The 72,089-nt window shown below is 31.8% G+C and overlaps 1 protein-coding gene across 1 annotated transcript; it reads left to right on the top strand.

The window, feature by feature from the left end:
* Positions 1-30,202: 30,202 nt before the first annotated feature.
* LOC123654753 lies at positions 30,203-54,460 on the top strand. Its single transcript, XM_045590638.1, has 10 exons — positions 30,203-30,242; positions 31,067-31,295; positions 42,972-43,110; positions 50,915-51,031; positions 51,332-51,580; positions 52,119-52,223; positions 52,586-52,816; positions 53,211-53,370; positions 53,803-53,933; positions 54,326-54,460. Exons 1-10 carry the CDS (start codon positions 30,203-30,205, stop codon positions 54,458-54,460), a joined length of 1,536 nt encoding a protein of 511 aa, XP_045446594.1.
* The last annotated feature ends 17,629 nt before the right edge of the window (positions 54,461-72,089 follow it).

Below are 72,089 nucleotides of genomic sequence, written 5' to 3'. Positions count from 1 at the left end.
TTATTTTGATTTGATTTGTGGTAATTAAATTAAAATAGATAAACATTATATCAACTTCTTATACAATTATGTTATAATCACAGCCACTAATATTATAAAAACGAATGTGTGTGAGAATTGGTGGATGTTGTTACTTTAACCTAATTAACTGATTGTAATGAAACTCGGTATGTAACCAGAGGGAAAAGCAGAATTATACACAAATCGTGTTGGCTTTATCCTAAATTTCCCACTCGATAGAAAATTACGCGGATAAAAACGCGTGGTGCAGATTGTTATAATCATGTGTAGCGATCGATTGGGGTATTAACCATATCATTACATTGGGGATACACTAGCAATAAATCCTGTGGGGAATTGGGGATAGGGTCGGCAACGCGTTTGCGATGCTTCTGGTGTTGCAGACGTCTATAAGCTACTGTAATCACTTACCAGCAGGTGAGCCGTACGCTTGTTTGCCGACCTAAATTCCTTAAAAAAATGAAAGCTCAGGTTTCATCATTCACCATTACAACCTATACAGTCCACTGCTGGACATAGGCCTCCACAAGTTTACGCCAAAAATAACGTGAACTCATGGATGTTGCCCATAGTCACCACGCTGGGCAGGCGGGTTGGTGACCGCAGGGCTGGCTTTGTCGCACCGAAGACGCTGCTGCGTTTCAGCTCAGGTTTTATCAACAATTTTTAAAAATTAATTATTAAATATTGTCTCACTAATTACTTTTAAAATTTATTTGTCTACTAACACATAATAGATTACCGAAAATAATTAAATTCCCACCATTCTTTTTAGAGAAATGTTCACTTCTTACCAGCGTTAAGATTAGTACCGGCAGTTACACTGTTAGTACATTTTTAATGACATAGTCGCTTCAAAGGCCAACAACTAATTAGAACGAATCGTGCGTACTGTAATAATACAAAATTTCATCTAAAACTTTCGAGATAACGTCGAAATATATAATCCGCGTCATTGCTATTCTCGACTCAAATTTTCTTTTCACAAGAAGTTGTAAACATTTTTTGAAGTCGTAATTTAAACATTACGTGACCCATTTAGCTCGGCGCATGTTCCTACAGCGGGTTACGGGGTCGACACCGCCGGCTATGGACGTGTTCGCTAATCAAGCTCAATGGAAAACTATTATAGTTACTTTGAAAACTGCTGCGTAAAAGAAATAACGTTATTATATTTTTGCTCTAAATATTTTGAAAGCAACAATTTTTGCGTGTTATTATATTTTTTAAGTAAAACTTCTTTTCGCACGCTTGACTTGAACGGAAGTTGAGAAGGTGATATAAGTTAGTGCAGATAGAAAGAGAGATAAGAGAGAGTTAATTACGTTAGTTCAGTTTTACTTCAGTCGTGTGGTCTAAAGCACATTCGTTTTTTTTTTAAAATTCATTGTAGCCATATAGTAACTACATAGTTACGGCATTAAGAATATAGCCACCCCCTCTCTACCCGCGGGTGTCGTAAGAGGCGACTAAGGGATAACACAGTTCCACTACCACCTTGGAACTTAAAAAGCCGACCGATAGTGGGATAACCATCCAACGGCTGGCTTTGAAATACCCTGCTCGAAGACGGGCAGCATCGTCTTCGGTGCGACAAAGTCAGCCCTCGGTCACCAACCCGCCTGCCCAGCGTGGTGACTATGGGCAAAACACATGAGCTCACTCCATTTTTGGCGCGAATTTTTGGAGGCCTATGTCCAGCAGTGAGCTGTAAGGCTATAATAATAATAGGTAATAAGCTAAATATATAAGTAAATATATAATGAGTTCACGTTATTTCTGGCGTAAACTTGTGGAGGCCTGTGTCCAGCAGTGGACTGTAGAGGCTGTGATGAAGATGAATGAAGTAAATATATAATAATAGGTAATAGGCTGAAATGATGATGATGATGATATTATAGTAAGCCTCATCTAAGCTTTTAATAACTCACTTGACGTATTTTTATTTGTTTTATTCTTTTATTGTTTGGCTAGCTGACTCGGCGAATTCCGTATATCTTTTCTTTTTTACGTAAGTATATCAATTTATTTTATAATTTTATTTTATCAAAAACCCTGTTCTGACAATAGCCAATACACAAGACACAAGAAAAGACATATCTGGTGCAGTTGTTTGGAAGTTAAGCGCATAACATGTTTAGAATGTACCAAATTTATTTATAATACTTTGTTTAATCTGACAAATAGATTACTAACAAAGGTTAAAAATATTTACAGGATATGTAATGCAGTGGGCGAACTTGTAGCTATTTATACTTTTCTTCCAGACAACTCGAACATCAAAAACTGGCTAGATGAAGTACTTATACAATAAACTTACATCCGAATGGGTACATTCTCATACTTGCATGAAATATATGAATGAAAAAAATTATCATATATATTAATACGCTAATGATAAGATGTTTGCCTCCCTTTTTAGAAAAAACCTAACAATTACTCCACATGAATTATATATCATTTTATAGATAATTGCTTGCTCTACCGGCACCCACAAATAAAAAAAATATTATCGCTTTTGTTTTTGTGAAATAATTAATTATTAAAATTTATGACGGCTTTAATTTTGAAACAACATCAACGTTATTAACGGTCGGTAAATTTTTTGTTCAATTTGAAATCAACTCACGTATAAATACATTTTTGTAATCTTGTAAAGTGATAATTATTATACTTATTTAGTGCGAATTATTCGCACGGGTATAGCAAGTATTTTCATATACAATATACGTTTATCATAAATAAATCAATATTAATAAAAGAAAAAAAAAAACACAATCGTACTGTAGTTATAAAAATAAAAATAGGTAAAAAAACTTTTTAAGTTAAACGGTTTTATGTTAAACATACATTGCAATGTTTAAGATAAATGTACTAAAAACCAAAAAATAATAAAATAGATACAGTCGTGGGAATTATAAACATATGCATAGACTAGACTAAAATAAAACCGTGAGGCACGTCAATTGTCTACAATCGTTGATTAAAATGTTTGTTTTGTAATGTTACACTATAATTAGGCAGTTGTTCAACCGACAACGATGGACGTGTGATAAGTAGGGCTAGAATGTGGAAACAAGCTAGCAAGCTCGATTATAAGCGAGTTTTAGGGTTTCATAGTGGTGAGCGAGTAGTACTTTTATCATATGTTTTGTCGATTAAAGACAAACTACGAGCAGTGAAACGATTCCTCGCCAGCCAGCAGTGTGAATGTCCAACGATAAACTAGTTGAAACATCTCTTTTATTTACATGGAGTGTATAACTATTGGAATTTCCATGAGCAAGAAAATAGTAAGTAATTTCCTCACCGTCTGCGGGCCAACTGCCTATTTTAACGACGAATTAAACGATTCTTCTATCGCACATTAAGTCGATAATTTGTAGACAATTGACGTGCCCCACGGTTTTATTTTAGTCTAGTCTATGCATATGTTTATAATTCCCACGACTGTATCTATTTTATTATTTTTTGGTTTTTAGTACATTTATCTTAAACATTGCAATGTATGTTTAACATAAAACCGTTTAACTTAAAAAGTTTTTTTACCTATTTTTATTTTCTAGTTTTTAGTTTTTATTTCGCATTCTGTTTAATTCATTTAGTGCTTCATTATTGCAAGGCCCATTAGTCTATGCATATGTTTATAATTCCCACGACTGTATCTATTTTATTATTTTTTGGTTTTTAGTACATTTATCTTAAACATTGCAATGTATGTTTAACATAAAACCGTTTAACTTAAAAAGTTTTTTACCTATTTTTATTTTCTAGTTTTTAGTTTTTATTTCGCATTCTGTTTAATTCATTTAGTGCTTCATTATTGCAAGGCCCATCTTAAATATTGAGGTTGTATAGTGCACTGTATTCTTCTTGTCAAGCCCTTTTATTTGATACCCATATTGGTGGGATTGATAAAAAATTGTTTTCAGACATTTGGTAGCGGCGGCCAGCTTAGATTTCAATTTTGCATAGTAAATTGTATTCTACTTGTTGAGACCTTTCATTTGATACCCATGTTGATGGGATTGATAAAACCTAAGTTATCCGCCATTTTGTAGAGGCCGCCATCTTGGATTTTAATTTTATATAGTACATTGATTATACTGGTTGAGCACTTTCATTTGATACCCATATTGATGGGATCGATAAAACCTACGCTATCCGCCATTTTGTAGCGGCCGCCATCATGTATTTCAATTTTTTATAGTATATTGTATTCTGCTTGTTGAGCCCTTTCATTTGATACCCATATTGATGGGATTAATAAAACCTACGTTATCCGCCATTTTGTAGCGGCCGCCATCTTGGATTTCAATTTTTTATAGTATATTGTATTCTGCTTGTTGAGCCCTTTCATTGGATACCCATATTGATGGGATTAATAAAACATAAATTATCCGCCATTTTGTAGCGGCGGCCATCTTGAATTTATAATGATAATGAATAAACATAATTGTATTGTCACCAAAATCCAAAGTGTATACAAAATTTCAGATTAATCGGTTGACAGGAAGAGGGTGAAATTTGAATTACTAAATTTGACCCAAGAATAAAAAATAAAACAAACGGGGTGAGCTAAATAAAACCGTTTAATATAACAGCATTATCATTGTGTTTTTGCAAATGCTAAATCTATTAAAATGTTGAATAAATTTCTATCGTCTATTCCTTTGTCTTTTTAAAACTAATGGCTTATAAATGACTTGAACGTTTTCTCGAGGGATGAGAAACGTAAGCACGTCATTCGGAGTCTTATGCGATAGATTGAAAGGGGTCGTAAAGATTTATATTCGTCTTATCAAAACCAACCTCAGAGCGAGGAACATAGTGATAGTGGTTTGTGCTAGATTCTACCTCGAGAGAAAGGCAGAGTTTGACTTATTTCACGTCAGTGAACGTGGTTAGAATTAATTCAGAAAACGATATTATTCTAGCCTTCTTAGCCATTCTTTTCCTCTACAAGAGAAATAGCCTTTCCTAATATGTATTTACAAATATCTTTAGTGGGTTAAACTCTATTTATTTGCAAAGGTGGTCTTATTACCAATAGGAAGTAGGTGTATCTCTTACAGAAAACCCTCAGTCCTTAGAGAAAATATTGATCATTTGATACAGCTAGGCAAACGGAGCAAATAGCTTAGAACCTTAGGCTTAAAATACAATAAAGTACGAAAATTTATGATTCAAACTACATATTTTATACAAATTTAACTAACTTTAAGTAGCATTTAATTAGTAATAAACAAAAAAATTGCACACTATGTACTCCAGTTGCACTGTAAGTAAGATATTTGGAGATTTTAATTCAAGATAATTCCATATTATCGTCCGTATTATTGTGCTCAAGCATACGTACATTACTATAATGATATTTTGCCACAGTAACAGCCTAATGGCTAAGGATCTTTATCTAATGTCACACTTCAGTTGATACGGTTAAATAATTACTTACACATGCAAAGACAATGCGCTCAAGCTAATTTATATTTAATGCGATCATCATTTCATTACTATGTAGGTTTCATATACTTGCAGGATTCACGATGGCTATAATTATCAGTTGATGTAAAAAAAAAACAATGAAATGACAATTTGGTAAATTTATAAAAGAATTAAATTAAATAACTATAAGTCAACATCGAGTTTCAATTCTCTCCACTACACCTAGAACCGCTACAATTATTTAATTACTTATATTTTTTCGACTATCAATATTAATACGATTGTAATTTTATTTAAATTTTGAAAAGGAAGTGAAAACAATAGGTAGAGTAAGCGACAATAAAATATATCAGTTCGTATGAATCCAGATCCAATTGGTAAATGAACAATTGTTTTTCTGCTTTAAGGCTTGTTTCGAATTTTGTCGTTAAAACTATCTGACTCATAAGGTATCCAACAGATACAAGTTTATTATAAATTTATTCATTTTCGGCGTCAAAATCGAATTTATCATTTTTTCTTCGACTAGGTCGACAAACAAGCCACCTGATGGTAAGTGATTACCGTAGTAAGCTACGCTTATATACGCTTGCAACCCCAGGAACATCGCGGGCGCGTTGTTAACCCTACTCCAGATCCTCCCCAGGAGCTTTGGTCACCTTACTCACCATAAGAACACGACGCTATTTGTAAGCAGTATTATTTAGCCGTGATCTTTTGTAAGGTAGAGGTACTCCCCCAATCGGGCTGCTCCAGATTTCCAGGATATTTACTGATGTACCCTACCTCAGTTAATTTATGTAATAGTTTAATTTATAAAAAAATATATTGCATTTTAAATCATGTTCAACTCAAATGTGATAAGAATTTTATCAGTATTTCCTCATCGAATTTCGAGTCATTTGATATAAAAATGAACTAGCCAAAGCCAGTATCAAATAAGATATCATAACATACCATAAAACCGGAATCTCATCTATAACGACTAACTTTATTAGGAAAAATCAGTTATATTTGATCAGATATATTTGAAACGTACATTTTATTTACTAGCTGTGCCCGCGGCTTCGCCCGCGTTGAAATCAGTTTGTCACAAAGTTTTCCCGGCAAACTTCCAGTGAAACTTTCATCAAAATCGGCTTTGCCGTTCCGTAAACCTTCCTCTTGAAGCCCTCTCTCCATTTGTGAAACCGCATGAAAATCCGTTCAGTAGATTTTGAGCGAATCGATCACATACACTTTTGGGAACTTTGTTTTTTAATACACTAACCGTTGCCCGCGACTACGTCCGCGTGGTTATGAAGATATGCATTACTATAAAGATTTTTAACGCAAATTATTTTTTATTTCAATCACTTGAAATGCTTACACACTGAGTAACTTTTTAAAAGGCACAATTTAGTATAATTTAATAGTTATTTTTATGAAACCTCAATACACCACGTTTTTAGTTTTATTTTCAAGCTGCAGTATAAATAATCTATCAGGCGAAACTTATAGCTGCTGTATACTTATGTTTCATACAAAGTATCAACCCCAATTAAACCCCCTTAGCGGTGGAATATCGCAAAATTCGATCTTAGCGGACATCTACTAACTATAATCTACCTCCCTGCCAAATTTCATCTTTGTCCATCCTGGATGGATGGACCATCGAGCGGTTTTTGAGTTCTCGTGATGAGTGAGTCAGTGACCTTCCTCTTTTATATATATAGATTGAGACGCATTATATGGACACCTCCTCACTATCTATAGAGCATACATTTTAAATTTCAAGTCTCTTACTTCAAAAACATAGGACTTTCACACAAACTTTTAACCCCCATTTTACCCCTTAGGGGTCGAGTTTCGTAAAATACGCCTTATAAGGAACCTACCTGCCAAATTTCAAGTTTGTAGCTGTTATAGTTTCGGACATTTCGTGATGAGTGAGTCAACCTACCATCCCCCGTTTTAACCCCAAAAGGGATTGTTTTGTAAAGATACATTATTTGGACACCTTCTCTCCATCTATAGAGCATATATTTTAAATTTCAACTCTCTTACTTCAAAAACATAGGACTTTCATACAAACTTCCAACCCCCATTTTATCCCCTTACGGGTCGAGTTTCGTAAAATCCGTACTTAGCGGATGTCTACGCCTTATAAAGAACCTACCTGCCAAATTTCAAGTTTGTAGCTGTTATAGTTTCGGATATTTCGTGATGAGTGAATCAACCTACCATCCCCCTTTAAACCCCAAAAGGGAGTTGATTTCTAAAGATACATTATTTGCACACTTCCTCACCATCTATAGAACATACATTTTATATTTCAAGTCTCTTACTTCAAAAACATAGGACTTTTATACAAACTTCCAACCCCCGTTTTACCCCCTTAGGGATCGAGTTTCGTAAAATTCGTTCTTATCAGATGTCTACGCTCTATAAGGAACCTACCTGCCAAATTCCAAGTTTGTAGGTGTTATAGTTTCGGAGATTTCGTGATGAGTGAGTCAACCTACCATCCCCCGTTTTAACCCAAAAAGGGAGTTGATTTCTAAATATACATTATTTGAACACCTTCTCAACATCTATAGAGCATACATTTTAAATTTCGAGTCTCTTACTTCAAAAACAAAGGAATCTCATACAAACTTCCAACCCCCATTTTATCCCCTTAGGGGTAGAGTTTCATAAAATTCGTTCTTAGCAAATGTATACGCCCTATAAGAAACGTACCTGCCAAATTTCAAGTTTGTAGGTATTATAGTTTCGGAGATTTCGTGATGAGTGAGTCAACCTACCATCCCCCGTTTGAACCCCAAAAGGGAGTTGATTTCTAAATATACATTATTTGGACACCTTCTCACCATCTATAGAGCATACATTTTAAATTTCAAGTCTCTTACTTCAAAAACATAGGACTTTCATACAAACTTCCAAACCCCGTTTTACCCCCTTAGGGGTCGAGTTTTGTAAAACCCGTTCTTAGCGAATATCTACGCCCTATAAGAAGCCTATCTGCCAAATTTCAAGTTTGTAGGTGTTATAGTTTCGGAGATTTCGTGATGAGTGAGTCAACCTACCATCCCCCGTTTTAACCCAAAAAGGGAGTTGATTTCTAAATATACATTATTTGAACACCTTCTCAACATCTATAGAGCATACATTTTAAATTTCGAGTCTCTTACTTCAAAAACAAAGGAATCTCATACAAACTTCCAACCCCCGTTTTATCCCCTTAGGGGTAGAGTTTCATAAAATTCGTTCTTAGCAAATGTATACGCCCTATAAGAAACGTACCTGCCAAATTTCAAGTTTGTAGGTATTATAGTTTCGGAGATTTCGTGATGAGTGAGTCAACCTACCATCCCCCGTTTTAACCCCAAAAGGGAGTTGATTTCTAAATATACATTATTTGGACACCTTCTCACCATCTATAGAGCATACATTTTAAATTTCAAGTCTCTTACTTCAAAAACATAGGACTTTCATACAAACTTCCAAACCCCGTTTTACCCCCTTAGGGGTCGAGTTTTGTAAAACCCGTTCTTAGCGAATATCTACGCCCTATAAGAAGCCTATCTGCCAAATTTCAAGTTTGTAGGTGTTATAGTTTCGGAGATTTCGTGATGAGTGAGTAAACCTACCATCCCCCGTTTTAACCCCAAAAGGGAGTTGATTTCTAAAGATTCATTATTTGAACACCTTCTCATCATCTATAAGGTATACATTTTAAATTTCAAGTCTCTTACTTCAAAAACATGGGACTTTCATACAAACTTCCAACCCCCTTTTTACCCCCTTAAGGGTCGAATTTTGTAAAATTCGTTCTTAGCGGATGTTTACGCCCTATAAGGAGCCTTTCTGCCAAATTTCAAGTTTGTAACTGTTATAGTTTCGGAGATTTCGTGATCAGTGAGTCGACCTACTATCCCCCGTTTTAACCCAAAAAGGGGTTGATTTCTAAAGATACATTATTTGGACACCTTTTCACCATCTATCTATAGAGCTTACATTTTCAATTTCAAGTCTCTTACGTCAAAAACATGGGACTCTCATACAAACTTCCAAACCCCATTTTACCCCCTTAGGGGTTGAGTTTCGTAAAATCCGTTCTTAGCGGATGTCTACGTCCTATAAGGAGCCTACTTGCCAAATTTCAAGTTTGTAGGTGTTATAGTTTCGGAAATTTCGTGATGAATGACCTTTCGCGTTTATATATATTATAGACTAGCTGTACCCGCGGCTTCGCCCGCGTTGAAATTAGTATCACAACGTTTTCCCGGCAAACTTCCAGTGAAACTCTCATCAAAATCGGCTTAGCCGTTCCGTAAACCTTCCTCTTGCCAATGTTGGAGCCCTTTCTCCAATGGTGAAACAGTAGATTTTGAGCGAATCGATCACATACACTTTTGGGGACTTTGTTTTATAATACACTAACTGTTGCCCGCGACTACGTCCGCGTGGTTATGAAGCTATGCATTACTATTAAGATGTTTAACGCAAATTATTGTTTTTTTATTTCAGTCACTTAAAATGCTTATCAAACTAACTTTTTAAAAGGCTTTTTAAAAACTTTTTATCAAGCTAACAATTTAGTATAATTTAATAGTTATTTTTATAAAACCTCTCTATATACTACATTTTTAGTTTTATTTTCAGGCTGTATATGTTTCATACAAACTATCAACTCCAATAAACCCCCTTAGCAGTGGAATATCGTAAAATCAGTTCTTAGAGGACGTCTGCTAACTATAATCTACCTCCCTGCCAAATTTTGTCTTTATCCAACCTGGGTGGATAAACCATCCAGTGGTTTTTGAGTTCTCGTGATGAGTGAGTTAGTGACCTTTCTCTTTTATAATTATATATAGATTACGATGCATTATTTGGACACCTCCTCACCATATAGAGCATATATTTTAAATTTCAAGTCTCTTACTTCAAAAACATAAGACTTTCATACAAACTTCCGACCCCCGTTTTATCCCCTTAGGGATCGATTTTCGTAAAATCAGCTCTTAGCGAATGTCTACGCCCTATATGGAACCTACCTGCCAAATTTCAAGTTTATATCTGTTATAGTTTCGGAGGTTTCGTAATGAGTAAGTCAACCTACCATCCCCCGTTTTAACTCCAAAAGAGAGTTGATTTCTAAAGATACATTATTTGGACACCTTCTCATCATCTATAGAGCATACCTTTTAAATTTCAAGTCTCTTACTTCAAAAACATAGGACTTTCATACAAACTTCCAACCCCCGTTTTACCCCCTTAGGGATCGAATTTCGTAAAATTCGTTTTTAGCGGATGTCTACGCTTTATAAGGAGCCTTCCTGCCGAATTTCAAGTTGTAGCTGTTATAGTTTCGGAGATTTCGTGATGAGTGAGTCAATCTACCATCCCCCGCTTTAACCCCAAAAAAGAGTTGCTTTCTAAAGATACATTATTAAGATACCTTCTCACCATCTAAAGAGCATACATTTTAAATTTCAAGTCTCTTACTTCAAAAACATAGGATTTTCATACAAACTTCCAACCCCCGTTTTACCCCCTCAGGGGTCGAATTTCGTAAAACCCGTTCTTAGCGAATGTCTACGCCCTATAAGAAATCTATCTGCCAAATTTCAAGTTTGTAGTTGTTATAGTTTCGGTGATTTCGCGATGAGTGAGTAAACCCTCCATCCCCCGTTTTAACCCCAAAAGGGAGTTGATTTCTAAAGATACATTATTTGGACACCTTGTCGTCATCTATAAGGCATAGATTTTAAATTTCAAGTCTCTTACTTCAAAAACATGGGACTTTCACACAAACTTCCAACCCCCGTTTTATCCCCTTAGGGGTCGAATTTCGTAAAATCCGTTCTTAGCGGATGTCTAAGCCTTATAAGGAGCCTTCCTGCCAAATTTCAAGTTTTTAGGTGTTATAGTTTCGGAGATTTCGTGATGAGTGAGTAAACCTACCATCCCCCGTTTTAACCCCAAAAGGGAGTTGATTTCGAAAGATACATAATTGAGACACCTTTTCATCATTTATAGAGCATAAATTTTAAATTTCAAGTCTCTTACTTCAAAAACATAGGACTTTCATACAAACTTGCAACCCCCGTTTTACCCCCTTAGGGGTCGAGTTTCGTAAAATCCGTTCTTAGCGGATGTCTACGTCCTATAAGGAGCCTACCTGCCAAATTTCAAGTTTGTAGGTGTTATAGTTTCGGAGATTTCGTGATGAATGAGTGACCTTTCGCTTTTATATATATTATAGATTAACAAATGGTTTACATCGAGGATTACTTATTATGTCTTACTTAGCTAATGATCACATTTTTACGTGCAAGTACGTTCTATTCATATATGTATATATCGCTATATATAACTTAATATCTATACAAATAAAAATCTATACAAAAAAAAATTGGAGTGTCTGGCAAAATAAAGTATATAGTGTCAAAATAACAATTTTAACAAATATTTGTCTGTCTGTCTGTCTTTCTGTCTGTCTGTTTGTTCTGGCTAATCTCTGAGACGGCTGGACCGATTTTGACAGGACTTTCACCTAGGTTATGCAGTAAACTTGAGCTTCTTTTATTTTAGAAATTTATTTGCTTATAAAACACTCATTCAATGTTCTAAAGTTTATAACTTTGCGAACTGAACAATAATGTTTTGGTTAAAATACACGCGGACGAAGTCGCAGGCACAGTTAGTATAATATAATAATAAATTGTATTACATTTATTGATTTACTGGAGGTCACTGAAGTGATTATAACTCTCCTAAACCCTAGAGAGAGAGTGTTGCTTTAGGATCCATATAAACTGCCGATACTGATACAAACTTGTGTTAAGCTCTTAGCCACAGTCGAAATGAATGAGTTCGGAACTTCGAAACGGACATCCTGAGTTGTGGACATATATTATTCCCAACAGCTATGAATATGTAAATATAATATATACATATTTGTATTGTATAAAAGTTATTATTGTATTCATTTTATTATTAAACGCGTTAAATTTTGGTCTCAAAGCCTTTATTACAAATTGAAAGTGTTTGAGCTTAAATTAAACTCTACTGTACCGTAGCATTACCTTTTTTTATATATGGACTAGCTCTTGACTGTGATTTCACCTGATGATAAGTGAAGATACAGCCTAAGATGGTGCGCGCTTGCCTAGAATTTGCTGATGTTAATTTTTATCTTTACTGAGAGGAATATTTGGTAGGAATATTTATACATACAATAATATAATATAAGTTTGTAAATCATGATATGGAAAAAAAATACTGGAAAATTATTATTTAAAAATTGGTAAATTAATCGTTCCCAAGGTGCGCTGGAGAGGCCCAGAAAAACAGAAAACCGTAACGAAATTAAATATTTACACAAATACAAATATCCACTCCGAACGGCGATCGAACCCACACCTGCTGGTGTGTAGAGATCTACGTGCACTAGACCAGTTGTCAATTAGTAAGTTACATTTATAAAAGGACATTAGTACATCCGTCTAGAGTTATTTTTCATTTCTTAAGAGATTATTCTCAATATTTTCTATTCGACATTAATATATGCCAGTCATGATAATAAAAAAATATTGAAACATTTTTTATTAAAGCAAGCTGTATTGTGTTCCTTTCCAAATAAATCCGCTATTCCATTCGTTACACAATAGTAGGGAGAACCGATTTACCTTTGTGAAACAAGAGTGGTATAAATATTAATTGGCGCATTTAAGACTACATAGTAACGGCATTCTTTAGAGTGATGAGAAAAATAACATTATTTAGGCAAATTGTAACGATATAACTTAGATTAATATCGATAAAAAGCTGTTGTTATTACAAAAAAAGAAAAAACTATTGCTGTCAATATGCCGCATATCCATTGAGTCTAACCCGTTTATAATAATTGTGCAATTGAAGTATATGCAATTTGATGTAAAATAGTTTCAATGATTCAAAAATACAAATTTTACTCTAAAACTAAGTTCTTACTTTATGCTATCATCGATATGATCTAAGAACTGAACTAGAAAGGACCTTTGCCAAATAGTTTAATGGGTGAAAATGATTTATATTTATTTTAGTATATTAAAAAATAAATCGCGAACGGATTGACTGAAAATTCTTGGCTACGCTATATTATATTCAATAACCCCTATTATAAACAAGTTTTTGCCAACAACCTCCAATATAATAATAATATAAGTTTATTTCAGACGAAGGTCCATATAAAGAAAAGCATACAAAATAGATTACGACGATTACGTAAAACAATGAAAACACAACAAAATAAATCAATTTCAAACACAAACAAAGAATTGTATATCCTAAATTACACAAATATACCTAACATTCATCCACATCCATATAGTATACCTACATTCATTCATCATCACAAATTAGTTACACCACGAGCAAGATTTTATGATAAAATAGAGAAAAGCTAACGATAAGACAAAGTAACAAACATAAAATTAAACAAAAAATTAACAATAAATATATCATCATATTTGCAATTAAATAGCGATAATTTTGATGAAAGATTTATTCATTAAACGCTTAAATAAAAAAGGCGAAGTTCGTTTCTATTTCGATCTCCACTATATGGCAAAAATATCATGATTTATTCAGGATAAAAATATGTGAAGAACGAAATTGATATATTCGTAGGTTAATACCATGAATTGTGAGAGTTATACTACTAATAGTTAAAAGTTTTTTTTTTAATTTTTTAATTTATTTAACACGTTTTTATCCTTTTTGACCAGAGTAATCTTATTGCCAGTTTCAAAACGAAAAATGGTTAACCGGATATGAATTACTTCGTCTTCTTATTTTGTCTTCTACCCATATGTACCCATTGTCCCGAAAGTAACTATACAGCGTCATATTGTGGCTAAGTAATGACTAAAAAATTGTCAATTATTAATACAATATTTTTCATTGATATTTCAATCCTATATTATAAAGCTAAGAAGAGTTTGTTTCTTTTCTACTAACTTCTGGTTCGAATTGAAAAATTATTTTTGTTTGAGTATCTATTTTCCAAAGAATGCTATAATATTTTAGCACAAGAGTGACTGCACTGCTTGTGAATCATATTTAAACAATATTTGAAACACATTAAATCGTATTTGACTAGGTATTTATTTGCAGGTCTGGTTTGATTTAAGACCAGATTTAGATTCACAATTAGGGTGGTTAGTACTGCAATCAAGTTCTTTTTCGGGTAGGATAACGTCTGTCTGAACGGTTAGTTACTCATAAAATAGAAGGTTCGCTGCTTGAAAAGTGACATAGAAATGTCGCCTGAATTACATACTAATAAATCTTATTTTAGCTTACGCATTGAAAATGTTACGTCAATATTTTATTAGAAGAATCCGCGTATATATAAAATAAATTTTATGAGTAGGCTAAAGCGTTATGTTACGACGGTAGCAGTAAATTTCATAATACAATTTTTCAAAGAAAATATACCAAGTAATAGTAACACGCGTACGTTTTCACCTTTATAATTATAAAAAGAAAGTATTTTTATGCGAAAAAAAAACAATGGAACTAAAAAATCGAATAATATTGCCAAAAAACACGATTTAAAATTATTCAAAATCAGTTATTTAGCGTTTACTGGATTGAATTTTCATATGAACGGCGAATATTCAATAACGCGACGATTTGTAAAGCACGTAGGGCTCTTAACGTACTCAAATTGAACACTCGTTTTGACAGTATAATTTAATAATTCGTAGGTGTTGCCCACTGATTTTTAATAAAAAAATTAAAATTTTCATCTTAGCTTTATGTAACTTCTTCATCTTATCATACCGATAGACTTATTTAACAGCTAAGATATCAGGACTTAGATTCTGTAAATAAATATTTCTTTTTTGGTGTTAATATATTGAAAAAAAAAAGTATAACTAGATTATTTTTTGCTTTTTACAAAAAATATTATATGCTAATGTCAAACTCCTTTTTAATTTAAGCTTCTTCACCAAGTTGTGAAGTGAAGATTTTTTTTATAACTTATGTAAAAAGTTTTTGGACATAATATATTAACGTCACTTCCTTTGGCAAAACTAACTAAACTAAAAATAAATTAATAATAAGTTGGTTCTTCCGGTGCTAGGAATGAGTACACGATAAAGAAAATAAATTTTTGAAATAAATTGTCAATTGTAAAAGAGCAAAACGGCCGAAGAGAAATCAGCACCATAAAACGATAACAAAAGGTCCTGGATTCATTTACTGGCTGGCATACGTGCTACTTCAAATCCTATATTCGACTAAAGTATGTCTTATGACCTATGGCCTATGTTTCGAAAGAAATTCCAAGACTAGTATATCTGCTAATCCATCTCAAAAAAGTGTTGCTGATTAAACTTTTATTGCGACAGGGCACAGCAAGAAAACTCTTGCTCAAAATCTGGATCTCGTCGGAGGTAGTACCCTAACCTTAAATAAAATCATATTTAAATAACACTGCTCTCCAACAGTGATTTTTTTCAATGAGAGTAAGGTGGCCAAAATTCTAGAGTAATGTCAGCAATATGTTTGCGATGCTTCTGGCGTTCCACACGTCTATAGGCAACGGTAACCGCTTACCACCAGGCGGGCCGTCGACCTAGTCGTAAGAAAGCTCTGTCCCTTTTCTTCTATCGAAGAAAATACCTTTGCCATATAATTTTACAGTACTGTTCATAGCGTATACTATTTTGAGCTCTGGTCACCTAACTCACCAACAGGAACGCAATACTGCTTGAAAACAGTATTATTTAGCTATGACCTTCTGTAAGGTCAAGGTACTACCCCAGTCGGGCTGCTCCACATTTTGAGCAGGAAATTCCTGCTGTGCCCTACCTCAGTTATAGTTATATACATTACATAAAACCACTATAAACTAAATAGCGAAATGAAATACTGTTTGGAATACAGCAATAAACATAGGAAATAGCGTTTAAAAGCATTTTTATTACATATTTCTTACCTATTTCTATCCTGAATTATCCCCGAGCGACCCTTTATAAATAGTGATCATTTGTATTGCAGTTCGTTCTCGTAATACGTCTACGTCGTAACTGTAACATTACTTATAAAAAAGATATTTCTAGCTACTCTTAGTTATTGGCTTAGTCATAACTTGTTTGTATAACTTAGTTTCTATAAATGTATTCTGAATTATATAATTGTATTTCAGTTTTAATACAATAAAAATCAAAACATCTAATAGTAAATACGACGGTATGGCTTGATAGTACTTAAATTTTAGAGTAGATCCCAAAATAACTGTCATCAAACCAGGGATATAAACTACTTTGGAGGAGATTTTACATCGAGCCTTTCTGTGAGACGCTGCGTAATTAATTAGGGTCCCGCAAAAGGTGTCGAGGTCCAGTAGCTGTGACGCAGGCTCCTGCGGCAAAGGCAGTATCCGCCCAACAGCCGACGCGGCTACTCGCTCTGTTTTCGTCGCGTTTGTCGCAAGCGGGCAAACCGCGCTCGAAATTTAAATCTCTAGTTTTTTTTTTAGTTTTGGTGATTAATGAAAACATATAAAAACTATTTGTTAGTACGAATATTCTTAAAAATATTTTAATTTATCAAAAGGATTTAAAGGAATTGGTATGCGACTGTCATATTACGATTAATTAAAAAAGTTAAAACAGCGTGCAATATCCGATAAGGGATGAAAGATTTTGAGCTGGTAGTCTGGAATAATTAATTATTGCATTTTGCTGTATGAAAACTAGTAATTTGGTTTATTGAGTGGAAACAGAATATTTTGAAGAGATAATTAAATAATGTAAATGGGAAACATTTGATATATTTTGTTATGCTTTGTAGTTAAGAGTAAGTTCAATTTATTATGGCTCTTTTTAAAGAATTAGTTTTAACATTGGAAATTCGTTTTAAATATTTCGGATGGAATAATTAGAAAAAACTTCCAAAAATTTTCAGAAAACATAGGCTAAATATAAATATATCTTAATTGTGTATGCATTTACCTAAAGAAAAGGTAGTTGTGTCTGTGTGTGATTATATTAATGTAAGTAAGAGCCATTTAAATACATAAAACATATGCATAGTACCTACTAACGATATTAACAGTTAATATCATCGTATTCATATAGTAAGAAGAGTTATTTTAATGCATTAGCTATGATTCTTTTATAGATAATATTTCTTTTATATCTGCAAAATAGAAATACGTAGATATTCCTAACACCAGTTACTTAAAGAAATATTAAGATATAGTAAAGATAATTCATTACCAAGTATCGTTACACATACGTATACACTGCACTATATGTTATATATACTAGCGTAGGACTATTGTTTCAGGACAAATAAAGCCCAATAGTTTTTATTCGTAGTGAAAAACTAAAAAGTAGGCACCTGAAAGCTCTAAAACAACATTTTCGTGAATCCACCATCGTGTTTTATTGACAAAACTACAGGAAATGTTCAGTGTCATTTTAAGATCAAATAAAAAAATAAATATATAAAAAAAATACTTTCGTTTTAGTATAAACATTATCACAAGTTAAATTGACTATTGATTAAGTACATTTTTGTAAAGATAACGCCCCTGCATTTACATAAATTTATTTTAAAACGTTATTAACATTTTAGGACGATACAACTGCATTGACACCTATATTTATTTGATTTCTCGAGTAAGATACAATACTATTGTTAAGAGTCTGTGTGTCTTTTTTTTTATTATGCTTCAACTCAAATATCCTTATATCCAAATATCAAATATATTATATCTTGAAACTATTTTTTAGGCGTAAGGCATATTAATTCGTTTCAAATCTGAAATATATTTAATCATTATTTGATATTATTTAATTACACAAAAATAAGTTTTTTAATCCATTAAGATAATTTTCGTGTTGTTTCTACAACAATTTACCTAACGTGTCGATGAAGTCTGGAAATCTGAGAATGCTTATGATACCCAGAAATGCTAATGCTAGTAGAGTTCTTATTATAACTTAGCTACGTTTTTAAATTATAGTCTTATACTGTAACTTAGCTACGTTTTTAACATATAATCTTATACTGTAACTTATTTACGTTTTTGACTTGTAGTCTTAATCAAAAATCGTTAATATACTTGCGCAAAGTAAAATCCAAATTAAGACAATTAAGAAGCCATTTAATAATTGTGTTTGCTGGCAAACGAAAAAAAAACCGACTTTAATTACATCGACAAGTAACACAACGTAGGTAGGCGAAAAAATAGTCAAGTAAATACGTATTATCAAAGATTACTCCAAAAGTTGTAATCAGATCAACATCGGCTTTTGATTAAATTGAAAATCATCAAAATCGGCACATCCCGTAAAAAGTTATGCAGATTTTCGAGGGTTTCTCTCGATTTCTCTGGGATCCTATCATCAGATCCTGGTTTCTTTATCATGGTACTACGCTTAGGATATCTCGTTTCCAACAAAAAAAATCGACAATCAAGATGCCATTTAATAATTATGCTTGCTGGCCAACGAAAAAAAAACCGACTTCAATTACATCGACAAGTAACACAACGTAGGTAGACGAAAAATAGTCAAGTAAATACGTATTATCAAAGATTACTCAAAAAGTTGCCTAAGTATGCAAAAACTAAATAGTTAGCTTCTCTTTAAAAAAAACGACTGTACTTTAGACCACACGTTTGAAGTAAAACTTAAAAAACGTAACTCTCCCTCTTTCTATCTTTACTAGCTTATATCTCCATCTCAACTTCCGTTCACCTCCCCCGATCATACTTTTCGTAAAGTCAAGCGTTCGTAAAGAAGTTTCACTTCAAAAACTTAATATAAAATATAATCATAAGTATATAAGTATGTTTAGTATTTCGTGTTGATTTCCATGTCTGTAATCTTGTGACCATGTGTTACCATTGTTTTTTTGCGCATTTTTTCCTTTTTTTTCTAAACTGCTATCAATAGAGGTAGCCTGGAAGAGATTGCTATGAGCTAAAAGACTAGTTTTAAATTTTATCTTCTGTTTTTGTGTGCAATTTTTTTTTTAAATAATAAATAATAATAATATTAATCATTAAATATATAGTACATATCTTGCTTAAAGTCAACGCCAACGTAACAAAATATCTGGCGGGAAAAATCCTTCGTACCAAGGTAAAAAAATGTTTGAAAAATATATTACAGACTTGATTTCTTTGTGTAGCACATACGTAACGTTGTTTTTATATAGGAAAATCACAACGGTAATTGTATTGATAGACGATAGTTTATTTATGAATTATCATTTACTTTTAAGGCTTCAATGCGATCGTATTTCGCTGGCGTATCGTCATACCTTTTAGGAAAAAGCATCCCTTTTTAACTAAGTGACCGACATAAGGAGGAGTTGAGTTCTCAATTCCTTTGTTTTTTTTATGTGTTTTACCTCCTAAAATTTTACGAGGTGTACCGATCTTGATGATTCTTTTTTTATTGAAAGCGATGAAACTTGGTACGTGGATAGGATAGGAGATCTACAACAGCACATAGGCTACTTTTTATCCCGACATTCCCACGGATCAAGGCGGGATCGGACATCACACAGGTGAAGACACGTGGCTCAGCTAGTCCCTAATAATGCATATTCAATTAATCATTATTTTGATTACCTACGTTATACTACTTGTTGATGGAATTCGAAGTCAGTTTTATATATTTTGCAAACCCAATTTAGTCAACAAACGTCTTGAAGAAACCATCCATAAGTTTGAGTGATAACGATTAAGGAATTAATTAGTAATATCGATAAAACGTTTATTTCTTTGGTTGAAAGTCCCAGTAACAAACTGTATAAATATTTTTCTTACTAATAAAGAATTTATTGTTTTATTAAGTTCACCTTCATCTCCGCCATCTCGGATTACTGATGTGTTTATTATTAACAAAGTAATTTTTATTAAAACTGCAATAAGCTCCAAATAGAAACTTCAGGCTAGTTTATTAAGCTGTTTGCTACGCGCAATGATATCTATATGGATTATTTCCTCGTTAATTAAACCAAAAAAGTATATACAAAAACACTAAATTTCTTAATACTTAATAATATTCTTTTCTTAATAATTAATTAATAATAATTAATTAAATCTCATAATTTTCTTTTCTTCTTATTGACATGCATTTAAAAAAAAATATAAAAACAAAATATTTTCACTAATTTTTTACACGTACTCATCACTAATGAAATCATCATTTATCTATCCAGGGCTAGGTCTAGTTATGTATCTCGTAATCGTGCTAATTTGTATATTAGTATTTACAAAATGAATAGTGATATATCATTTCATTCACGCTAATTCAAAACAAAATCAAGCTATTAATAATTTGAACAAAGCTGCCTCTATTGGCTGAAGCATAATCCGTAACCGGTGAACGTAAGCGAGCACATGTGTATGTAGATTAGCTTATTAGCATTTAATTGCAGCGAAACCGTATTTTGATGATAAACAAGATAAATAGTTTTATTATGATTTTCATCTGTAATATCAAACGCAACATAAATAATAAATACGAAAATGCAGCAAGATTAGAGGAATTGAAATTACATTATTAAGAAATTATAATGCAGCAAAATTTGCAGCATTTTATTTTCTTTATAGTAAAAACTAACTGACCTGGCCACATATGACGAATTTCTAACCATCAAATTTTCTTTTTTGTGATACATGTATTTTAACACAAATCTTGATAATTACACAGTATAAAATAAAGTCGCTTCCCGCTGTCTGTATGCTTTGATCTTTAAAAATACGTAAAGGATATTGATGTGGTTTTCTTTAGTAAACAGAGTGATTCCAGAGAAAGTTGTTGTTGTTTTAAAATTTATCCACAATAGGGAAAGGCAAAGGAGATTCCAGAGAAAGGTTTATACTAGCTTACATACCAAATTTCAGCTTTCTGGGACTTCAGGAAGTACTCTAAGAATTTTGATGATCATCAGTGAGTGACGAAATCGGGGTTTTTTAGACATCAATAAAATCTAAAGTATAAGAGCTATGCAATTGAAACTTTATATGTTTAATGAGTCTACTATTGACATCATATCCTGAGAATTTTGTTTATCTGGTGTAATCCAAACCCAAGTTATGAGGGTTCAAAAAAACGACGAAGCACTTCGAGAAAAGATAGGTAGTGCTTTTCGTTTTTTTTTTTTTTTTTTTTTGGCTCGTATTGGCGGGGGCACTACCGTGCCCCCAGATATGTATAATACATGTAAATACAGAGTAGAGGAACACTGATAGTTTTTGAGGTTTATATGTGCTGTCGTAAATAAACACATTTTATATGCATATATTATATTTATTTTATTTTATATTTAGTATCAACATTGCACCCGCGCGAAGACGGGCAGATCGCTAGTAACTGATAAAGAACAACCATCGTGTAATTTAATAAATTCGTCGAAAATTATGAGCGTACGTTTTTATTTATATAAATAACATATTTTATTTATAAAGTCTTCTCAAAATCGACAACAATGTAGCTAATATATTTATTCCGTGGTTATAATTATGCTTTTACTGCTGTGATGTTTTATATCATTTTTACAATTAATGTTAAAATTTTCATATTTCCCTGAATAATCTAAATATTTCCCAAAGGAAACGGCGATGCACTTAAAAATTATGGTAGAGAATAATTATTATAAAACAAACAAATACTATAAAAGTTTGTTATTGCCTGCCGTTATACGTAATTAACCTATCTTATTTTATAAAGGCACATGTCTTTAGAGAATTTCTGATGTCTCTACATACCCTAACGCGTAGTAGTAGAGTACCGCGGAGTATAAAGCTTTAATCATCACAATAATTGAATGCGAACCCTACAAATCTAATACACTTTTCTTCAGGTTGTGGGAAAGTAACATGTATAGAAATTACTAGCGTCAGAAGGTTTTCTCACGATGTCACATAATTCGCAAACAGGAATGTGACGAAAGATTTATCAACGTCAATCGCTCGATGAACATACATCGCTTAGGTATGAATTGGTAATATAAATACACTAGACGTACGACGTGGTTTTATCCGCATGTGATTACTGCTGTTTCGAATCAAAGTTAATATTTAATATGTATTTTTAAATAAACTGTCTTACAAACAATATGAACGAACTTTAAAATATTGTGATTCCATCAAACCTAAGTCGACAAAGAATAAAAACTAAAGAAAAATGGTCTTTTCCATTCTTTTAAAATAATAACGTTCAAATAATAACGTGATCTATACATATAGATATTTAAATTTTATCTCGGCATATCTTTCGACATTATTATCTACTAGTATAACCTTCCAGCATAACCTGAGCCAGGAACCATATCCTTTGTATCAGCTATTTTAATCACAGGCGGTTTTCAAAAAATATACTCTGACTGGGGACTCTGAACTAGTCCTCCCTTGCGTTTGTAACCAAGATTTCTACCGTTACATATTATTCTCACATTAACGTTCCATTTTTAACTCCAGTTTTTTTTTTTTTTTCGTAAAAGACAACATTTCCTTAAAGTTTTCCAACATCTATACTAACATTATAAAGCTAAAGAGTTTGTTTATTTGTTTATTAAGAAGCGTTTATCTTGGGAACTGCTGGTAACTATATAACATCGCTCTACGACCAATAAGAGCTAAGCATTCATAAGAAATATTACAAAAACGGGAAAAATATTTCTTTAGAGCTTCTTAGACCTGTCTATAAATATCACAAAACAGTATTATTTTCATTAATCGTCTTATATTTCTACAACTGGCGAAATCTTTAAAATAGGGACAGTCTTCAGTCGATCAAGTAAACCCGTTCTCTTAAAAGGAAATCTCGATATATCAACCTCCGAGGACAGATAACGTCGTTGATACTGAGTTTGGTGTCTCTTGCTTGTGATAAATCTTAATGATATATTGCTACTAAGTTTATTAACTAAGGAGATGAGAATGTCTTAGTTTAAATTAATTTGTTATTGCGAGTTTGCTTCGCTAATTCAAAATTATTTTTCTTTGTAAGGCGTTCGCAATTGTTTCTGTAGAAAATTGCGTCAAGTAACGTTCCTTTAAGTTTTTTTTTTTTTTTTTAATATAAAGCTTCAGCACTGCAAAGTAAATTGTCATTGAATTTATAACATTTTTTTTATGGTTGAAATCTATGTGGTAAAAGTAAGATTAAATAAAAACGTGTATGGAGATTTTTAAGTATTTATATAAAAACACACATTTAACAAACCTTTTGATGGAATTTTTAAATTGTGTACCAATTGAAATAAAAACCGTTTGTAATGTAATATTTCCGTATTAAAAAGGGATCAAAGGAAGAAAATATCGTTCATTTCCGTGGAAACATGAAAAACGTCGGTGATATATCAATACATCCTTTATTTTGTGAACGGAAATAGAAAAGATCGAAGAAAAAAAAGAGCATTGAATCATTTTTCTCTTTCTGAAAAAGTGCCCATTACTAGGCTACTACATAGGCTAAATATGTAATACATAAAGGAATTAATATACAAGAAATAAATACATAAGAAATTATAAAAAAATACTTAGGAATCCTAGGAACATATGATTTATATGTGATTTAAAGAACAATAATTATGATCATTATAAATATTTTCCAAAATATTTACTCTAACGAAAAGCCATTATAACTTTTACTTTCGTCCATATCGAGAAAATATTTTTTTATTTTTATTTTATATAAAAGACCATTGCGATCATGTCCAGTGTTTCGGTAGTGAATATTTTTCACTGAAACGAAATGAAAATGAACATCCGGCCACTGGCTTGAAAAGTTTCTTTTACTATCAGTTAAAACTTTCACCAGGACAGTAACAATGAGAACTTTTATTTGGCCACAAAGCGTTGTTACGATATTGCAATGTGAGGTTCTTGTGTTCATAGTAATTCGTACGAGGGCACTCAACACTGAAACGAGTTTTATACACGCTCTAATGGATGTTTTAAATTAAAGAATATTTACCGAATAATATAATGCTTTAAAAATTTACACTTAAATATTCAGAATTATTGTTTGAATGTGATTTTTCATAAACGTGCTTTTATGACTTTACATGTCACTGATCTTGATCTAGACACTGCAAATTATTACGTCTTATTTCTATGTAGTATGCATTAGTTAGTTGCATTACCGTACAGTATTTTTGGTGGAAAAACACCATGTAAATAGCCATACTTTGTCTCAAGCTCAGTAATAGCAATAACACGATAATTGAGCTAAAATAATTATTATTTGATTACAATACTTGCTCAACATTGTGATGTATATAAATTATTGATTTATAAGATATTAAGATAAATTCTTAAAGTAAACTATAATAATTGTTTACATATAGATTAAATAAAAACATCAAGCCATTTTGGATACACATCGTCTTTTTCATAATTTAAAACTTTGGAACTCACCTTTTTCCCCTCGTGCATAGCTTGTTGTATTAGATTAATAAGTTGTAAGTTATGAATTAGAGTGTACTTTATATTTTAACAAACTTAAACTTGCAGTTGCTATCGGTTTATGAGGTTACTCAGCTGCAAGTTTAGGAGTAAAAGACTTCGTTATATAAGGAAGAATGATGACAGTATCAGCAAATTATGTCAGCTTCAATATATGTATACATTATAAATATCGTGCACGGATTCAAGCGCGATTACAGACATAATGTCTTGAGCGTCATGTCTGATATGCTGTAACCTTTCTTAATGTCTAAGATTATACTCGGATAAACTTATAACATTCCATAATTTCCGTTAAAACTAACAACTATAATTTATGTTGTTATGCTTTGAAGGAACATTAAATTAAAGTGTATACTGGTAGACTGGAATTAAACACAAATATATATGATATAAAAATAACATAGTAAGTATAGATGAGAAACAGGTAAATTAAACATAATATAAATAAATATTTCAAAAACATAAACATATAATAATAATGATGATGATAATATTAAACCGCTGAAAATCTAAATTTTCTATTGACAAGTCATTTCTTGCATTTTTGAGTTTCGTTTTCTTTTGCAAATCTTATCAGGAGTCAACTAGTCATCAGTCAAGATATAATATATATTTATGTATTAAAGTAATAACAGTAAAATTCAACTAATAGCGGTAAGGATGAACGTGAGTCGATCAATATAACATATATAATATAACGTCAGTGAGTCGATCAATATTCGTTGGAACGAGATTAGAAGTACCTACAAGTTAGTTAGAAATATCAAAGTAAGTTATCACTTCATGACGTTTATTGGTAATCTAATGAACGGGTTGTAATTATATATAATATGTTACGTCAAGGACAGAACATGAATTTGCAATTTAAACTGATTTTGATCTTTTAGACGCCACGTTGCCGCAACGGTCACAGCCATGGATTGTGCCTGTTGCGCTGGTAGTTACGGGTTCGATCTCCGCACATGACAAACATTTGTATTGGCCATATAGGCGTTTGCCGTGGTGTGGGTGTTTGTGCAGTCCTTGTGGGTCTCCTCACCGTGCCTCGAAGAGCACGTTAAGCTCGGTCCCGGTTGTTATCATGTACACCTAATAGTGATCGTTACTCATAGAAAGGAATATATCCGCCAACTCGCATTGGAGCAGCGTGGTGATTAAGCTCCGATCCTTCTCCTACATGGGGAAAGAGGCCTATGCCCAGTAGTGGGATATTACAGGCTGAAGCAATCTTTTAGTACTGAGTTACATACGTTCTTGCGATTCGGCAGAACGACCGTATATACTTTTTTTATAAATGTTCGGGGATATAGGATAAGGTAGACATGATAAGGAAACCAGGATCTGATAATTGAATCCTAGAAAAATCGAGAGGAACCCTCGAAAATCGTACTGACGACAAGTGCGTTTGTTAATTTTTTTTTTTTTTTTGTCTACTTATAACTTGTCGACTACTTACTATTTACTTTTATTTTTACTCTTTTAATTGTATATGTGGAATGTGAAATTGTGATAATAGTTTTTATCTATTTATCTAAAGTCATTTTTAAGTAACTACTATTTACTATTATTTAAAAAAAAAAAAAAATAAACAAAAACTTATTTTTTAAATTAACCAAAAATATAGTAAAAAAGTTAGTTGATACAAAATTGGTATCAAAGTCATGAATAATTACAATGGTTTTCCAAATATCCAGTATATATCCAGTTAGCACATTCAACAGAGGTCACTAGGCCATCGGATCGAAATTTTTCGTTTAGCCCATTTTAATTTCACACGAATCGCTTAAACCTATCTAGCACTATACTTATGAAATTTTTAAAGACATATTTTATTTATTGATAACTTGTTGTTGTTGTTTTTAGCGTACTTACTGGGTTTGTAATAAGTTAAATTGTTCACTAATTTTGGAAGTCATTCATTTTCACAATGAACTCTACTATTAACTAAACTAAGTAATTCACTTGCAACAAGAAATATATATATATATATATATATATATATATATATATATATATATATATATATATTTCACCTTATTTTAATATGATCCGACAAAATTACATGTTATGACGACTTTGCAAAAACTTGAAAGGTGAGATGGAGGGTCGCATAGTACAAATAAGAAAAAAGGCAGAGACGAGATACGACAAGAATTTCAATTTCTCCTCTATTTCCGTATGTTTTGATTGTTGGACATTATTATATTCAATTTTTTTTATCTTGAAACCTGTGCTCGTTTATAATTATTTAATTGTAACAAGTTCAGTTTTAATTTCCAAAAATTGACAATTATGCATCAATTACTTATGTCTTCCACAATTACAATACGACAAAACAGAAAAAAAAATTAGAGTTGTGTATTTGATTGAACAATTCATGTGATTTTAATTTATTTTGATGGAAAAAAAACTACATTAAGAATTTCGTTGTAACAATAAATTCGAAAAAGTAGACAGCTACGAGCGTGTAATTAAAAAATTTCAATGTGTTTCAAGATCATTAATTAAAACACCACAGAGCTATTGCTTTATAGTCGCCATAACAAGGACACAGATTACAAACAACGTAGCGTGCAATTAAACCTGCGTTAATGAGATTCCTTTGGAAGCAACGCAACTCGCACACTCCCTTTTTACTTGCTTTCAGTTTGTGGCTCGTCCTGACGTCTGTCTAAAATTTGACACTTATCCTCTCTCCCCAATTGTACCCTTATACAGTACGACATTATGTGCTGACGTATGTTCGCCACATTTTATTTGTAATTAACTTTTAATAAAGGAGGTGTTTCTCAATTCGTCCGTATTTTTTGTGTATTACCTAGTAACTTTTTACTTAGTATAGTGATTTTGATCATTCCATTTTATTCGAAAGTCTGTACTTGTGTTGTAATCCCATTTACATTCAGTCTTGATTTGACTAGTACTATTTGAGTACTTTAATAATGTGTACATATATAGTTTAATATTTAAATTACCTAGGTTGTAAATTGAAGTCGTTTTTTTTTTGTTTGCGAGCAAACACAATAACATTACAGTCGATATGAAAGCTATAAATATATTTTAAATATTAAAGTAATTCAAATAATTATACCAGGAAAAATGTAATTTAAAATAACGAAAATGGAATTACGAAGCAGCGTTCCATTAGCGAGATAAAATAATATTATTGCGTGACGAGATGAAATCTTTTAGAAACGGTTAAGTATAAAGAGCGATTCATAAATATATTGCAATGAATTGTGCCGTGCAGTATTTACATGATTACATTAATTTAATTAGTTTTCTGAAAGGTAAATAAAATCTATTTATTTTGTTTTATTTTGGTTGAAAAAAAAAATTGTTATACCTAAACTCAAAAAAATTTGCTATACCGAATGCTAGAAATTTTTACGGAGCTAGAATCTTAAACACCATTATACCCGCATTTGTTAATTAACTTCCCGAAGACCTACAAAAGTTATACCTGCACAAACGCAAATATAGAAGATCACTAAAAGAACATTTATTGAAATCTTTAAGCGAAATTTTGGTTATTACATTAGCTTAGATTTAATTGCTATAATATGGTACGGTACCGTATAGATATTATACGGTAATATGGTATGCGACGCGGTGGCTTGTCCGGACAAGCTCTTGTGAGTTTTCGTGGCAGGCTTATGAATAACCGTTAAGTATGTATTTTTTGTATTTTTGAACAAAAAGAAAAAATTTCTGTTACTAAAGGTTAAGTAATAAAATATTTTGGTTGAGTAAATTAATAATTTGATGTTTGAATTAATGATGTCACACGCGTCAGTCGCATTCCTTGCCCAGCCAGTAACTAAACTTATTCTTTCAATATAAAAACATTTTCTTTTCGTTTTAACAATGTCACCAACATCCAAAATTTGAAATTTTAAATATTGATCAAATTCTTATTTGTAACACAATTACAACCATTTCAAATTCATATTTTAGTGTCCGAATGATTTATTATCGCATAAATGATTACGTTGTTAACGGGTTGCAATTTGGGAATAATTTGCATTGAAATTAATGTAATACGTATTTAAATAACTGACTGTCAATAACTTTTAGAAAATAACTATTATATAAATAGCATACATCACTTTTAAACTCATAAAACGTAGGTAATATAAATGTTAATAACCGTCTTGTTTTACAACTAAATGTTTCGGATACACATAGGTAATTATTTTTGACCATTATACACTGTTTGAAAAAAAATATTCGGTATAGAATTGCTATAAAAAATGCAACGCTACCTCCCGTACTATTAACATAACCCAAACCGCAGAAAACATGGTCACTGGAAACACTATCAATGGGCTCGACATGCTAGTGTGTAATAAATAAATAAAATGCAGTAATATTTTCTCGTGTATCGAGGTTCCGGAAACTCACACAACACACAAGCACAAATGTCCAGACTACGATAAATATCAATATGGCCAATAAAAATGTTTGTCATGTGCGGGAATCGAACCCGCGACAGTTAACCGTTAGCGCAGCAGCCAATGATGAGACCGCTGCGTCAACGCGTCGTCAAATCAATAGTATCTACGTCAGTTTTATACAGTCGCAATTTCTTTACGATATTAAATGTTAGGAAATTATTTTTATATATTTAAAAGATATAACTTGTTGTAAGCTCGTTCAAGCTATATTTGCACATTCCGAATAAAAAAAGTTTTTTACCTTTTTATTGTATTAGTAACGGCAGAGAAATCTTTTGAAAAAAAATATTTACGAACAAAAGCGGGTACATTAGGGGGGGGGGTGGAGGTAAATAAGTAGAAACGAGACTGAAATTGGAAATATTGAAAAGATAATCATATTATGTAAATATTATAACTTTGTAAGGATAAAAGTTCGCTAAAAGCTTTAAGGTTCTTCCGATTTTTTTATCGAACACATTAAGTTATAAATGGCACACTTTGTTCCAAATAATTTAAAAAAAATACCTTTTTATTCCGAACTTTAAATAAATTATCCACCTTCGCTGAATGTTTAGCTTCGTTTGATGGTCAAGTTAGATAATTGAGAATGATCCATAAATAAAATGGTGTGCATGATTATATCGTTTTGAAATTGGCTTAAAATAGTGATAAAAACTTACAAGTGAACTAATAAAAGATAATTTCCTGTAATGTTGTACAAGAACAATGTTATGTGTGCTAAGATGCAGTGGGCTGGTGGAGGGAAGAATTTCATTACGACTCTCTGCTTTGACGGAAAAATGAAAACGTTTACATGTCTCTAAAGGAAGCCAGAGTCACGAAGATGTCGGCAGGTACGTAAATATACGTAATACCATTAATGATTGTCGGTTAATTTTAAACGAATCCGTATGAGTATTGATATTCTACGGATAAACTTATAAAGTTTTTTGTATAATTGTATACTTTTTTTTTCAATAACGTTAAAACAAATATAAGTCTCCCACTGAATAAATTTGACTATTCGAACTCTTTTTGCAGAAAAAAAATTAATTTCAAATTAATTATCATTTAATTCCGTCTTTTACTTTTCTTATTTGAGTGATCTCTCGACTTATCTTTTCTGTTATTAGTTAATCTAAAATTTCTTCTATATTCATCCCTTAAAATCCTGTCCTGATTATATAATTTTAATATCAATCATAGAACGTTATTTAAATTTTCTTCAAGACACGAGCAAAGCGTTTATTAAGGTTTTAGTAGCGCTGTGATGATATTGCCGCCTAATTACACAGAAACTTAAGTTCAGTAATTGATTAAAAAGCTCGTTAAAGCAGTGTTGCCCATCATTTTATTTTTATGTTATTTTTAAAATAATTACATTGTAGAATCCCTTAACGTTGTCTTATGTATTTTCAAAAATGTAGTTTTGGCTCGGAGCAGCATAATCAGTGCTTCTACAGTGCTTTGAATAGAAATGTTAATTTTTTATATCATTATTACAATACATGTACGTAGTTATAATTCTAAAACAGATTTAAATAATTTATTTCTCATAAAATCATAACGCTCACATACAATGAGATACAATCAATATAGTAGGGTATAATTTAACTATGGTATGAATATATATTTAGAATATATTTATACTGATGCTATTTTTTGTGAATACTTTTAGATAACTTACATTCATTATGTCCTACAGCCGGGTCAGCGGTGGCCATGATTGGCGCTAACCTGCGCTTCGGGTCGGCTGGCGCTACGAACTCCTCTATGGTCAACAACACCCGACACTGTCCGCCAGGTGGCGCTGCTAGCGCGGCTGCTCTCCTCGCGCTGTCTGGACTTGGCATATCGGCAAATATAGCGCTCATGGCCGTTATACTGAGTAAAAAACAATTGCGAAGGTAAATAAAGTAAATGGTCGCTTTTGTAGTTGTGTGATCAGGTCAGCGTGCGGCTTAACAGTAAGCAAACCCTACATAAACTACCGTGGTTTTTACAAAGGACACAAATATCTGTACAAACTTTAATAATGTTTAAGGTTTTTACGAATAAAATAATAACTATATATAATACTAGCGACCCGCCCCGGCTTCGCATGGTTGCAAAAACTATCAGTATTCCTCTAATATATTATGCATGCATATAAATATAAACCTTCCTCTGGAATCACTCTATTTACTAAGGAAAACCGCATCAAAATCCCGTACGTAGTTTAAAAGATCTAAGCATACAGACAGCGGGAAGCGACTTTGTTTTATATTTATTTATTTATTAATTTTTAATTTATTGCACAGTACATCAAAGAATTTTACAAAAGGCGGGCTTAATTTTTAAAGCATTCTCTACCAGCCAATCTTAGGACGTACAAGAGCAGACGTCTGTAGGTGTGCAAATAGGTAATGATGATATACCTAGATATTTACTACATGTTCTAAAATCCTAAATGGTAGTCACTTTATATAGAACTAGAAATGACATTTAAATAGGAAACATTTGTTTACTATTTAAATGTCATTTTCTTTGTGTGTTATGACATAACATATACCTATATATATATATATATATATATATATATATATATATATATATATATATATATATATATATATATATATATATATATATATATACTAACTGTCCCAGCAAACGCCATATACCTATATTACGAAAATTGAGGGTTGTATGTATTTTTTGATTCTAAATCATAATAAAATAAAAATAAAATAAATGATCAAAATATATTTAAAAAAAAATTAGGGCTGGACTACCCTTAACATTTAGGGGGATGAATAATAGATGTTGTTCGATTCTCAGACCTACTCAATATGCACACAAAATTTCATGAGAATCGGTCAAGCCGTTTCGGAGGAGTTTAACTACAAACACCGCGACACGAGAATTTTATATATTAGATATACATGTATATATTAAATTAACTGAAAGTAAACAATTAAGGTAGGACGCAGCAGTAAATATCCTGCTACTAATCTGAAGAAGTCTGTCTGGGGAAGCACCTCAGCCTTACAAATCACAGCTAAATAATACTGCCCTCAAGTATTATTGTTTCCCTGTGCTAAGTAAGGTAGCCAGAGCTCCTGTGGAGGAATAGGTACAATGACGGTAACGCGCATGCGATGGTTCTCGTGTTGCAGCCGTCCTTAGGGTACGACAACCACTTACCGTAACATGGGCCTTAGGATTATTTTTAGCGGTCTAAAAAAACATTCATAATAAAGAGAAAGTAGATCCAAATTGAGTTAATCAGGTATGTGTTAAAATAGTTATTTTAAGCTAAACTTTGTATCATAGATAACTGCGAGACAGTCGTTTACAGCGTGCTAAATATGTTTACGAATTTTTAGAGCAAACGATAGCTTCGCTTTTGAAATATTGCTACTATTTTTAGCATTGGATATTTTCGACTCGTAAAAATTTTCACATGTTAAAAGCAAGCTAGAATTTTATGTGCGATTTTATTTTATCGCTGAACTGAAAAGTTTCCTCGTTTTGCAACGTTGTAAGACCTTGGGAGATATACGTTAAAATGTTTTGAGTTACTTGCATGCGGGTAATTTTTTGAGTTTAACGACTTCTTTAGTCGAGGCTTAGTGCTGTGGTCACGACAACTGACTGTTTTGTTAATGGTCACAGTTTTGATCCGTACTCATGATAAATATATATATACAGTCCATATATATGAATGTTGTCGTGTAGGCGTTTGCGTTTCTATTGTGTATTTTCTTACTCTCGACTCGATTTTATTTTATTAGCTGTTATCATGTTTCTTTATTTATTAATTTCATTATGAGGAAACTTTTGACCTACTAGGTAATTTATTTATGAATGATTTCGAAATAAAATTACTTTTAATTTATTCGATTTCTAGTTCAAAAAAAAATTGAAACGCAGTTGAAATTGCTTTCTACGATTGTGTACGCTGCAACGGAAAAGATAATCCCATAATCCTGTCAGAATTCAATCAGATTAAACAATATCTGAAACTAACTTCATATTCGTTTTTTTTTTTTTGTTCACTATAAGATTTATTATTTTTATTACTAAAATTTGTTTATAGCATTTTGTCAGAAAAATTATATATAAAATATACATAAATAAGTTATAAATACTAATATTTGTAGTTTTCAAATATATGTGAATTTTCATTCAGGAGTAATGTAATCCCCTTTTTGCACGGTTTTGGAAAGGCCCTTATTAATCAGTATGCTAAATTAAAATTTGATAAATTTAGCTTTCGATGGAATTAAAAACTTGGCATTTTTATACCCGCTAATGAAAAGAATATTAACCCAGAAATTATTTCTACGTTGCTTTAAAAAAAATTACCAGTTAACCCGAGTACTATTGTAGTTTTCTAGTGTTTCACGACTGCGTTTCCTCCTTTAAAATTTAAACAGTAGAACGTGATAAGTTAACTGATTCCGAGATAAAAGAACTTTCCTTTTTTTACGTGGGGTAAATCCATCACGGATACCCTGCAGCGCGGGGGTACCAGACGGTTATGTCAGACTCCTACTGACTAAAAACTACCACATGTGAGCAGTCATCCGCCTGGGTGGGGCGAGAAGGGGTCGCGCTAGCATTCGCCACCTTAAAAGAGCTTTCCTGCTTCAGCCTTTAATATCCCACTTCTGGGCATAGGCCTCTTTCCCCATGTAGGAGAAGGATCAGAGCTTAATCCACCACGCTGCTCCAATGCGGGTTGGGGGATGTATTCCCCAATATGAGTAACGATCGTTATCAGGGGTACATGATAACAACCGGGACCGACGGCTTAACGTGCTCTCGGAGGCACAGTGGGGAGACCCACAAGGACTGCATAAACACCCAGACCACGGCAAACACCTGTATGGCCAATACAAATGTTTGTCATGTGCGGGGATCGAACCCGCAACCACCAGCGCAACAGATACAATTCATGGCTGTGACCGTTGCGCCAACGCGGCGTCATAAAAGAGCTTTAAATTTTTTGAAATAAACAACCTGGAAGGTTTATTTTGAGCACGTTTCATTTAGTATTCTTTAATTATTGTTATATAATTTTAGAAAGTTACTAATTAAAATTGGTTAGAATGCTTTTAGAAGAAAATCTGTTTGTATATTTTTATAATATTTAAGTTGATTGCTTGTCTTTCAAACGCTCGTATTTTGCTTTTATCCGTGACAATCTTTTACAATTTATTTTTTCCCAAGAGAAATTAAAAAAAATTGTAATTATGAATATTATTTAATATACTAAAATGTTCTTTGTTGTATCGCCAATTTGTACAAAATATTTTGAGTCGTCTAAATGTCACAAAATAAATGTTGCCATAATATTTTATTTATGGGCACGGTAGTACCGCCGCCAAGACGAGCCAAAAAAAAAAAAAAAAACAAAAAGCACTACCTATCTTTTCTCGAAGCGCTTCGTCGTTTTTTTGAACACTCATAACTTGGGTTCGAATTATAATAGATAAACAAAATTCTCGAAATATGATGTCAATAGTAGACTTATTAATTATATAAAGTTTCAAGTAGTAAAAATACCTCGTAGTTCGGAGTTAGCGACTGTTTGTCATTTTTTAAATTTATTTAAGTTAAAAATTCATCAATCACGCAATACATCATTTAATTCGATAAACATAATTGTGTTTGCTCGCAAACGAAAAAAAACCGACTTCAATTACATCGACGAGTAATACAACGTAGATCGACGAAAAAATAGTCAAGTAAATACGCGTTATCAAAGATTACTCAAAAAGGATACAAAGGTCAAGGATACAATACAAGGATAAAAAGGTCAGATGTCGATAAAATTTATATGCGACCACATGATAAACATCAGCTTTTGATTAAATTAAAAATTATCAAAATCGGTACATCCAGTAAAAAGTTATTGTGGATTTTCGAGAGTTTCCCTCGATTTCCCTGGGATTCCATCATCAGATCCTGGTTTCCTTATCACTGTACCAAACTAAGAATATCCTCTTTCCAACAAAAAAAGAATTATCAAAATCGGTACATCCAGTAGAAAGTTATGCGGTATAATACAACGTAGTACGACGAAAAAATTGTCAAGTAAAAACGCATTATTAGATATTATAACTCGAACAGTTATTGTTAGATCTCAAAAAAATTTAAATGGGACCAAATGACATACACCACCTTTCGATTAAAAGAAAATTTGTCGAAATCGCTCCACCCAGTCAAAAGTTCTGAAGTAACATACATAAAAAAAATAGTCGAATTGAGAACCTCCTCCTTTTTTGGAATTCGGTTAAAAATGGAAGAAATTATCCTCCATTCCTTATTCCACGATTTATACCATAACTTTCAAAGTTATTAACTTAGCCTCGTCTTCCCCTCCTGTACAAGGACAGATATTTGAGGAGTCCTCACGTAGCGTTATTAAATTATAGTGCGGACCCAAATATATTTAATACATAGACCTATTAAAATGTGTGCCTTTAATGTGATCTTCTGTAGATTATTGCAGACTTATGTACGTTGTAGGTATTTCATACAGGACATGTTTATGACTATTTATTTATAAGGTTTAACGATTTTTAAAAGAGTGTCTGTTAAGTCTTACGCAGACTTTTTTAGCTGGAGGTAATTAGAGAATATAAATATCTATAAAATGAGTAAAGGTGCTAATGAAAACTTACTTAAAAAAGACATTTTTAATGATTTTGATTCGTATTTCAGCGAAAATGTATGATATAATAATTTGGAATTTATGATCATGACATTAACAAATTTGTTATAATTTTTTTTATAATTACTAAGCCAAAAATTGTATGTTATTAACATTTACGAATAAAAAATTAGACCAACTGTCCTGTCACTAATGGAAGTTATTAAACATGGAAACAAATTATTTACAATTAATTACCACTGCCATTCATAGATCCCAGTATTTTGAATACAATGGCGAATATTTGAGCCGCTTAGCCGACTTATTCAACAGCGGCTCCAGCCATCTGAGCTGTCTCCCTGACATGATATGGAGCCAGAGCGTCGACGCAATTTGCGTTCCGCAAAAACGCTTATCGCTTTCCTTATTCGCAGAAAGTTGATGAATAATCTTCATAACAATCCCAAAAAAAAATTGATAAATGGCTTGGAAAATGAAAAACCTATCTATATAAATATAAATAAATCGCAGAAAGGTGTGTACGAAAACTTCGAATGACTGTAACAAATTGAACAATAACTTTTTACAAGGTTTGTATAGAACAAAACTTTAAATATATTGATTTATTCACGAAAGCAAATAATTTACTACGAAATTCACTGGATCTTTTAGTAATAATAAGTTTACAAGCAAAATACACGACCAAATTTAAAAAAAATACCATGTACATCTTCAAGACTTAACGTTTAATAACTTTGATCGTATGAGAAATCACAAGAATAGACGGAAGGTTCAATGAACTTACTACACTCGTTATTCCACGTATGTTTCAGATAGTGCAGCGGATCTATATAATATTGCGAACTTTAGTTTTCTTGACGATATATATAGAATTTATAAAATTGTAACGATAAAATTCAAAATTAAAATAAAAAAAAGGATAAAAGGGACAAGATCAAGGAGTACGTAGATCTAAATTTGCATATTGCACTGAGAGGCCCATCATTCCATATTAGAGCAGTATAGTAGATTATGCTTAGTAACCGTCTTTAGTAAAAGGATCCACAATATCTTAATATAAGTAAATCTTGGAATCTTTTATTTATTTATTTATTATTTATTTATTGCATTCATATAATCAAACACTTTTACGTAGTAATAAAGAAAGAAAAAAAAACAACAGAACAGAAATAAAATTAAACAAAAAGTAGTTACAATGACAGCATGCAAAGGCGGTCTTATTGCTTTAAGCAATCTCTTCCAGATAACCTCAGGTAAAAGGAGATTATTAGTAGTAGTTTTATAATGTATTTTAGTTTTATAATGTCGAAATTTTAATTGTATAACTTAAAAACTGTAAATTTAACATATTGATTACCATTGAAAATGTTATAAAATCCATAGTAAAAAAACACAGCATATTTTTAAAATATATTTAGATTTTATTTTGCGTAAATAAACTTACTTTATCAAACATATATATAAATATTAGTAGTTCAAATAAGGGTGTGAACTGAGTCTTATCTTTTATTAATGAAAATGTCTGGTGCTAAATGCGTAATCAAGCTATTCTCCGATTTCGCAAATGAAGATATTTATCTCCATCTTATTACTTCCAAAACACAAATTTCCTCAAAATGTTTCCCTTCACCGTATATTAGAAAACAAATTTATTGCAAAATTAGTTATTTAAGAAATTAGGCAGTTGTAAATTGACCTTAATCATATACGTAAATTAATAACAGTACCAGATAACGCCTTGATTTAAATCCCTAATTTTGGGTAAAGCCAACGTATCTTCCCTGGGGCATGTCATCATACCCAATTTTAAAAATAAATATTTGTAATAAACTAGATTACACTTTCTACTCTACTTCACAGAAGTATACTTTTGTTGTAGTGTAATATTCAAGTATTTCTAGCACACATTAACGAAAAGTAGTGAACTGCCTTGACACACTTTTTCATTACAACACCAAGATGTAAGATGAACACCAATCCGCTTTTAAATCTAGCCTTTATGATTCGTAAATACCCACTTTAATAGGGCAGGTTATTTGCGTGTATATTTTGATATAAAGACCTTTACAAAGTTGTGAAAATTTTACGTTTACATTTTTGAACATGGTTTTTCAGGTTATTCTAGCCTTTGAAGTATATATGTATGTATATATATATATATATATATATATATATATATATATATATACTGCTAACTACCAACATATGTTGGTAGTTAGTAGTAGAAATTCTTATTTTTTTGTTATACACTTACACTTACATTTTTGAATAAGACGTTGAGTAAAACGGCCAAGCCACATATTTTGACTAAGGTGCAGAGTTTGTGAAGTTAGGGCTTGTAGAGTTAGGGCGTGTAGAGTTAGAAGCTTGGCTCTACATGAGATCTGATAACTTTTTGACAGTGCGAGCCATATGATCTCGTCTTGGCAACATTTTACATGAAAATGTTTTTGTTGGGATTTCACTTCTTTTTGTAAGTTGCTTATGACAATATTTTGTTATTTTATTCATTTTTTCTTTCTTTTTTTGGGGTGTATTTCTTGCAAACCAGAGGTGCCTTTTTTCATAGATCACTATATCTATATCTTTGCCTTTTTTCTTTGTTGGTTTACTGTTTATAATAAGCGATAGATCAGGGCGATACTTGACTTTTAGGCGATTATATTCGACTATAGCTGCCTGTTGTGCTTTAATACTACTAAAGTCAATATTTATCTAATAACCGATTTTTATTTTTTTTGTATTTTATTATTATTATTTATAACAAGAAGTAACAAGGAGTCCCTATATCAATTTTCAGACCTCTAGCATCAAAATTTGCGGAAGTCTCATACAAACTTCCATCCCCTAGTTTAAGGGGTTGGGGGGTACAAATTTAAAGTTTTAGAATTTTTATTATTATTTGTGTACTAATACTAGCTTACATACCAAATTTCAGCTTTCTGGGATATAATTTTTCGGGTGTATCAGATATGCCTAAGTAAGTCTTAATCTCAGATTTTAGGTCGCGTCAATGACATAAATTACAAAATTACTTGTTTGAAATTAATAATATTTTTTTGAGCTTTAAGCTTTCATTTAAGCAAATTGTTTGTAAAATGAAATTAAAAAGTAAAATACAGTTTCCCACCGCTTTTCATTTGTTTTTCTGTCCACCAAAATGGATGAATTCAATGAAGAAATTCGGTATATTTTATAGTTAACGAACCTAATACGAAAGCAGTACAAATTTGGTTTAAGCGTTTCCCGTTAGGGAATTTTGATGTCAAAGATGCATTTCACTCTGGTCACCCAGTTAAGGATAAAATTGACGACATTTTTGAAAAAGTGGAGCTAGATCAACATTTGAGTAGTTAAGATATGTAACAATGTGATATTGAGTGTGTAGTGTGATTAGAAGGGCATCATTCATTATGAGCTTTTAATTCAGACAAAAACCATTGATTGAAATGTCTACTGGCAATAGCTGTTGTAAATTAACCAAGAAATTGAGAATAAGCGGCGTATTAAGAATTAGCTTGCAATGTACCCAACATATAAGTTTTTGTTTAGTTTTAGGGAGTATAATTTCTCATTTAAGTGAATTTTATTCATTTGAAAAATAAATGATCTTTAACCTTAACCTTAAAATTAATTTAACACCAAAGGTGCAACAGATATTGTAGTGGCAATTGTCTAGAATATAAGTTTAGAATTTATGGAAAAGAAAGCCACAGATTACAGCTTCGTAACAATCTTATATATATATATATATATATATATATATATATATATATATATATATACATCAATCTATTCATTTATTTCTTTTTATTAAAACAATATTGAACAGCAGTGAAAAAATAATAGAAACAAAAATCTGTGTCACTCTTTACGCCAAGCAGAAAAAAACAAATTAATCATAGACCTAAATATATACATACATAAATACATAGGACGTTTACATGAGACACTTTCTGAACTACTTTGAAGCTCGAACATACACTAAAAATATTTTTACGTTCTATTCTACGCTCTATTGTCTACAACTCTACATGGAACACATTTAGGTAGTAGCTCCATAAACCGCCGACGCCGCGGTGTCATCGTCCCATTTAACCGTTTAGCTGTAAATGTACTTTTGGTTACAGCTAATTTGAAACGACTTTTGATTTAAATTATGTTTTTTTAGAAAAGCAATTTTTATTATCTTCATGGATTTATCACGGTAATAAAATCTTAAAGAGTTTTTGTTGTATTTTTTTTGCGACTCCTCAATACCTAATTTACTGTACTTACCATTATTTTATAAAAAATATAATACTATGATGTTGTTGTTGTTGTAGATCCTATAAACGAAAAAAAGTTTGAGATTCGCTTTTTAAAAACGAGCTTTTATTTAAATGTGCTAAAAAGAATAAAATAAACTTTCTTCTAAAACTCTTACTTTCAACTTATTACCGTCATTACACAATTTATGTATTTTGTAATGATATTTTTGTGTTCGTATTTATTTTAAAAACTTCAAAAATTAAAATCAATTATTTAATTAACTTGTTTATCTACAAAGGTAAATTTCTATATCATGTAAATTGTGTAATGACTGTAATGAAAAATTATCTAGTAACTTATCCCGAGTTGACGTTTCAAGCCCTTGCATCCGTTGTCCGGTAATAAAAACGAAGCTGAAATTTTAGCGTTGTGGTGACTCATCTACACATTAAATTAATTTCGTTTAATATATGTTTAAATAATAGTTTATGTATTAAAAACATTAATGTTCAATTTTTTAAGTCTATTTGAATTGTTTGAGTTATTCGACATTAACCCTATCACAACCTAATAATTAAATTATCTAAGAAATGTGAAGGGGTTGTTTGATAATTTACATCCATAATAATTAATGATTTTGTTGCCACAATCGTTTCGGTTGACAAGTTACTATTTACAACAATCGTAGAAATATAATCATAAGAAATATATATATTCAAAATCAATTACTAGTTGAAGGAAACGATGGGTACTCAAATGCTATTCATATGTTAAATTCAAAACGGCATAAATCTCAAGATGACAAAACTCAAGAATGACGGGATAAAACGAAGATTATATGCGAACGACCTCGCAAAACCAGAAAGCGTGAATATTTTATACTTCCGCGTGGAGGGAGGAATACGATCTACATTCTTAAAAAAATTGGTCCGTTCTGAATTGTCTCGATACCATAATCAAATATAAAAAAACAGCGTCTTCAAGGAACATTAGCGACGTTAGTAATGGTGGCTAGTTGTTTATTTTTGTGGAATTATTGTTTTCAATAGCGCCAAAACAACATGGAAGTAAAAACAGAATATTAAACAACATGACACTCAAAAGTTTGTTACATGCCAAAGGTGGAATGTTAAAACACAGCTAGTATCAGAAGGTTAATTAGCTAAAACGGTATTGCTAAATCTCAAATTATTATTTCAATATTTAATCATTGATGACTGTTAATGATGCGATAAGTCCCATTACCAGCGTTTGAACATCTATTTAATATATTCATACACTTATTGTAAATCACATGATCCATTTTTGTAAGTAAGGTAAAAATAATTTGTTTTACAACGCACAAAGTGCTACTACGCTACGCTCAAGCGTTACAATGCTACGTAAAACCACTACATCGCTACGCACAAACGCTAAATATTACTCTATACTTAAAGTAAAATCAAAAAAAAATTAAGGAAAAAAGAAATTTGGTCATATTGTGGCTCTTATTATTCAGCAGATTTTTATGTCGCAATGACAGACAACAATTTCCTCGCTAATGTTGTAAGAGTAGAGACTTTTTATGTTAGGGTATTTTAAACCTCTCATCGTCTGGCAGAAGACGTTAAGCCATAAGACGCGGTTGTGATCTCGAACATCGTAGTAATAGAAAAATTATTCTAATCCATTAAACGTCTTCGTAAAAGTTTTGTTGGTTCGAAGCGACAAAACCGACCACTTAATGTGACGTAAGACTTGGATGATTTAATACTTCTATGTAATGTTGTTTTTAAAAATATGACAAGCTCAACCCTTTATTGTTAACTGATTAATAATAAAAAAAAATATGTACATGCCAAAGTCTGGAATTAAATTGCGTAAAAACTTCGAATAATTTTAAATTTCTACTATTTTTTGAATAGCATAATATTTACATACATTTGAACTATCAATACAGTGCTTATATTTTTTTATCAAAAATAGTATCGAAATGTTAGACATATGTGTTTCTCTTTTATTAAAACATATCACCCCTCAGTAAATGCGAGAACGTGACGGTCCAGTGCTGACGCCTATAAAAGTGACCCGACCTTTTCGAGTGAACCGCGTGTTAGCACATTAGCCTTATCCAATATAGGATTCCTTTCCAGTTACATATACGAGTATATTCATTGACGAGGGTTCGAGACTAAGGATTCTCTCCATTTAATCTTAAAGGGACTGACCGCGGACATGATACAAATATAAATAAAACTAAGTGGGACCAGCGGCTTAATCTACATTTTTCAACCCTATGGAAACTTACAGTAAAAGAAAAGTATTCCCGTGAGCATAAATAAATGGATGCTATTTTAAATTGTTCAATAGTTCCCTAAAAGAAATAAACGTTTAGCCAACCTCACAAACTATCGCGTTTATAATACGTACTTAACGAAAAAAAAAAAAAATGTTTAACTTTATAACTTTAGCCATAGGCTTGGCGGGTTTTGTACGAAATTTTTTATTTTTCAGCAAACTAATTTACTTCTTGAAGTTTAAGTTGGTAGCTTAAATTAAAAATGTTTATATCAAGTTCTCGTTTTTTTACTTTTCTTTGCTTTTATGAAGTTATTACAAACTTTAGATAAATTGCATTTATTAAAGTAGAAAAAAATGTTGTAACTGTTTTTGTTTGTCTGTCACGCAGATGGTCCCATGGGCTCCTCTTTCACCAAGCGATCGTGGACTGCGCACGAGCAGCAATTCTTCTACCCTTAGGTATCGCCGTGTTCCGTTGCCAGCCGGTCTACAAGTGCTCGCTTGTGGAAACAGCATTCCTGTTACTGGTAAGAATTTGCTTTAAAAACTTTAAGACGTCCCTCGCATTTTCACTTATGTTCAAATTTGTAGTTAATGTTTCGCTATTAAATTTTGATCGTAATTTTATGTTTGTTTATTTATAGTAAGAACCACCAACAGAATTACATGTTTAAAAAAAATTACAATCAGTTATATGCCAAGGTATTAAATATATACATATAATTCCTCTTAAAGGTAGTTACAGCATGCGCTTTAGACAATTAAGTCGTCTGCCTATTCAAAAGATTTTGAACATACAAGATTTAAACAAAAAAATACATACAAAATAAAGAACTAAATACATAACTATTACTATTACAAATTAATATAAATTAATATGAGTGCTACATAGCTTTTGATTTGAGGAATCAAACGACTTTAATAGTGTAATGTTACGGTGCTTCAAGATATATTTATCCACCAGATGCTTCGAGTATGTGCATACCCGAATACAATGAGCTGCCTACTTTTTCTAAGATCAGCACCCGACAAATAACAATGTCGGTAAACATCTATAATTCTTAATAGACATTCCCCTACGTTATACAATTTTTCTACCCTATTAACTGTTAGCTGGAATGAATAAGCAATGAGTCATAAATTAAAAGTTCCAAACATACTCGTATGTGGTATAAGATCACGTCTAGTCTTCAATGTGTGTAAGAAACAGTTAACGTTTTCTATACTATATATATATATATATATATATATTATATTTTTTTATTATTATTAAATTTGTTTACAGATCGATTTTACTGGATAAAGTCGACATGTTTGTAAATATTTATTTGAAAACCCAATATGAATACTAGACTAAAAGATCATCGCAACTGATAAATGCACCATATAAGTTTTGTTACGTTTACGGACAATAAATTGTGAAATCACAAAATTGTTTCTGAAAAATTGAAAATTAATGAGGTATTATCATCAAGTATAAAGACCCAGGGCCCTCATCAGTCTAATTTGCCAAGGGCCCGTAATAAAATAATTAAATTCGGTTCAATAGTTTCAGAGTTATTGATTTTAAATACACGAACCTTATTTTTTTGTTATTGGTAAAGATACTTAGTAAAATATTAGAAACGTAAAGTTATTAACAAAAGCTTACTACAAATAATTTCGTTTAATTTTTATCGATTTATTTTTCGGAAATAACTAACAAATAAAGAAAAAAAATTAAAAAGATAAGATTTTTAGGGTTAAATATTTTAGCAAAGATAATCACTGCAAATACAAAAAAAATAAGAGATGTATATGTTAAGGCTTACGATTAGATTTGTCAGTTGTAGGAAAAACGTTAATACTAAATGATTTATTTCCGAGTGTATTCGTTTCATCTCATGTTATCCGGTTAAGGAAAACATTGCGAGGAGCATGTTTATTTATACTATAAATCAAAAGAGGTTCTGAGACAGTTGGGGATTAGACTGTAAATCCTGAATCTTGGCAGGAGAGTCCTTTACCGTATTATAGTACAAGTTACAGGCTTGATAATCTAATAATCAAAGTAAAAAAAAATGTTTCACAAACTTTCTCGAAAAGATTAAGGTTAATTGGTCTTTTTTTTAAATAATAATCAATACCTCACACTCAAAAACCCCCAGTTGGCCCCCCTTTGCCAGGAATCCTAAAATACGCACAACAAGAAATCATAATCGCCCAGACTACGACAATCATCTATATGGCCAACAGACAAAATATTCGCCGCTTGTAGGGATCGAAGCCACTAGTGCATCAGCTAGCTGCTGAAACTACTAAGCCAACACATCGTTATGTATAATACTACAAGTATGTGGACTCTATTATTTCAAGTTATAATGCTACCTGTGCATATGAATAGCCCTATTATATTTGAATGTACTTTAGTAAAAGCATCCAATTATTTTTCTGGGTCTCAGCCAATTGTACGTACCACGAAGCACGTCGTACAAAAAAAATGCTTACTAATCAGACTAAACGTATCCTAAGTGATAATGCTTTTGCCAAGATTCTGACTCCAAGTTTCTATATTATCGTTCGTTTACCTCAACTGTTTAATAAGACGTAGGTACTCTGTGGTTTAATCTACAATAAATTTTGATGTTCGTTCTAAAGTTAATGTTAATTGTAAAGACGTTTTCACTAAAATATATATTTTAATTTACGGTTGATTTTGATTTTTAAATGTCGTTAATGATTCATATAAGTTAACAATTAACAAAAGCTCACTTAATGCTAACGTTATAAATTTAATGTATTTTTAGGCTTATCCACCTTTAAATTCACATAAAGACGTTTAACATAATAAAATATATATAGTATACATATAAGACGATTGTTAAACGTTACAAATTTTTAAAATTTACATGAAAAACCGATTATTACACTAAGACTAATATTAATAAACATTTTTTTTGCCGTTTGGTGTCGGCTGAGTAGAATAGCACCACCCCCTTTCTTCCCGTGGGAGTCGTAAAAGGAGACTGAGGGATACACCTGGCTCAAAATCATCAGAGTCCTGAAGAAGGAAAACTTCATTTGAAACCCGGAATGGGGTCTCCGTCGGGCATTCGTGGCATAGCAATAAAATGCGAAAGACTCCTGCAGCCGAACTGGCTGCACTTGTATCGACTCGTCCTTCCTGTGGCCCTAGCCAGTGAGGTCGAGAGGGCGGCGCATAACTTAGCAACACTGCGTATTCCTGAAGAGTGTCCTAGGCGAGAGTGTCTGTCTGTGGAGAGGACACTTTTTTAAATCGTCTGCAACAGACGGACTAACGCCAATGATGATGATGAATAAAGATTTACCTTTAGCATTACAACTGTACTTATTTACACATAATATCTAATTTTTCGCAATTAAAATGTAATATAATAGAAGTAAAATATTGTAGGTATAACATAGTATAGTAGAAATAATTACAGAGCTCGGATCGTTATTCGCAACGCAAGCCGGTCGCTTGTTTATTCATTTTGTTATGATTCATCAAGGAAATAGTGATGTGCTATTGTATGTATCGATAGAGTGTAATATTTGTAATCTGTTATTGCAAATCGTCGAGGCCAGAACATTTAGCTGGTTTAGTATTTTAATATACAAAAATTGTGTTGTAATTTAAGTATATGTTTTTTTAGGTCTGGGTTATCAATATGCTTATGTAGTTTTTTTAAAGATTTGTTTGAAATGGGATATTATAGCTAATTTTAATAGCTTTGTTTTGGATATTTTGTAATTTTTAATATTTTGATTATGGTATGCTACACCAAACAGGAGCGGTGTATGTTAAAAGCATGGTCTTATTAACATTTAGTAGGTTTTCATCTTAGTGGATGAGCTAAGATTTGTCTTCCTCTTAAATATCAGTCGTAGTGCGTTTATAGCCTTGACGCTTTCAAGAATCAGTTTATCAGTGTTCCATTAAGTATTGTACCAAAATATTTTACTTGACGACTCCAAGGGATGATATGGTCATTTATTTTAATTTTCTTAGATGCTACCGAACGTCGCTCGTTTAGGGAACATTATACTTTCAGTTTTATTGGAGTTTAACTGTAGTTTTCACTTGATAAAGAAGTCACTTAGTAGATTAATGGCAAGTTGTAATCAACTGATTACTAAATCGCTATTGTCAGAAGTCATCAGTATAAACTGCGAGTTATGTATGTGGCTTTAGCTAGGGACATCTTTTATACACAGCGTGAAAAGATATGGTCTTAGAATTGAGCCTTGTGGCAGACCAGCTGGAATATGTTTAAGAGAATGTTCGCCGATAGCTACAGAGAAGGTACGGTTAACCTAGGTAGATACGATTTAATTAGTCTTACTAGTCCTATTGGAACCTTATTAGCTAATAGGTTGTACAAAAGTCCGTCGTTCCATACCGTATCAATCATATACTAATCATAGCAGTACACTTCTATAGATTAAAACCATGCGTTATTTATTCATTTACTGATGAATGATTATGACGAAAATCAAACTGTTCCGATATGGCACATTAAGGTTATGGATTGAAATAAATTTCCAAGGTTAGGCAGTAAACTAATGAATCCAATAACTTTTAAGTCATAAGCCTCATTTTCCTGTCTTTTTTATTGGTAAGATTTTTGCAATTTTTCAGAAAGACAGACCCAACATTAAACATATGTTCAATAATTTAGTTAATAAGACCCTTTCGTGATATATTTTTAAGCAGATAATTTGTCAAAACATTTATACCAAGGACATTGCAAGATACGAGAGCCACACTACGATTAGTGACTTCAAAACGTAAAATCTATTTGATTAAAAATCTAGCTTACCGTACGCGGCTTCGCTTGTGAGCCTTTCGTCTTCGCTTTAGTAAATCGCCTTTTTCTTCCGTTGAAATACAACCAATGTTACTCAGTAATCATAGATCATTCTCCTAGTTAAAGAGTTTTTAAAATTGGTTTAGTCGTTTTTGAGTTAATCACAAAAAAATAAAAATTATATTTATAGAGTTCTTTCTTTCTTCTTTAGAAAACTAATATTTATGTACTTGTTATTAGTAAATTGTATATCGCTATTTAAAATATGCTTATAAAAAAAGGAAACGTGTTCTATATTAATTTATATCATAATATGATCTTAGTTAATCATTACAAGTTTTAGCAAAGACAACAAAGTTTATTTGTAAAATGTAGTAGATTACTCCGCTCACTCTGTAAATTATTTAATACAAACTTTCACAATTCGACGAAATTGAAAATCGATAGCGTTCAGCAAACAATTCCACTAATTGAATCTAAACGAATATTACACACGCCAGGCCAGCATAGCATTGAGGCACACAGAAATATCTAGCTTTGTATCACAAATGCTAATAGAAGTCAACGATGTATATTTAATACCGCATTTTGAAACAAAACCTTATTACGTGAATGACTAAATAATCCTTTAATCCTCGGCATATATATAAAAGTAGTTTGGTTGAATTTATAAAAGCTTTACACTCACTTACCCCCAATAAGATTAAGTACTTTATTGGAGGAAACTAATGTATACGACTATACCACGATATGGGTCGCTAACGCACAGCTGGTATAATTTGTTCTAAGTTTCGGAACAGCCCCACTGGCCAAGTACCTGAATCTGACTGAAGATTACAGTCAAATACTCTTGAGTGTTCTTTTTCTTTGGTAAGTAAGGTAGCCAGATATCGAGTGAGGGTAAAGTTCGAGGTAAGGAGGAGGTAAGGGACAACGCACTTGCAATGCTCTTAGTATTGCGGGCGTTATAGCCTAGGGTAATCGCTTTCCTTCAAGGGCAACGCAAGCTTGCTTAATGTTTTAGCAGCAAAAAAGTCACAAACCGAGATAAAATCTGCAATCTTTTGTATAAGAATCGTTTGCTGTGACCACTTTGGTTCATCGTAAAATCGTTAATACTCATTATATTTATTATTTCATATTTAAATCGCCATTAAATCCTATGCAACTTTTCACTAATTTTGCGATTTAAAGTGAAAGGTCCAGATATAATGGCTACGTAAAGTTTTAGAATTTGGTCGTTAGTCGAATAATTAACAAGTGAAAACGGTAGAAGAGCCTGCGGTGACATAATCCACCGCCTGTGGCGTTGTAGCCCAAAAGGTCTCGCTATTAAGTGCGACCGAAAGTAATATTATTCTTGTAACTTTTTCCGTTACTCTGTTAGAAGTAATTTTATATTACTTTGTAACAGTTATTTTATTTGTTTGTATATATTCTTTGTTTGTTATTCATCATGTATATTTGTTTCTAATTAAAACATTGTACCTAATCGAAATACTTTACGAATTTTTATTTCCGCTTTTCTCACGTCCCATTTTAGTTTATTTTCTTAGACGTATTTCTTTATAACTCATGAAAGGAAATTGAAAATTCATATACCTTCGACGTCGAAGACATGTGATCGTGTCCAGAATATATTAAACTTTAATATGAGTTGACACCTTTGGAAAATAGGCTTCATTTTATTTCTATCTACCTTTTTTGAATGTATTAAAATAATCTGCTATTATTTAGTAAAATATCGTTGTTACATTGAAAGTAATTTCAAAGAGAAATTATGAACTAAAACATCGTGACCATCGTGACATTGCAGTATGTGTTCTAAAACCATTGATAACAAAATGTCATGAGAATTCCGAGTTTGTATTATCGTGATTCATTAGTTCAAATGTCTCAAAAGTATAAACAATTCCAATAGAACACGTGTTATTCTTGGTTCTCTTCGGCTGTTTTGTGTTTTAAAAACTCTTGTTTTTAGGAAAGTTATAATAATTTTATTACGTGAAGACAGACTTTTTTATAGTTCTCATCATATAGTTATTATTATTTTTTGTTACTTTTTAGTATATGTTCATACATAGATACAAATTAGTCATTAATATAAAATATACAAAGGTAAATAAATAAATAAACTAAATCTTTTTATCAAGCAATCTAGAATGTAACTAAAAATAAAATATCCCTAAGTACCTTTAGTAAAATTATGCGATTCGGTAGTATATTTATAGTTAAGTTATGGTTAATTGCTATATTGCGAAATTTCGCCTTAGCTCCTATAATGTCCTTTGGGAACTCAAAGTTTACTAACTTCAAGAGTTGAATAGTTTGGTGTACATAAAATATATGCAGGATTGTTAACACAGTTTAAGCAATTAATAGTCAAACTCTCATGGAATAAACATATGAATAGACCATACCTCCAAGTGAAGTGAAATTTGATATAAGTATTGATTGATTGATTAATTGATTGATTGATTCAGCCTGTAGCATCCCAGTGTTGTGCATATGCCTCTTACCGTGTAGAAGATGGGTCGGAGCTTAATCAGCCACGTTGGTCTACTGCGGGTTGGCAGATATAAGTATATATAGGAAAATTGTTTGTCCAATTGTACATTTTTAAAGTTAAATCTAGTGGTTAATTATTTATTTTATATTTTGAGTTTAATGCAATAAAAATATATTTAAAGATGGCTATGGTATCGACCTATTCGATATTCTATATGCGAGTCAAAAAAAAAGGATTAGTAACAAATGTCCATCGAAATTATTATTTATTTATTAAAATGAACATCTAGATAATTATTTTAGTACACTCTAAAAAATTCGAAACTATTAGAGTGAGGAAATCCAATAGAAATCCTAATAGTTTTTAATTAGCAGTATTCTGAAACCGTAATTACTTAGTGGCAGGTTGCCAATTGAATCTATGAGAGACTTTGTGTTCCAAGTCATGGCCAACATACCATCGGAAAAGGGAAGCGCATGGCTGATAACAGCCATTGTTCGAAACTAGCACAAAAACCCTCTTGTCTTTCCACAACGTTGATATATCGACATTTTAAGAGCAAATAAGATAAGAAGACTTTTCCAGCGATTTCTGTATTTTTATCCGTATAATAATTGAAAAGGATCCTACAGACCGTGACATGACGCTTCAACGTCAATCGAAGAGGAAAAGGAAACTTTTGATTTAGATTTGAAAGAAAAATATAGCTTATCTTTTAAGAGACGGCTGACATTTTTCGCAAAATTTGAAAAAGTTACGAAACAATTTTAATTTGAAATTTTAAGAATTAGTCGTTCAATGAGTTGTCATATTTGTGTAAATATTTTTTAATACTAAATAACTGTGTGTAAAATACAAGTGCTATAAAACTGTCATAATAAATTTTAATATGTCGCATAATGACTTTATAAGATGGTGTTTTTATGCAAGTGGTAACTAATATGAAAAATTAGAAATAACAAAAATATATTTGCGAGCAACCATATAACGATTGAAAACATTATCTTTTAGGTAACAGTATCCACAGTAAATATGTTGACGACGGTCCTAAATGACAGCCCTATTTTTCCTGAAAACGAAGAGGAACAAGCGGATTTATCGGCTCCCTTACTAATGGACAGTCCGCAGGTACCTTGTCTTACTAGCCATCCTTAAGGGTCGTATAATATTTTTTGTTGCATGAGATATAACTTTAACTTCATAATGACATTTAAGTTTGACGAGAACTTAAACGTACTATACGAGTATATACACATATTATTGTTAATATGTATTTGACTAGTAATGTATTTATAATATAATATTAATTTATTATTTTTACTGTCTTTTTAAAATTATTTTTAATAACTACTGTAGTAAAACATTTCTATCAATTAATATAATACAAAAAAATACATTTAAATTAGTTACTTATTATTTTTGTTTCAGTGCGTCCTTTTCGGAACATTTATGATATGGTTTGCGTCAATTACAATAAATCTCGGACCCACCTTTTTATCTGGAGCATTGGCAGCCAGCGCTGGCTCTTATAGTTCTTACGGTCCATCACCGTCCTGTCCCTTAGTTCGAGGACCTTTTAGACATTACGTCCTCAATGCTTTGTGGATCGGAGTTAACGCTGTATGCGTAGGACTGACACTGTTCCATTTACGGAAACTCCATCGGGATCTTACTAAGGTTTGTAATATTATATCTGTACGGATATGATGTCAAAGGCAAGAGCTCGGAGAAGTTTAACTAACTTATCGAAAGCTTTCACCAATTGCATACCACCTCCATCGTATTAAGTGTTATTAGTTCGTTTCACTTCTCCATGTTAGATACGATATTGCATATCATTCATCGCTTATAGCCTATACAACTAGTAATAGCGACGGCAAAAGTAGCGTACGGTGCTATATTACGATTATGACAGTCGTTTGTTCAAAGTTTTCTGAAAAGTCGTACACTGCACAAGTCGTTTTCTTGGAAACGACAGGGATTCAAATGAGAGCAATGTATAAAAGTATAAAAGTTGAGTTGGTATACTGCCAATATTCACCAAACTTTATGTATAAGATTTAAATTTTCGCGCACGAAGTTATTTGGATTGGCGTCACGTGGCCACGACGTCGGCGTGAATTCCAAAATTGGTTTATCGACGTCTCAAGTTCCGTTGCAAAATTGGAGCACGAGTGTCAAAATTTGGATAAAATTTAAATCTTATCGCATGCAGGCTAACGTAGAAGCCGTACGAGTAGCTGGTCTAGTAACCACGCTCGTCAGCATGGCTGGCGACAACAGGCGCATGGATTCGCTTCCCAACAGCGTTGGACCAAGGGTATGTATCGTGCATGCTTTGCATGCGTAGACACTTCTATCATCCAAGCAATCTTAGTGGTGTACTGATTGAAGATTAACCCTCTTTTTTTTCTTACGACCTCAATTTTATATTTATATTATATTTTGTTGAAGTGTTAACTTCTTTGTTATTGAACCTTGTCTGATTTAAATAACGGCTTAGATGTAAATTTTATATACATATATTATTGTATTATTATTTTAATAATATTTGAATGACCCTAGGTTTTTTTAGATCCAGTTTGGTATTGAATTTTATAATCTTCCTGTCTTCCTTTCTTTATTTCAATGCAATGGAAAAATTTATGATAAATACGTAAAATAATAGAAGAAAATTTTCAGACAGTAGATGGTGCTCTTGCTGACGGTCAGTGCCGTCCAACTGGGAGTGCTAATTTACCTCTTGGAGGTGGCCGGAGGCTTAGAGGATATCTCGCAAGGGTAGAACGTGAAGGAGTCCGACGGGTGCGAATGTTCCTAGTTATCACCGCAGCGTACGTCCTATTTTGGGGACCACTTTTTATAATAACTTTACTACATCACCCCGCATTGACATCGCATGTAGCTTACGAGGTGAGTTTTTTTTCAATTTTGCTTCTATAACTTTTTATAGTTTTGTTTACTGCATAAGTGGACTTTTTAATTATGTTTATTATATAAAATATTATATATATAATTATGTATATTAAATATCGATCTTCTTATATCCTTCTATTTTATACAATGTTAACGCTTACCTCTAATGTGTATATTGTTCAAGTTCACATTTAAACAGTATGGAATTTCGCTTGTCTTTATTGCAAGTAAAAGAAAATTATTGTGTTGAAACCTGCGGAATGTCCCGCAGTCGTAGCATAGCCAATTACGTACCCTCCAATCCTTCTTCTTAATAAGAGATTACATCCAGCATTGGTGCCTTTACAATTTGTAGCAAGACAAGAAAATAACATTACGTTATTTTTAACAGCTATATTTCCAAATAACATTGCACATATCATACGTGCATGCTGCGGTGAATCCTCTGCTGTTCCTCGCGCTTCACCGCGCTCTGCGCCGCGCTGCACTTCAACTTTGCTGCGGATGTTGCGTGCATTGGAGCCAGTTTGTACTGGCTCTCACTGCAGCCGGTAAGTTACTCTTAATAAAGCCTAGGCACTTCAAGACATGGTTCCGTTGCCATGATAGACATATCGCGTTGTCGTGACAAGAAGAGATACGATAAATTAAATCAACGCTTGGTGCACATCTTTTAATTTGTAAGATAGCATTTCATGATGATTATCAAATTTACTTGCTGTGTAACGGTTAGGTTAGGTTAGGTTAGGTTAGGTTATGATAAAAAAAATATCAATCTTGTTCAATCTTATTAATTCTTTAGTAATTTGTAATTTAAAACAAGTATTGACTGTTTACACTGACTTAACATATCTACGTATGTTGTAATTGTATTTTTACTATTTTTTAAATATTTGACCTAAGTATGAGTATAATAAGCGAGTTAGGTTCGTAAGTTTGTCTTTAGTGAGAACGATTACGCCAGTGTGATGGTTTGGTTACAGCACAGTCTCCTCTTGCGCCGTCGTCCTTTTCTCCGGCGGCTGCATCCCCGGAGCCGCCGCCCGCCCCTCCCCCGCCAATGGCGCCTCCCGCGCCTCCCCCACACCCCGCTCCAGCGCCACACACGATGATGGTAATTACCTCTTATATGTAAGTGTTGACACCGTAATACGTGGTTTATACTCGCACGACCCGCACGCACCCCCTAGTAACCCTAGCGAGTTTCTGTAATGCGCATTCGATCTTTTATATTCATTAGCTGTGAAAAGTATTATGTGTGTATGTTTGTTATCGCTGATGCTATGATTTATCTTCCTTTATACTTCGGTCTTCAAATTTTCGTTAAGTATATAATTTAATTTTACTTCGTTATTGAATATAATTTACTCAATAGTCAGATTCGAAATTGCATGTGTTTCTATGTTTATGTGTCAGTGGCGTGTGTAAAGCGATTGGCTGTTGATCGATGGTAGCGCCCCTAAAAAACCTACTCCCGGTAAAATGATCTCGAAATCTCGATCTCAGAGCTGGGAGGTTGACGAGTGTGATGCTGAGAGTATGTCGAGTGCGCGTGTGCAGGGAGACGAGGATATGATGGAGTCGTGGAGCGGCAGCGTTCGGCGGCCGCGCTCTCCGAGCCCGCTCCTGCCTGCGATCTGAACCGCAAGCGCCTCTGACCCCTGCCCGGCACACGCACCTGCCCGCCTACCTACAATACCGGGCTAACAGATTCAATGCTCAGCACCCGGCTGCCAGAATCATCAAAAAATTAAAGACTTTGATAGCTCTTATAGCGTGTTATGATTTCCACTTTTTACGTTGTTTCTTGTGGTATCAACTTACATAACTATAGTTACGGGTACGTGGTAACAAAGACGGATAGATAATTTATTGATGGACTTGGAGCCTGGTTTTGTGCAGTGAATGTATATAGTACTCACAGTCGGCGTTTTGCTGATTAAGCGCAGATACTCGTGTCAACTTAATGTCTCATTTTTCTTATGAATGTTTGTAATAATATCAAATTAAGTGTCTACTTATTTATAATAATTGTTTAAGGTTAACAATTATGAGTCTAATATTAGATAAATGGATGTCCCTATTTATATTAGATAGGATTATTAATAAATAGATACGGAAAGCTCAATTCTAAACAGTTAATTCGTAGCAATAAACTATGCATTGACCACACACGACTCATAGATATAGATTACCATAAAGATATTTTTGTTACGTTAATATAAATATTACCATAACACATAACACCAAGTAAGGGGTAAACGCAATTAGCTCTGCAAAGAATAAATTTTAGATATTAAAACATATTTTTAAAATATCAGCTTAAATTTTAATATTCTTATCTTAGATACAAAATATCGTTGTAATAGACTATTTTCTTTGTAAATAAATATCTACTTAAGAAGATTAACGTCTATTTTGTGTAAAAATAGAAATAACATCATAAAGATATTGTATTTCAAAATTCTAAGTAAACTTTATTAATGAATGTTTTGTCTACGAATAATATTCGTTAGTTAGAATAATTAATTAATAAATAAAATTCTGTCCCTTTGTAGTTCTTCTTGAAAAGTAGTTATATGTTATATTTTGTAGTCGTGTGTAATTAAATGAGATCAAATAAAATTTAAACTTGATTTACTTAAAAGAAAAAAATCCTATTATTGTTTATATTAATTAGCAATAATTATTTACCATTGTAATTAAAACAGGCGTATATTTTATTTGTATTACAATTAAAACAAAGTATATAAATAATTCAAAATCCTCTAAAAAAATGTTTTAGTAAATATTTCAAGCAAGAATCACTCAAGACTGATTTACTTTTTTTTGTTTAGACTTTGCTTTAAATTAAATAATATGAAACAAATAAAGGGTAAATGTCTAACGTCCCAATTGTAATTAGCTTAAATTTAAAATATTGTCTTCACATATTTCGTGTAAAGATGATAAAATATTGATAAATTATTATTAATATAAAATCTACTTTCAATCACAACGTTCTGCAAATTCATTCAAAATACCTACACATTTTACTAAGCATAAACTCTTCATTATTTAATACAAAATGTATAATCCTTTTTATCAAACATTACAAAATTAAGGAGTAAGTATGATTTTTTTATTAAGGGTATTTATACAATGATGTGCCAATTAAAAAAGTTCGCTGAGTGGCCAAATAACTTTTGCTAATTTTAATAATTTAATTCCTTACGTTACATTTATATTTATCTATCTTTAGAATTTTATAATTTTTAAAACATAATTGTACATCGACACACTAAAAGGGTTGTAAATAAATATATTTGTATAAATATTACCGATGACATAATATAAAGATATAAAACGTATATGTGTTCTTATAATGAAATCAAAAAGATAAAATGACGATGTTAAAATATACAAATAAAGAAAATAATAAATAAAATATTGTGTTTCATTTATTATTTTTAAATTTTAATGTTTTTTTTTTAAATATGTCTAGGTCTGGTCTAAGTTGAAGAGTTTTGTTTTTGCGAGAGTTTCGATGTGAACGATTCTCTCATTGAGGTTAGTAGGGTAGGATGCTGTAGATGTCCAAAGGGCACAATTACCGCTTATTATCAGGTGAGCCATACCTACGTTTATACCACCCTAGTCATATAAAAACACATGCGACACTCTCAGTAGTCGGATAAGAGAATTGAAATTATATTTACATTAATGAAAAATAACACTAAAACAACAAGTAATGAATGACTCATGACTAAGTTAGTTAAAAGGTAAATAAAACTTTGATAACTATTGCCTTAATTTTAATATAAATTAAAATAGTAAAAGAAACATAATTCTGTTAAACAAATTTTCTCAAAATGTATCGCTATAAATTTAAAACAAGTATCGGAGTTTCTGCAATAATATTTCACTGTAAGCTACCACGTCCACATTTCTCAGAACCTATCCCCAGGGTATCCCCATGCGTACTCGTGCTATTTTTCTTCTGTACTATATTTTAACATTAAAAAACTCTACGATAACGAGTTATTTTTGTATGCTCTATCTATCAACCTAGATATGTATGATGTGCTAGTTGTGCCCACTACTTTGTCTGCGTGGAATAGTGACTTTGGACAGCATTTTTTGGATATATCTCTTGGTTTATTTTGTGTTATTATATATACATGATATAAATACATGATATAAATACATGATATATATACATGTTCAAAGTGATTCTTTAAATTAGTATACCCAGTCACACACACAGACACACACACACACACACACACACACACACACACACACACACACTTCAGCCTATTGCAGTGGACTGCTGGACAGAGGCCTCCACAAATTCGCGCCAATAATGGCATGAACTCATGTATTTTGCCCATAGTCACCACGCTGGGCAGGCGGGATCGCGACCGCAGGGCTGGCTTTGTCGCATAGAAGACGCTGCTGCCCGTCTTCGCCCTGTGTATTTCCAAGCCAGCAGTTGGATGGCTATCCCGCCATCGGTCGGCTTTTTAAGTTCCAAGGTGGTAGTGGAGCTATGTTATCCCTTAGTCGCCTCTTCCGACATCCACGGGAAGAGAGGGTGTGGCTATATTATTTACTGCCGTAGCCACACAGAATAAGTTTAGTTAAAGTATTATTGTTACAGACAATAAAATCTACATTACGTATCAACTATCAGAATATCGTTAGGGTAAATAATATTTGTTAAAAAAAAGGGAAATCACAAAGGAAAAAACAACATAAAAATGTCACACAACGATTTGCTATGAACCACACGACACTATCTAAATCAAATGAGAAGTGAAGCGTAAAACCATTTGTATATTTCATGATAATATATGTTTTTGTACGCGTTAAATTTCATATGTAGGACCTTATCTAGATCTACCATGTGTATTTTATGCCTGAAATTGAGAACCTAAAAACGATTTTGTACGCATTATATAACACATGTAGGACCTATCTATTACTATTTGTGTTTCATGCCTAATCGTCCCTTGAAAAGATAAAAAAAATAATTAAAAAATATATTTTTCACGTCTACGCCAAATCCTTTAATCCCATACACAGACTATTGTTTCGTATTTTATAGTTTAGAACACAATAACTAATCCTTTGCTTACAAGCTATATCATAAAATACTGCGTAGAACTGTCTGTTCCACGTGTTCATAGCATATTGATACAATATAAAATTTAAAAATATGAACGATTCCTTTTAAAAATTTAAATTATTTAATAAATTTAATACAATTTTCACTAAAAGCTATTAAGAAAATAAATGTCCCTTATACGTTGCCAAATTTATAAATATGACCGCTTCCAATATTTCGGCTTCTATAAAGTATTACTACTCGTTATTTTATTTTAATTCATTTTAAGAATAAAAGCTTGTTTAACTTAGCTGTCAAAAATGCTACATTTTTATTACTTCTATTTTCAAATAAGATCCAATTATGTTATCTACCTATTTTACAAAATTTCATCTCTCTCTCCCGAGCTATCTCTGTAAAACAAAATATATTAAAAATACTAACTATTACTACTAACATTCGTTAAATTCAAATGCCTGAAAATGAAGTTTCAAAGTTTAAAATCTGGAGCAGCCACTGGGGAAGTACCTCGACCTTAAAGATGCTTCTGGTATTGCAGGTGTTTATAAGCTTGCGTATAAGCTTTCTATCAGGTGAGACATACGATTTTTTGCCGACCTAGTAGTAAAAAAAACCTATTTTTCAATATTTGAGTCAGTCATAAAAGAATTTAATTTCAAGTCTATTTCATTTCATTATAAAATCAATGTTAATCAATGTTATCATCAAATGTTACCAACATTTTCTATCTAGCTTCAATAGTTTAATAGACTTCTACTTAATCATTTATTCAATCAATCAATGAAGAAAAGGCTATTTTATAAATATAAATCACAAATATGATCAGTGTTTACTGTTCTAAGAACAGGAGCGAACTAACATTGTTTGTATAATTTGTACTCGTCGACGAAGAGAAGGGTAACATGATTGATAATTCTATTTGTTCCACTGTACGTGCTTTTCTACACTATTTCTTAATAAAGATAGTTTCAGCAAATTTGGTACTAAAATATTACATTAAAGTTAATACTAAAATATCTCATTAAATTTATGTAAACTTAGGTAAATAAAGATCCAAGACTATGAAAAATAAAATATAAATAAATAAACGCTTCACACTCGACGGTCCCCAGTAAGATTTTCTCCTGTGTCGGGGGTCCCGAAACACACACAATATTCAAGCACAACGCCCAGACCACGACAAACATCTATATGGCCGATACTAATGTCTGTCGTGAGCGGGAATCGAACTCGCGACCGCCAGCGCAACAGCCAGTGCTATGACCGCTGCGCTAACGTGTCGTCCTACGCTAACGCGTCGTGTATGATACAAGTATGGATAAAAATAAAAATATGGGGATCTTAACCGAAATTTTGCAGATTCTATTAAAAACTGGCACATATAAAATATTAAATTTATTTTAAAGTTTTTTTTATTCTTTTGGTGAATAAGTGGTGAAAGAAATGCATGGACATACAAACATTTCTCTAATTGTTCTTCTTAATAGGGATAGAAGTCTCAGTAGTAAGACTATTGCTGTTTGTTACAGGACATGTTTGAGAATACTCTTTTAAATATTTAAAGAAAAAGAATTTTGATAAATTAGTTTAATTTATTTAAATTAAATTGGGTATAAATTATAATAACCACTGTAGCTTACTAGCTTAGCTTTTAAATACTAATTTTGTACATATAAGTACAAAATTAGTATTTAAAAGCTTAAGATTTATTAAAATTCTTTCAAAGTGAAGACACGCCTCCTATATTATTTATACTATAAAAATAAACAATACACGTAATTAATATCAATGTTATTTTTTAAGAGACCGTTATACGAGTACAAGTTAAAAGCAAAGCAAATCGTAAAAATATTTTTTTATTATATAAATGTATAAAAAATTATAATAGTAGCCTTACGATTCAAAGTACAGAATTTTTAGAAAGTTAAGAATAGTATAAGACAACCACTTGGTGTGCCGTGGAGCCTAAACCCCGAAGGACGCTGGCGCTCGGGATGGATACCTATTTGTTTTTGTACAATTATTTATATCCGATGTATTTGTCTGTCTTTGTGGGTCTCACGTTAAGCTGTCCGTCCCGGTTCTTATCATGGATACGAAAACGACCCATACTCATAGTTGCGAATATACCAATTTGCAGTGGAACAGCGTGGTAGATTAAGCTCTGAACCTTCTCCTACTTGGAGAAAGAGGCCCAGTAGTGAGATTTTGCAAGCTGTATCAATAAAATAGCAAGATAAAGATATGAAATGGATTACAGCAACGGTATGACGCTATAAATTTAACGCTCAAGGTTGACACAGATACATTTCTCAGTAGTAATGATGCGTTGTCATGATTGGTCTATTATGAAGAGTCGTATAGCTTGATATTAAACGGCTTCTGATTCTTAGCTTACTTCTCAATTATATGGTACGATGGTTTTATTTTAAACTATAACTAGGAATATCGTTTCAGTACTTTAGAATTATAATTAAACAAATAAATATATCTACAACATTATTATATAGGTATATATGTCCAGGAAAATTGAGAATAAAAATGAACACGTTTTTTACATCAAAATAACGTGAATTTCCACTCACGTGAGAGTATATTGACATTGAGTTAAGTGATTTTTACAATTTTTCACTTTTTATTGATGGCTGCCAGCAGTTTATGAAAGATAAAAATTTTGTTCATTTTATGTAAAGATATTGTAAACAATATGAAGCAAATAGTAATTTCTTCTTATAACAGTAATTTTAACTTATTTATATAAACGCTTGAAACTTTGTTTTTAATTTTATTTATTCAATTTTTATTATAATTTTTTATACAATTTTAAATATGTAAGCATTTAAATGGATTTTTAATACGTGATGATGAAACAGATAAAAAAACATATAAGTAAATATTATGTTACATTGCATTCCGTATACGCGAAATCGGAGAATTATCTAGAAACGGCGAAACCCTAAGGATTACAGGACCTTAATTCGGTAAAACAAATCGACTATATACGTCATCCAAAACTTATTAACATCTATAAATTATGCTCTACATAAGAGTGTCTAAAGAAGACGACTCGTGTATAAGGTGTGATAAAGTGGTAGAGTCGTAAAAGACTCTACTTAATCACATTAACAAGCGGGGGTCTTGGCAAAAAGAGGATTGCGAACGGTGCGGTTGGCTTGGAATTCGGCATCGACTAATTGAATTTCCCTCCACTCTCGTTTTATTATCAGACGGGCCAGTCGTTAACAGAATGACGTAGCTGCTAAATGCGAAATGTTTTCGCACTTTTGTCTCTACAGCAAAAAGCTGTTGAAAACCAATTAGGAAACTTCCCGATTTAGATTTGTTCGCTGCAGCTTCTAACGTGAATTCGGTATTCTGTATTGATTATCATATGAATGATAAGTTGATATTTTTGATCACTCTAATATCTTGGATTATACAATCTTGTATTAAAGTGTCATTTTATTCGAAAATTCATTATAAAAAGTCTAATGATTTGGCACGCTTCAGCTTGTAATATTCCACTACTGGGCATAGGCCTCTTTTTCCATGTAGGAGAAGGAACAAAGCTTAATCTACCAAGCTGCTGCAATGCAGGTTGGCGGATATATTCCCTACTACAAGTAACGATCGCTATCAGGTGTACATGATAACAACCGGGACCGATGGTTTAACGTGTTCTCCGAGGCACGGTGGGGAGACCCACAAGGACTGCACAAACACCCAGACTACAGCAAACACCTGTATGGCCAATACAAATGTTTGTCATATGCGGGGATCGAACTCGCAACCGCCAGCGCAACAGATACAATCCATGGCTGTGACCGTTGCACCAACGCGGCGTCAATGCTGCGTCTAATGATTTAATTGTTTCAAATATTTAATATTAACTTAAGGAACAATTACATAATATTTAATATTAACTTAAGGGACAATTACTTGGTAGTATGAGTAGGATTTGAGAATTAGTAGGATTGAGGATTTGATATTCAAAAATGTTTAGGATTTGAGAAGTTTTATTTTTGTACTTTATTTTAAGAAACTTACAGATGGATAAAATACATTAAAAATACTAATACTTAAGTACAAATAGGCCAATTTAAAAGTTTTTACAAATAGGTTTAAAAATGGTTCATTCTTTGTAGTTATTCTACTCATGACATGAATATGTGTATATGTAGGTATGTACAGTAGTTGGTTAGAGTATAAATGTGTATATTATATTTATTAATGGTTTTGTCCTGAGTTTGTCTCCGCAAGAACTCGTAACCGTCTCTGCTCTATAAAATAAGTTTGACTCATAAGTTAATTGCGTCTGTATTGTATTGTATCCTGTACGCAATTGTGTCCTCGGAATTTTATTGTCTGATGCTAATCACTGCATTGGATTTACGAGTACTGTAATGAAATACACTCTCATAGTTGGATTTTATTTGTTTTTTGAGTTTAATAACATTTTTAGTTGTGTCGTCGTGTCGTCTTCCTGTTTACTCGTCGAGATATTCTCGTGTATCAGAAACTAATTATTCAAGAACCAATCCTTATAAATGTAAAATAAATACGTTTATATACAATTATTATTCTGTCTTATTTCCTTTATATATTCGTCTATTTATTTGCAACTTCATTAATATAAGTATGAAACAAATGTGTTATAGATATCCCTCATTTTTTTTTTAAATACACATAATCGTCTGTTCCTAAGTTAAGCAACTTAATGCTTATGTTATAAGTAGCACCTGATTACTGACTGACATAGATACATATTTTTTACTCTAAATATACAAATAGAAAATACATATGTATATCAATGAATATAAATGTTACATCCAGACTCAGGCGGGACATCAGAAGCAGAAAGTAGTTTACAACTGCTACTAACCACTACAAACTGCTGAAATTTACAATTGTCATACTAAAACAAATTTACATTAGTGTATTTATTACGTTTATTAATAATCTATTTCATTGTTATAGTACATAATCATTATCATTCTTATAACTTGATTTGTCAAGTTACACAAACTTTTGTTACTTGATATTCAGTCAGCACAATATATCTATATTCATAAAAAAAATGGAAATTTACAATACATTACAACTAACATACTAGAAAACTAACGTACTCGCTCTGTGAACCGTTATCGTGACGTAATTCACATTTTCCGATCTCACGAACAACGGATATGGTTTTCCGTAATAAGGACAAACGGTTATTTTCAACATGTTAAATTAAAAAAAACAACAACACGTCGTCTAGTAATGTTTCGTATTCTGTAAATACTTAAGACGTTATAATTATTGTGTTATAATACAGTAATAATAACATCAAATATAGAATAACTTTACACGAAGAAGACAGAAAACGATTAAAAAGTTTTAAGCTATCAAAGTATTATTTATCTCTTAACTTATTGTGTTAATATTATTATAATATGATTTATTAACTTTAATTTATTAGTAGAAAAAAATTAAATACGTTGGCAAATATATAAGAAAAGAGAATTTTTAACAGGATTTAATTAAAAGTCACGTTTTATACCATAGACACACAAATTCAAATAGTTATTGATTCTTTTTTGTTTTCATTTTGATTAACATAAATTCCGTCACTTCATAAAAAATTCACTTAAATGAGCTGCACTTATAATAATGTTCTTATATTAAATCTCTCGCTGTCATCATCGCCACCATTTAAATTTTATACTCAATAGTAATATCGAACAATACCAGCAACTGCAGTTTTCATATATATAGGTCAATAACCATCATCACATTTTATTTTAAAGCTGCATTTTTATTGTTGTGATAAAAAAAATATAAGTGAAAAACTAAAGTATGACAAATAAAAATCCCACAGCCGAGCAGACATACATCCAGACCAGAAAAAGATTTATATAATTACAAATTCCTCCGAGCAAAAATCAACCTATGTTTAGACGACTACACTCAACACTAATACCAGAAAGGCTATAAAAAATATTGAAACTTATTGCCAATACGGCTAGTGTATCTAAAAATGTGTTAATTTGTAATCATAAAGTGCTTTGAGGAATAGACAATAATGATTTACATTTCCTAATCAAATGACTAAAATTAAATGAATATTCATAGTAATCATAATTTAGGAGACATGAACGAATTACTTCTCAGATGTCGTTAGTATGATAATATAATTATGTATCTTCAGATGGTTCGATTATTCGCAGAAAATATGCTACGAATATATCACTTTTTATGTCCTTTTTATTATTTATATAATTTCGGAAAGAAAATAAAGTTTCAATAAAAATTTCTACTATCAGAAAGATTTATTTAGCACACTATATCAATGTGATCTTAAAATACTAGTTATTATGAGACTAGACACTTACGACTATACTTGAAGATCAAAAACAAATAGAACACATTTTTACACAGAAAATTAAAGTATTTATTCGATTGTATGAGAACATGGTACAATAAAGGCGATGACAAAACTTTTAAACCAAATTTTATTAATTAATTTAAAAGTCATTTGCTTCTTTAAAATCGTTGTTTTTTTTTTAATAATTTCTTAATAAACTCTATTCTTTTATCCTCATTATTTCTTTCCGAAATTTATTCTAGTTAAATAGTAGTATTATTTATTATCAGCTAGTGTCTAAATCCTGAGGACATTTGTTTAACTATTGGCAACAGACAATTCATAATTTTTTTTTAATTCAACATTTTATCTAAAATCGTACTTACAGTGTATTACTTTCTTAATCCACTACAAAAAAGGAGGAAGTCCTAAATTTGACTGTATTTTTAAGTATGTTGCATCATAAAATTTTATTGAGTGTGCTAATTTTAATCATTTTTTAGGGTTCCGTACCTTAAAAGGAAAAAATGGAACACTTGCAAGATCACTTTGTTGTCCGTCTGTCTGTCAAGACGCTTTTTCTCAGGAATGCGTGGAGGTTTCACGCTAAAATTCATATCCAATACGGTCTTCTGTCACTTGGAGCTGTGAAAAAATCAAACTTCTTGGCTAACACAATCAAAAGATACAGCCGTTTATGCTAAATTTTTGACACTCGCAAGGGAATCAAAACCTACAGAGTACTTCCCGTGAACTTGAAATCTTGAAATCTGGAATGAAGCAACGTCTTATACCACAAATAAAGGAAAAATTGTGAAAAACATAAATTTTAGGTACATCATATAGTAAAAAGATTTTTAATAATTTTATTTGTACAGAACCCTCGGTGCTCGGTGCGACTTGCACTTGGCCGGTTTTTTTAAATCGAAAGCTGGTACTTGTCGTGACGTCCTATTAAAATTTCAACATGTTACGCTTTTCAGTGTAAATTGAAATCGGTTTTTATTTGTTTATTGCGTTTTCATCTACCTATTTACGGTAAGCTGTCTAAAGTAGCCGTATTTAAAGACTTTCCTTAATCTTTGTCACATTTAATTTCTTTTTAATAAATTTCAGCGATATCTAACAAGTAGTTTTTGATGTATCCCTAATAATGCTTATTTAATTAACACTTATTCGATTAACTAAGTCGATGATGTTTAAGATGCATTTATTTTAGAATAAACAAACTGATTTCTAAATCAGTGTCCTTTATTCTTCACAATTTTTATCAAATCAAGTACGCAATATATTTCTACCCTACCATATGCACATTTGCGGACAATATCTAGATTTATAGCCGTTGAACAGTTGAAAATATTTTAGTGCAATCGATGACATCCATTGTAACCTTGCTATAACTTTAGAACGGAATAAGCGATATGAACTTTGTTTACCCCAGATAAAAGTTATTTGTGGTAAGTTAGGTATGTTTGCGAGGGATGTCGGTATAAATTTTCTTTTACTATGCACGTATAATGGTATTCGCTTATCTGTTTTATCGTTTAAAACTACGGTGTCCATTTTGAAAGCTAATATTCGCTGAAACCTTTAAATATTTTATGTTACCTACTATATATTTACATAACACTTGTTGAACTGACGGACTTTGTACTTAGCCAATTTCAATTAAAATTTAACATTTTAGAATAATGTGAATATCAATTTAAAATAACTTCTCATTCCTTTGTGCCCACAAAGGTATTCTACTGTCACTGACAGTCATCGAGCTTGAAAAAGAAATGAATACTAAAACTGTCAACGATAATTAATTAGTGATAATAAACTACTACTACACTACACTAAACAATATACGAATGCGAATAATTTTCGAATACTCTAGAATCGCTCCTCAGGTATTTTCGTTAATTTTTAAAATATGCAAAATTATTTTTTTTTTAATTGGTACTTACTAGTACAAAGTACATTGTGTGGTAATGCCGAAACAAAAATACGTAAAGACAAACAAACATTGTTTAAAAAAAGAACACATGTATTTTTAATAATGAATGTGACCTGTATGTTTCTCTTAGATAGGTATCTTGTATATACAAGCATTTATAAAGTTACAACGTTTTAGAAAAATTACGAGTCAATGCTCATTCTCTCATCAGTCAATTCTCAAAATTGAATTCCGAATATCTGCCGTATCTCATGGTAAATCATCGAGCAACGTTAAATTCAAATATCTGTCAATTTACATAGGAAGGTATGAAATTACGTGGAATACGGGGTGCTAGTTTCATTCAAACATCAAACATTTTTATATAGCAAGCAGCACCAAGCTTTTTAAACTCACTTGATGTTATTTACTGTTCTAGTCTATTTTACCATAAATGAGGTGAGAATAGTGAAGCAATATAAAAATGACTTAAACCATTCTTATTCTTTATTACACTCATCTCGCCTGAGCTCCTGAAAGTATAGCCGGCAGTAAGCCAGCCAAGGTTATAGCCAGAATTGTATTTTATTACTACTATTACAACAGACGTAAAAATTGCAATACTGTGCAGTGTAAAATATTATGTTCACGTGGATTTATGACAAAATCAAAGTTGACTTTATTTAAATATGCTTCAAAAACCTCCGAATCGTCAGCTTACAAATTAAAATTTTAAATATCCTTAAATGCATTGTATCTACCCGTAAATAACCTAGTTATTCCTTCGAAAGCACAAAAATAATTCAAGGATAATATGTATTATTCTAAAATAATTGTTGCAGTACTACTCTAAGATTGTTAGGGTAAGTATTTTGACTGCAAACAGTATGAAGATATAATTTGGAACGAGTGACGAATGTTTGCGTCCATTCAGGATTTTTTGCACTCTCTTGAGACTAACACTCTGAAATGAGACAAAGCCAATATGTCGACAAGATGGTTCACACTTTTCAAATATAACAGGAATTTTGTTATTCATGTCTTAGGAACAACATCAAATTTGGTAAACACTTGAATGTCTTTATTTAACTAGTCACTTTGTGAAAATTTGACACACATATATCACACGCCATCGTTATCAGCCACGTTCACCTTCTCGGGTGTCTTCTCAAGAAGTGTTCTTAAAAATAGCAACTCATAATTATACACCTCAGTGGAGAGAGTTATTTAGCAAAAGAACTTCTCAAATTCCTTAAAGATAATTTATATTACTTAATTTAAGCACTTACTATAACGATTATAGATTTCCAAGGTTCTTTGTAACGCAACACAAAATACGGTTGACTTAAGTTAATTTCTTGCAAGTTAAAGAAGCTTACAGAAAACACACTGTAGTCCAGTATGAGCAGCAGCTCAAGCAGGTAAATAAATAAATATTTCGCAGAGTGTTGTGGTATATAATAAGTGTTTTATTTGTCATTTTATATTTAAAAGAGACAGGCTGTTAAGATAAAGATAAACAATCTAAATAGGAACCAGACGAAGAATCCGCCAGTTTTCATACTTGCAGATAACTCTAAAGCTTGAATATCTGACAAGTGACAAATCGGTGAGAGACGGTGCACGCTTAGCGGACACAAGCGTTATCGATGAACTAACTACTTGTATAAAATGCATTAAAATGTAAATCTCAAAAGTATTATATTAAATGTAGTTTCTTTTTGTCATCAATAATGTTATTGCTCTAGTTAAGAAATGTATTTGAAAATTATTAGTTATTATTTTGTCTCGTTGTTGACGTTCTGGTTTGGTGATTACAACAATCGATTAAAACATCAGCGGTCTCGGATTTGATTCCTGAATCTTTGGACGTTTGGGTTTTATATAATGTATATGTTTTCACACCCCTCTACCCAGTATTTGTCATCCTACTGGGGGCTGTAGAGTATGACGCGTATTATACCTTTTTACTAAAATCATTGATATCATCTTCATAAAATATATTGAGCAGTTTGCGTTGAAACATAGAAAAGCACTTTCTAGGTTAAATTGTATATCGAGGAAAAATGTACATCAAAATCGATTTACACATTTAGGAATTACGACGCAATTATCTCACTTGTTTAGTCGGTTAAAAATGTTAAGTAATTCTATATTACCTACATTATTGTCCGCCTACTGGCAGTGTATTGTTGGAATAAATTCGATTATCCTGATGTATACGTCACATTTGTCACGTATAATTTTTTGTGTTTATTGCGAGGGATCGGTGCTATAAAGAAGCAAATCAAATTTTATTTTTCCATCATGTCGTATATTTTAATAACCAACCATAATCCATTAATTTTAATACTCGTGGCTCTGAAAATAAAATATATATTATGTACTTATTCGAGAACAAGCTACATGCATGAGAGCTATCATATTTTCTACATTAAGTACAGACGACCGAGGATATTGAACATATTAATCTCACACCTATATTTTGAATGATTTTACTAATACTGATTTTAAGACAAAAATATATCGTGATATTAAAATCAACTTAAAATAAAATTAATAATTCTGATTAAAATTGTGATTCTCGGGAGAGATAAAACCATGCGTTCATTATTTTAAAATACTTTAACGAGAAAACGTATTAAAATATACGGTAGAAAATACACGGTAGTGAGACAAACGGTGTGTATACCAGTACTAAAAATAACCTTTGACAAACACATACTCGTTTTTCAATATTGTTTAAAACGTCGAATTATTTTTAACCACATTTAGTTATTGGTAATAGGAAGTCAAATTTAAATAACGCATGTTTAATATTTAATGACAAAGTTTATTATATATATACTAAGTACTATATTCGTTTTAGCACACACATTTTTGCAATTGAATGTATTCGATCCCTTGATATTTCTACTTTCTGCTTTCAAGCAGTATTATTTATTTGTGAACTTCTGTAAGGTCGAGGTACTTCACTAGTCGGGCTGCTCCATATTTTGAGCAAGATATTTAATGCTCTACCTCAGTTAACTAGTAACCAACAAATAAGGCCTTTCATAAAAACTTGTAAAACTAAAACTTAATTGTTTTTTTTTTTTTACTTGAAATTGACTACACTACAGAATAATCTTACTAATGCATTTCAAGTAATACTTCTAAAATATAACATCAAAAAAAATGCCTGCGTACAAAGACATGTCAGAAGTGAAACTTCTTTGGCAAACTAATTTTTAAGTCTCGCTTATATTTATACAAATCTAAAGCTTTAGATTTCCGTTCCAGCGCCGTCGACAAAAACGTTGCCGTTTCATCAAAAAGTCGGCGTTTCTTCCGTAAAAATATTACCCTCATGCACCAAAAGAAGTTTCACTTCAAAAAGTTTCACTCCCATTCTAATAACTAATGTTGGCCGTCACTTACAACTTTACCGCATAAAACAACAATTTATTGTTCAAATTTGCTGTAATTTAACACGATATAATACGATAACTTTCCTATCGGTTACGAACATATCTAAGCCCCGGGGCACAGAATTGTTTCGACCTTCTACTGCACGTAGTCGGCAACTTTGTTCTCTGCCCACGATTCCTGTATTCGCCAGACAATTACGGTTTTACATTTTATATTGCCGCGTTCCTCCGTTTAACTCTTTAAATTGCTACGTTTGTTTTAAATGCAAATTAAACGTGTAATGGGAACAATACAAATGTATGCAGAATTTACCTTAATCTAATCGCCTAGAGCATTCTCGTTCACTTGTACTGTGTCTATACAAGTATAGGTTGGTGGTATTTTTAATTAAATACATATGTATAAACTAAAATAAATTATTCATAATCCTTGTTTCTATATACAGCTAATCTTTACTAATTTACTAAAGCTGAATAGAATTTATTTATTTGTTGTTTTTTTTAAAGATTGCATTTTTGTGTAACGGAATACGTTTGCTAAGAAGGCTTTACCCTAAAAAATATGCAACTAAGTAATAACTACTTGAACTAATGTAATAATTATAACAGTCAATATAAATGAAGTCAGATTCCATGATTTGTTTCAGTTAAAACGTTACTGAGAATTATTAAAAACAAGTAAACCTTTTTTTCTTCTTAGTAAAAGAAATAAAATTTTCAAACATTCACTTTGAAATTATATAAAAAAAACATTAAACGCGTATTTTAGCTTATTACGAGTTTGTATATCGACTTAAATTATAAAATAGAGTGTTATTGCTATATTGTATGAAAGCAATAGTATTTGGAGAGAGCCATCATGTAGAAAATTGTACAGCCGCAAGGAGAATTGTAGGATTGAGATGGGAATAGCGAACCGCGGTCGATTGAAAGAACGAAGATATACCCGACTCTAGAAACTTGTTACCAGCTAAATTGGCTGAATCATAACTTATTAAGACCTAGCTTGTGCTGCAACTTCGTTTCCTTCTCTTTAAAACCTTGATCGTTTGTATTGTAATAATTTAATCAGCTATTATTATCATTAGTAATATTATAAAATGGAAAGATTTGATTTTTTTGTTATTTGTATCCTAATATCGGATGGTGGTATTTAATTTAATACGTGACTAAACTCAAAAAAATTCTAGATCGATTTTAAAAATTCTTACATCGGTACAATGCTGAACGCAATAAAAATATTGTTATTTCTGAATTATTTTATTATTAATACTGAATAAATTTAAAATGACCAAAAAAAGGCTATATTATCATTGATTGACATCTAAGGCTATATTGTGCAGGAGAAAAGAAAACAGACAAAATTGTGTATTCCATGTAGCTGCATACAGAAAACTAGAAAGTAAGTTATATATTAAAAGTGGTTCAGTAGAAATATATTTATTTATTTTATCATAATTCAGATTCTTTCTGTAAGTTTTTAGATCACAACAATAAAATGATATTATATAATAATAGTGCTCCCGAATTTCACTCGAATTACCTTTGCAAAAACCACCAAATTATCCTGAAGTTGCTGAAAATCAAAGTGAGAACACCATACCTACTGATTTACTGAAAACTGTTACACAGAACATAAAAGCTATTTAAATGACTTTACAGACAATAACATAACGCTTTTAATAGCAAAAAATAAACATAATAAAGCAAAAATTGAAATATTAAAGAAGGAAGTTAAATATTTAACAATATTGAAACAGATTATGCGAAAAAGCATACATACCACGGGCAGATCATATCTTCTTACCTTACAACCTTACAAGAAGAAAAATAAATAACAGAATAAACATAGCATGGAAAAGTTACTGGTCTCTCAAAGAAACTATGAAAAATTGTCACCTACTGACCAAAGCTAAAAAGAAAATATTCGACACGTATATTTTACCTGTGTACATGACGTATGGATGCCAAAAATGGACTTTAACTAATTACGACATACGCTAACTAGAAGTTTGCCAGCACAGCATGCAAAGAAGCATCGTCAATAATCAAAATGAAAGACAAAATAAGACTCGAAACCATAAGAAACTAAACTAAACTGACTGATATTACCGAATGTATTAAGAAATTAAAATGGAGATGGTCAGGTCGAATAATTAGAAACAAAAAATATTGTGTCAGCTCACTCAGCAACAGTAACACGCAGTCAACAGCAATCACACGCAACTGGAGTTTACTCCTTCAGATCGACTATCTAAATAGGCACAAAAAACTACTACTACTAGTATAAGAAAAATGTTAACACCATATAAATGGTATGTAATGTGCTGTGTGGCTACGGCACTAAAGAATTTAGCCACCCCCTCTCTTCCCGTGGGTGTCGTAAGAGGCGACTAAGGGATAACAAGGTTCCACAACCACCTTGGAACTTAAGAAGCCGACCGATGGCGGGATAACCATCCAACTGCTGGCTTTGAAATACT

The sequence above is a fragment of the Melitaea cinxia genome, chromosome 6 (genome assembly GCF_905220565.1).
Source record: "Melitaea cinxia chromosome 6, ilMelCinx1.1, whole genome shotgun sequence".
In the NCBI taxonomy this organism is placed as follows: Eukaryota; Metazoa; Arthropoda; class Insecta; order Lepidoptera; family Nymphalidae; genus Melitaea; species Melitaea cinxia.
This window is presented reverse-complemented; position numbering and strand designations above follow the sequence as displayed.

What these genes read in the sequence shown, in the direction of transcription:
- LOC123654753 (XM_045590638.1), top strand. Translation starts at nt 30,203, where the DNA reads ATGTCTCTAAAGGAAGCCAGAGTCACGAAGATGTCGGCAG. An exon ending in AGTCACGAAGATGTCGGCAG is followed by an intron (nt 30,243 to 31,066) that starts GTACGTAAATAT and finishes GAATACTTTTAG; the next exon opens with ATAACTTACATTCATTATGT. An exon ending in AAACAGCATTCCTGTTACTG is followed by an intron (nt 43,111 to 50,914) that starts GTAAGAATTTGC and finishes ATTATCTTTTAG; the next exon opens with GTAACAGTATCCACAGTAAA.